This window comes from Trichosurus vulpecula, chromosome 3 (assembly GCF_011100635.1).
Source record: "Trichosurus vulpecula isolate mTriVul1 chromosome 3, mTriVul1.pri, whole genome shotgun sequence".
NCBI classification, from domain to species: domain Eukaryota; kingdom Metazoa; phylum Chordata; class Mammalia; order Diprotodontia; family Phalangeridae; genus Trichosurus; species Trichosurus vulpecula.
The window spans coordinates 46,177,868-46,249,956 of NC_050575.1; the positions used below are offsets into that span (position 1 = coordinate 46,177,868).

Genomic DNA, 72,089 nt, shown 5'->3' on the forward strand with positions numbered 1-72,089 from the left:
TAGCATTTTTCAGTATGAGTCCTTCGGAATTGCTTGGATCAATTCATGGCTTAGAATAGCTAAATCATTCACAGTCGATCATCATACAGTATTGCTAGTACTGTATACAATATACTTCTGGTTCTGCTCACTTCAGTGTGCATCAGTTTCCAAGTTTTTCTGAAATCTGCCTGCTCATCATTTCTTATATAACAGTATTCCATCACAATCATATACCACAACTTATTCAGCCATTCCCCAAGTGATGGGCATCCACTCAATTTTCAATTCTTTGCCACCACAGAAAGAGCTACTATAAATAATTTTTTTTACAAATAGGTCCTTTCTCCCTTTTTTGAGATCTCTTTGAGATACAGACCTAGTAGTGCTATCAGTGGATCAAAGGGTATGCACAGTTTGATTGCCCTTTGGGCATAGTTCCAAATTGCTCTTCAGAGTGCTTGGATCAATTCACAACTCTACCAACAATGCATTAGTGTCCCAATTTTTTCCACATCCCCTCTAACATTTATCATTTTTCTTTTCTGTCATATTAGCCAGTCTCTGAGGTGGTACCTCAGAATTGTTTTAATTTGCATATTTTTAATCAAAGTGATTTAGAGAATTTTTTCATGTGACTATATATAGCTTTGATTTCTTCATCTGAAAGCTGCCTGTTCATAATCCTTTGGCCATTTATCAATTGGGGAATGATTTGTATTCTTTCAATTTGACTCTGTTCTTTACATATTTGAGAAATGAAATTTTATCAGAGATATTTGGTGTAAAAATTCATTTCCCAGCTTTCTGCTTTCCTTCTGTGAAGGGAATTATGGTTTTCATATTAATGAATATGATATGTGTAATGGATATATTAATAATTTAGATTCCTGTGAACTGCCATTTCACTAGCAGATTCTGGCTTGGGAGTCAGAAGCTTAAAATGCAACTTAAACTGATCAATCAAACTCTTGACAACGTTTTCACAATCACTACATCCCTGTGCTTGTGTACCTTAAGTGAATGGAATCAAAGATTGTAGAACCTGTTCCTATCACAGAGCTCTGGCCCTGTGTCCCACCAAGTAACAACCCTCAAGGACTTGAAACAATGCTGTTCCCACAGAACTTGGTGGGTTTGTCCGAGGAAACCACTCAGGCCCTGGAAGTGATTGTTTGTAATCCACCTTCCCTCTCCCTTCCCATTTGTGACTTATGTACATAATTTCTGCCTTCACTACAGCAAGCTGCAATTCTGATCAGGAGAACTTGCAGGTCTGTTCCTCATAATGAAACTTATTAATTAAACTGCTACTTGATTACTGGCACCTTGTCTCTGGCCTGCTCTGTCTCACCATTCCCAGGTTAGAGACTGACTCATTAAAATGTTGTCAATATGCCCAAAGGGCTATAAAAATGTGCATACCCTTTGACCCAGCACTACCACTTCTAGGGCTGTACCCAAAGAGATAGAAAAGGACCCACATGTACAAAAATATTTATAGCAGCTCTTTTTGTGGTGGCAAAGAACTATAAATTGAGAGGATGCCCATCCATTGGGGAATGGCTGAACAAGTTGTGGTATATGAATGTAATGAATTACTATTGTGCTGTAAGAAATGATGAACAGGTAGACTTCAGAAAAACCTGGAAAGACTTATGTGAACTGATGCTGAGTGAAGTGAGCAGAACCAGGAGAACACTGTACACAGTAACAGCCACAGTGATTGAATTTGATAGACTTAGCTCTTCTCAGCAATGCAAGGACCTAAAAAAATTCCAAAAGACTCATAATGGAAAATGTCATCCACATTCAGAAAAAGAAATATGGAGTCTGAATGAAGATCAAAGCAGACTATTTTTTTACCTTGTTTTGTTTTATGTTTTTCTTTCTCATGGTTCCTCCCATTCATTCTAATTCTTCTATGCAATATAACTAATGTGAAAATATGTTTAATAGGAATGTATATGTAAAGCCTATATCTGATTGCACCATGTCTTGTAGAGGGGGAGGGGAAGGAAGGGGAGAAAATTTAAAACTTATGGAAGTGAATGTTGAAAACTAAAAATGAGTAAATTAAGGTACAAATTTTTTTTGTCAATACTTCTAACCTTGGTTGCATTGGTTTTGTTTGTGCAAAACCTTTAAAGTTTAATATAATCAAAATTATCCACTTTATATCTCATAATGCTCTCTATCTTGTTCGGTATTAAATTCTTCCTTTCTCCATAGATCTTTCAGGTAAACTATTCCTTACTATCCCAATTTGCTCTAAATCATGTATCCATTTTGACCTTATCTTGGTATGTTGTGTAAGGTGCCGGCTAATACCTAGTTTCTGCAAAATATGACTTTTGAATAAAAGATTGAAGAGAACCATAAAGAGGAAAACAGTAGAGAGGAAACATAAGTGATTCAATAAGGTTAAACTGTTTTTACTTTCCTACATGATAATATGATACTTGTAACTCCTGAGAACTTTATCATTATTAAGGCAGTTAAAGGAGTATACATAGAGAGAGTGTGAGGTGACTATTGTTTATACAAAGTGGTTTGTATGTTGTCTCCCTTATTAGACTTTGAACTCCTTGAAAATAGGGACTGTTTTTTTACCTTTCTACATATACCCAGTACTTAGTATACAGCCTGGAACACACCAGATATTTAATAAATGATAGTTGAATGACTGACTTCACAACCTGTACCCTGACTGATATTTCTGGTGCTGTTCTGGTTCATCTTCATCACTTTACATTAGGAGATTCATTATGAACTGCAAAGATTTGGCATCACCTACCACATGGATTAGACTATAGAGATTTGAGACTTGGTCTTCTGAAGGGAGGAGGAAAAGTCTAGCATTTCTAACTCTGCCTCTCTTCCCTGTCCCATCCCTACTCCAGCACCTTCATTAAAGGGAGCTTAGTTTAAATGATTGGACCTTAGCTTAACACAAGAAGCTTACTTTTGGTTTCCCATCTTACTGGAGAGGAAAGAAGAAGTAAAAGTGTCTGAGACAGACAATCTGGCCCAGAGCCTAAGCTATGTTCTGTTAGATAAAAACTAGGCACCACCTATAACATGTGCTAATTTAATGGCTGGCTGAGAAGAGGGGTTTTTGCCTTTAAAGACATGGAAGTGGCAGCTAGGTGGCACAGTGAGTAGAGCACCCACCTTGGAGTCAGGAGGACCTGAGTTCAAATCCAGCCTCAGATGCTGTGTGACCTTGGGCAAGTCACTTAACCCCAATTGCCCTGCCTTCCCCCCCTCCAAAAAAAAGGGGAAAAAAAGAGATGGGAGATATTGTTTAGCCTTCAGCAAGAACTGAGGCAGAGGAAGGAGTCCATGCTAGAGAGAAAATAAACTATTCTCTCTCTCTCTCTCTCTCTCTCTCTCTCTCTCTCTCTCTCAAATTAGCCCTAGTACCATCATTATTATACAGTGTATTAATAGTTTTCCTTACAATGAAAAAGGATGTGAACTCCCATTCAAACTCTCCCCTGCTGTTGTCTGTCTCTCTCCACCCTCCTCCCCCAACCATATGATACATGTGAACTCACTTTAATGTTTTCAGATCTCTTACATGTCCTTTATCTCTATTTTATGCTGTTATAGGTTTTGCTCATTTTTCATTTGGAACTGCTAGGGCAGTGAAAGCTCCTATCAGGATGATGTGGATACAGACAGTGCCCTGAGAGTTAAAAATATTAAGGATTGACTTTGTGAAGCCCCTCTAACACGAAGATGCCCTAAAGTCTCTTGATACAAAGGTGCCTTAAGGGTTGAGTTGTTCTTTCCCTCGCGCCCTAAAGTCTCCTGCCCTTATCTTGAAATATCACAAAACTTCACCTTATCCAGGACCGTAAAACTCCTTGTCTCCCTGCCCCCCCCCATCCTAGGTCTTAATATTTTCTCATCTTGGGTGCAGAGCCAAGATGGCAGCTTGAAAATTGGGACTTGCTTAAAGTCTCCTCCAAATCCCTCCAAACACCTGTAAAAAAGGACTCTCAACAAATTCTAGAGCTACAGAATCCATGAAATAATGGAGGGAAACAAGTCTCAAGCCCAAGACGGGCTGGGACAGTTGCTGGGAAGTGTCTATCACACAGTGCTGGGAGCAGAGTGCAGCCCAATGTGGGCCGTGCCAGGACAGATCAGGCCAAAATAGACTGGGCAGAGCAGGCCTCAGGGTCCTGAATCACTGAGCTGTGGCACTTATCAGATTTCTCAACCCACAAACTCTAAAGACAATGAAGCAGGTCAGTGGGAAAACTGCTGGATTTGGGTGAGGGAAGTACATGGTCTGGAAGCAGCCCTGGTGTGGCAGAGGTGGCTGCAGCAACAACAGCAATAGTAGTAGCAGTGGCAGCTACCCAGTGGCAGAGACCCAGGCCCACACAGTGGGAGGAATCAAGTGGCTCATCACAGTGGGAGTACAGAGATCTCTTTGCTGGGTCCGAGGCAAGGTTCCCATGCTTTGCCCTGCTTGGATCTGGGTCACAGTTCTGGTTGGCAGTTCTTAGGGGAGGAGGAGCACTGGTGTGGCAGAGCTTTCTGGTGCTGTAGAGCCACCTGGTGGTTACATTGCAGAAAGGAGTGTCTGCACTCGCAGACCAGAGCACAGGCCAGGAGAGGAGCATCATACCACCTCAGAATAGAAGTAGCTCTGAAAATAGCAGCAAAAAACCCCTGAAGCTTGGGACAAAGTACTCTCTGTTCTACAAGCAGTCATGCACTGACAAAAAGCTCAAAAGTCAAGTAATTGGCTGGGAAATGAACAAGTAGCATAAAAAGACTCAGACTATAGAATCTTTCTTTGGTGACAAAGAAGATCAAAATATACAGCCAGAAGAAGTCAACAAAATCACAGATCCTACATCAAAAGCCTCCAAGAGAAATATGAATTGGTCTCAGCCCATGGAAGAGCTCAAAAAGGATTTGGAAAAACAAGCTAGAGAAGTAGAAGAAAAAATGGGAAAAGAAATGAGAGTGATGCAAGAAAATCATGAAAAACAAGTCAACACTTTGTTAAAGGAGAACCAAAAAAATACTGAAGAAAATAGCACCTTTAAAAAGAGACTAACCAAAATGGGGAAAGAGCTCCAAAAAGCCAGTGAGGAGAAGAATGCCTTGAAAGGCAGAATAGCCAAATAGAAAAGGAGGTCCAAAAGACCACTGAAGAATATACCACCTTAAAAATTAGATTGGAGCAAGTGGAAGCTAGTGAACTTATGAGTAACAAAGAAATCGTAAAACAGGAAAAAAGAATGAAAAAATGGAAGACAGTGTGAAATATCTCACTGGAAAAACCACTGACCTGGAGAATAGATCCAGGTGATATAATTTACAAATTATTGCACTACCTGAAAGCCATGATCAAAAAAAAGAGCCGAGACATCATCTTTCAAGAAAGTATCAAGCAAAACTTCTCTGATATTCTAGAACCAGAGGGTAAAATAAAAATTGAAAGAATTCACTGATTGTCTCTTGAAAAAGATCTTCAAAAGAAAACTCCTAGGAATATTGTCACCAAATTCCAGAGTTCCCAGGTCAAGGAGAAAATACTGCAAGCAGCCAGAAAGAAACAATTTGAGTATTGTGGAAATACAATCAGGATAATACAAGATCTAGCAGCTTCAACATTAAGGGATCGATGGGCTTGGAATATGATATTCTGGAGGTCAATGGAGCTAGGATTAAAACCAAGAATCACCTACCCAGCAAAACTGAGTCTCATGCTCCAGGGCAAAATATGGATTTTCAATAAAATAGAGGACTTTCAAGCTTTCTCAGTGAAAAGACCAGAGCTGAATAGAAAATTTGACTTTCAAATACAAGAATCAAGAGAAGCATGAAAAGGTAAACAGGAAAGAGAACTTATAAGGGACTTACTAAAGTTGAACTATTATGTTTACATTCCTACATGGAAAGATGATATTTGTAACTCATGAGACCTTTCTCCTTATTAGAGTAGTTGAAGGGAATCTACATATATGTACACAGAGGGCACAGGGTGAGTTGAATATGAAGGGATGAGATCTAAAAAATAAAATTAAAGTGTGAGAGAGGAATATATTGGGAGAAGAAGAAAGGGAGAGATAGAATAAGGTAAGTTATCTCACATAAAAGTGGCAAGAAAAAGCTGTTATAATGTAAGGGAAGTGGGGGGTAGGTGAAAGGGAATGAGTGAATCTTGCTCTCATCAGATTTGGCTTAAGGGGTGAATAACATACATACTCATTTGGGTATCTTACCCTACAGGAAAGTAGAGGGGAAGGGGATAAGGCAGGGATGATAGAAGGGAGGGCAGAATGAGGGAGGAGGTAGTCAAAAGCAAACACTTTTGAAAAGGGACAGGGTCAAGGGAGAAAAGTAAATAAAGGGGGACTGGATAGGATGGAGGAAATATAGTTAGTCTTTCACAACATGATTATTATGGAAGTATTTTGCCTAACGATACATGCATGGCCTATGTTGAATTGTTGCCTTCTCAAGGAGGGTGGGTGGGGAGGGAAGAAGGGAGATAATTTGGAACTCAAAGTTCTAAAAACAAATGTTTAGAAAAAAAGTTGTTTTTACATGCAACTGGGAAATAAGATATACAGGCAGTGGAGTATAGAAATCTATCTTGCCCTACAAGAAAGTAAGGGGAAAGGCGATGGGGGGGAGGAATTGGGGTGATAGAAGGGAAGGCAGACTGGGGAAAGGGCCAATCAGAATACATGACATCTTAGGATTGGGTGAGGGGAGAAAGGGGGAGAAAATTTGTAACCCCAAATCTTGTGGAAATCAATGTTGAAAACTAAAAATATTAAATATTTAAAAATGTGATTGGGAAATATTTAACCAAATAAATAAAACTACACTAAAAAATAAAAAAAAAGATTTCCTCATCTCCCTTATCTTTGGTCATTCTTGTCCTCATCCTGTGTCCTTATCTTGCAAGACTTATCCTATCTCTAAATCTCTAACCCCCATAAGAAACCCTAAAATCATCCCATAGCCCATATAGTTTTCTGTCTATATAAGTCTGGTTCTTTTCGCATATCAGGGCCTTTGTTTAGCTCGTTGTTAAATATCAGGCCCCCTGCTTTTGAATCAATAAAGTTCCCAATAGCTACAGAGAAGGTCTAAGTGAATTCTTTCACATGTGAACCAGTTCTCCCAACTCTGACCACATCATTTTGGTGAGGTTCTGCCCCTGGTTTTCTTTTGGGGTCCCTACACCCCAGTTTCAGGGTCTCTGCACCCCAAGGGCCTCTGTGCCTGATTTTCTTTGGGGTCCCTGTACCCTGATTTCTAGGTCTCTGTTTCCTGTGGCATTAACTTAAAGTTTTATATGCATTTTCTAGTACATGAAGCTCCAAATTCCTGAAAGGATGGGAATGGAGAGCAGACTGCTCTTTATCTAATAAGTAAAGGGATAGGCAACACCAGCCCAAGAAAGTAAAAGGTTATTTGGAGCTCAGAACTGTCACCACATGCCTTCAAAAAAAAGTGAATTTATGGATAATAATCTTTTCTTTTAAAGTGCTAACAGCATTGTGCCTGAGAAATTAAAATGTTGCCACTAGTGATTATGAATCCAGATTTGATTTGCTCATCCATTTCAGTTACGGTCACTTGGTTGGCAATTAATTGCTTAACTAAAACATGGATTTTTGGAACCATCTAGTCATAAATTCTTATCACACCTGGGTAAAGTCTTCTGTGTAGTGGAATTCCTACTGAGTAAGTTTTTAAAGGCCTGGTAAGCTTTATTATTATGATAAGGCTAGTTTAATTGGTATGTTCTTGCTTTAGGGGAAAAAAACCTGAACTCGATTATTGAGAATTTTGGTTTTATGGCACTTTGGGAATTTGTGATACTTAAAATACATTTTGCACCAACTTGGTTTTGATAAATCCCAATCTTTACAGTTTCGAGCTAATTTATTTTATGAAAGTTTAGTGATTATTCCTTTTAACACCAGGATAAATTGTAAGCTTTTTTTTAAGAAAGTGAAATGCTTTTTTTAAAATATATTTAGTTTTCAGCATTGATTTTCACAAGAGTTGGAATTACAAATTTTCTCCCCATTTCTACCCTCCCCCCCACTCCAAGATGGCATATATTCTGGTTGTCCTGTTCCCCAGTCAGTCCTCCCTTCTGTCACCCCACTCCCCTCCCATTCCTTTTTTCCTTCTTTCTTGTAGGCAAGATAAATTTCTATGCCCAGTTGCCTGTGTATGTTATTTTCTAGTTGCATGCAAAAACTTTCTTTTGTTGTTTTTGAACATCTGTTTTTAAAACTTTGAGTTCCAAATTCTCTCCCCTCTTCCCTTCCCCACCCACCCTCCCTAAGAGGTCAAGCAATTCAACATAGGCCACATGCGTATCATTATGTGTAACCCTTCCACAATACTCATGTTGTGAAAGATTAACTATATTTTGCTCCTTCCTAACCTATCCCCCTTTATTGAATTTTCCTCCTTGACCCTGTTCCCTTTTGAAAGTGTTTGTTTTTGATTACCTCCACCCCCATCTGCCCTCCCTTCTATCATCCCCCCTTTTTTTATCTTCTTCCTCCTTTTTTCCTGTGGGGTAAGGTACCCAACTGAGTGTGTATGGTATTCCCTCCTCAGGTCAAATCTGATGAGAGCAAGATTCACTCATTCCCCCTCACCTGCCTTCTTGTCTCTTCCTACAGAACTGCTTTTTATTGCCACTTTTATGCAAGATAATTTACCCCATTCTATCTCTCCCTATCTCCCTCTCTTAATATATTCCTCTCTCATCCCTCAATTTGATTTTATCTTTTAGATATCTTCCCCTCATCTTCAACTCACCCTGTGACCACTCTCCTCTCTCTCCATATATATATATATATATATATATATATACATATACATATACATATACATATATACATACATACTTACATATACATATATATACACATAAACATATATATATATATATATATATATATATATATATATATATATATATATACATATGCATATTCCCTTCAGCTACCCTAATACTGAGGTCTCATGAATCATACACATCATCTTTCCATGTAGGAATGTAAACAAAACAGTTCAACTTTAGTAAGTCCCTTGCAATTTCTTTTTCTTGATTACCTTTTCATGCTTCTCTTGATTCTTGTGTTTGAAAGTCAAATTTTCGATTCAGCTCTGGTCTTTTCACTGGGAAAGCTTGAAAGTCCTCTATTTTATTGAAAGTCCATATTTTGCTTTGGAGCATGAGACTCAGTTTTGCTGGGTAGGTGATTCTTGGTTTTAATCCTAGCTCCATGGACCTCCGGAATATCGTATTCCAAGCCCTTCAATCTCTTAATGTAGAAGCTGCTAGATCTTGGATTATTCTGATTATGTTTTCACAATACTCAAATTGTTTCTTTCTGGCTGCTTGCAGTATTTTCTCCTTGATCTGGGAGCGACAATATTCCTAGGAGATTTCTTTGTGGGATCTATTTGAGGAGCCGATCAGTGGATTCTTTCAATTTCTATTTTGCCCTCTGGCTCTAGAATATCAGGGCAGTTCTCCTTGATAATTTCTTGAAAGATGATATCTAGGCTCTTTTTTTGATCATGGCTTTCAGGTAGCCCAATAATTTTGAAATTATCATCTCTCCTGGATCTATTTTCCAGGTTAGTGGTTTTTCCAATGAGATATTTCACATTGTTTTTCATTTTTTGATTCCTTTGGTTCTGTTTTATAATATCTTGATTTCTCATCAAGTCACTAACTTCCACTTGCTCCAATCTAATTTTTAAGGTAGTATTTTCTTCATTGGTCTTTTGGACCTCCTTTTCCATTTGGCTAATTCTGCCTTTCAAGGCATTCTTCTCCTCATTGGCTTTTTGAAGCTCTTTTGCCATTTGACTTAGTCTATTTTTAAGGTGTTGTTTTCTTCAGTATATTTTTCAGTATTTTTTTAGGTCTCCTTTAGCAAGTCATTGACTTGTTTTTCATGGTTTTCTCGCATCCTTCTCATTTCTCTTCCCAATTTTTCCTCCACTTCTCTAACTTGCTTTTCCAAATCCTTTTTGAGCTCTTCCATGGCCTGGGACCAGTTCATGTTTTTCTTGGAGGCTTTTGGTGTAGGCTCTTTGACTTTGCTAACTTCTTCTGGCTGTATGTTTTGGTCTTCTTTGTCACCAAAGAAAGATTCCAAAGTCTGAGACTGAATCTGGGTGCGTTTTTGCTGCCTGGCCATGTTCCCAGCCAACTAACTTGACCCTTGAGTTTTTTGTTGGGGTATGACTGCTTGTAGAGTAAAGAGAACTATGTTCCAAGCTTGGGGAGATGTGCCAGCTCTGCCACACCAGCACTCTTCCTTCCCCAAGGACCCCCAACCCGGACTAGACTTAGATCTTCAGCAGGCTCTTCAGTCCTGCTCTGATCCGCCATCAATAATCAATAGTAAATAATCCACCATCTGAGAGTAATGACACAAGCTACTCAGAGAGAATGTGACTGTTACAGGTAGAGGTCTGTGTCTGGAAAAGCTGAGAGGACAATCCTAGCCTCAACTAGGATGGGATCCTCCTGGCCGAGTTTCCCCATTGTACTCCTTTGAAAAGGAATGTTTCCCATCTGAGTATTCTTCAGTTTGGCAATGAGATGGAATTGATACTACATAGTTGGAAAACTGTGATGTTTTATCTAATCATGTCCTTGCCTTTCCTTTTTATGGCAAATTTCTGTATTCAAAGCAAGTGGTCAGTATAAGATGTGAAGTATGTGAAATCTTGCTGTTTTCAATCTGAATGTGTAGTTATATTACCCATTTGGGTAAGTTAGTACTCCTGCGTAGCCATGTGAAAGATTAAATCCCTGGAATAGAACATTCTTTCTGAATGATATGGGAATAATTAGACAAAGAGAAAAGAAATTTGTGAGAAAAAGGTACAAACATCATGTTTCTGAATCATTATCCCATAGACTAAGGCTGGGATACATCTGAGCTACTATAACAAAGTCAGTGTTTAAGATCTGAGCTATTCAGCCTGAGATTATATTCCTTTTTATATCTTAAACAGCTTAGTAAATGGGTATTTGGCCTAGTTATCTGCCTGTTACCAGACATATGTCTGTATGGAATAAGGTCCTTAAATATTTCAAAATTGGATATTGGTACACCTGATTGAAGGACCTAGCTGTTACTTAATAATTACTGAAACTAGATCAGAAACATCTTCAGTTCAAGGAAAAGAATTTCAGTGCAATTTTCTCAGAGGGTGGTAACTTATGGAATACTTTTGCATTAATAAAAAAGTCAACTTCATTCAAAGTTTGTTACTATTATAGAAATAATACCTGTTTATACTGTGCGTTCTGTGGTACAAACATGTTTTATTACAAGCAATTTATTGATATGCACTGTTTTGGAATTAATTACTTATGGATCCTCCTAAGTCTTTTATGATGACTAGAGTAAAAGTCAGCTCTTATAAGTAAATTCATCTGTATAACTATTGAACACAAGGGTAGAAAGCTTCTACCTGCAAAGTGTTGTTACTTATATTTACATGCATAGAGTTAGATCCTCAATAGCATCTGATCCTCCTACAGGAATTGGAATCAGAGTGGAAACTTTTGAGAAAAGAAAAAAGATCAGATAATCCTGCATAATAGCACCATAGGGCTCTTGATTTCTTTTTTTTTTTTTGTCACTTTTAATGTTCCTTATCTTTGGGCCCTGCATATTGAACTTGTCTGTTAGATTTGTGTCTCCTAGACTATTGCCTGGCCATGCAACAGGGATACCTGTTCCACACTCTCCTCATCACCTGGATGCTGCTTCACCTCATTTTACTCCCCTCCCCACCCCTACTCAGGTAGGGACAGCAACTTTGTCCCTCTCTCAAAATCATTTGGGTGGCTTGTGAGGCAGACAGGAGTGCTGAGGCAGATGAAGCAAGCAGGAGGCAGGATGTGAGATGTCAGATAAGACACAGGGCAAGACTAGCCAGAAAAGTGATCAAAGGCTATGCATTGAAGCCCCTCATCATGGGGACTTGCCTTTGTGCTTTCTAGCTATGCTGTGTTCTGGGTCCCACCTGGAACCGGTTCTGTTCCTAATCCACTGATTCCTGATTCCCACCCTGTGCCTAGGGTTAGGCCTGCTTCCACAGGACTGGAAGTCTAATGCCTTAATTTAAATAGGGAACTCTGTGGGACTGGGTAGAGTACATGATTGCTGGGTGTGTCAACATCATTCCCAGGATACTAGCTTACTCCCCATAGCTCTCCCCCTATTCCCTGGAAACTCTGCATGGAATTTATCCTTTGAGCACTTGAAGGACACTACAAGCAGCTTTCTGGATGCAAGACATCCACTCAAGCCTGGTATCTCCCCCTACCTCTTCCTGGGGATCATGGCTCCTTCTCCCTTCTTTCACCCATTCTGATCTTGAATCATTTTATTTGCTCTTATATTTGATCCGTGTTTGTTTAACCTCCTGGCTTGTTTTGTGTCTTCTCACCAGCAGAAATTCCACTTTCAGCTCTTAGGATACCAATCCCTACCCTTAGTGTCCCTGAGTGGTTTGCCTCTCTCCACCCTGGACTCATCTGGTACCACATTCCACACCCCCACACAGACCACCCCTCTCCAACCTATTCTTAGCTCCCAAAATGGACTCTCTGCCCCTGTTCAGCAGGAAGCAGCTACTGAAGACAATGACCTTTGCCCTTTTTCTGAAAGATTTCTCCTGTTGAGTGGGAAAATGATGTGGATAACAGTGTCCTGAGAGTTAAAAATATTAAGGGTTGACTTTGTGAAGCCCCTCTAACCTGAAGATGCCCTAAAGTCTCTTGATACAAAGGTGCCCTAAGGATTGAGTTGCTCTTTCCCTGGTGCCCTAAAGTCTCCTACCCTTTTCTTGAAAGACCATAAAACTTCACCTTATCCTGGGTCATCAGATTTCCTTGTCTCCCTTATCTTGTGTCATTCTTGTCCTTGTCCTGTGTCTTTATCTTGCAAGACTTATCCTGTCCCTAAATCTCTAACCCCCATAAGAAACCCTAAAATCATCCTACAGGCTGTATAGTTTTCTATCTATATGTCTGGTTCTTTTCCTGTATCAGGGACTTTGTTTAGCTCATTAAATTTCAGGTCCGCTGCTTTTGCGTAAATAAAGCTCCCAATGGCTACAGAGAAGGTCTAAGTGAATTCTTTCACATGTAAACCATCTCTCCCAACTCTAACCTCGTGGAGGATAAGGAAATGAATGCGGATGTCAAGTCTGCAGTTGGACTTGAAGCTACAAAGGATCCTTTCCCTTTTCTCCTCTCCCGTGATCTGGTCCTCGCTTGTGGAAACATACAACTTTAAAAAATGTAAAAGTAGGTAAATGCTTAGGTGCAGCTAAGTGGTGCAGCGGATAGAATGCTGTACTTGGAGTCAGGAAGATTCATCTAACCAAGTTCAAATCTCACCTCAGACAACTTACTAGCTGTCTGACCCTGGGCAGCTCACTTTTCCCTGTTTGCCTCAGTTTCCTTATCTATAAAATAAGCTGGAGAAGGAAATGGCAAACCGCTCCAGTCTCTTTGCCAAGAAAATCCAAATGGGGTCCCGAAAGAGTCAGAAAGAACTTAACAATAGGTAGATGCTTATGTTATGTGGAAAATAACAGCCAGATGAGACCTGGGTTCAAGGTAAATTTATTTGCACAGGGGAAGGTAGGGCAATTGGGGTTAAGTGACTTGCCCAAGGTCACACAGCTAGTAAATGTGTCAAATGTCTGAGTTCACATTTGAACTCAGGTGCTTCTGACTCCAGGGCCAGTGCTTTACTCACTGCGCCACCTAGCTGCGCCTCAAGGTAAATTTAAGTGTGGATTTATTGCTGGAGCACACCAGTACCTGGCGTATGCACTCAAATCAGGCAGTCCCGAACTGAGAGACTTACAGGCTTATGAAGGCAAAAACCACAATTACACAATTAGGGAGGGTGGCTAGCAGATGCAATGACTTACAGAAGCAAAGATCAGGCATTGGTTAGATTCATAGCTCAGGGCTAATTTGGGAATATGGTGCAAGGATAGAGGGGTTCGACCATCCTATGACACAGGGTGGTCAGCTTCCTAGAATGGGTGCCCTCTTAGGGTGTGATCAGTAACTAGGTGGAGGGTTCAGTGTGGAATTTCCCAGAAAGTAACCCCTACTTGATAAGCTATGGTCTGAGTGGAGGGGACCTAGCTTGGTCAGCAGAATAGTTGCACCATAACCCAAGGTGTGGGGCTATTTGGTAACGGCAGGGGGGGGAGAAGGGGGGAAAGGGGGGGTGGGGGGGTCTCCTTAACACAAACTTTTACCGTACCCTGCAACTGATCCTTGCACATAATGCAATGTAGAGACAATATATAGAATGCTGAATCAGGAGGAAGGGGGAGTCAGGGGACTAGCCTTGGGCAATCTACCCAGAATTATGCCTTAAGCTGTTTCAAGCCATTACAGAGTGTGGACAGAGACAAAGACAAGAATATAAAGGGGATTAATGGTGGGCTCTAAACTTGGGTGTACACTCCAGGTCACAGTAGTCCCGTAGTGGTGGTAGTTTCAGGATTAAGATGTACAGCCGGGCTCTAAGGAAGCCAGGGCACACTCGGGGCAAACTACCAGGTCCTCTCCCTTGGCCATCTTTGACCATGATTTGGCTACCTTTAAAAGTTCTCCTGCCACTCCAGCTAACTTCTATCAACTTTTTCCTTCAACTCAGCTAAGGCTTGTTTAGGGCATTCTTATTCACATCTATCTTAAGGCTGAGTCCTCCATGCGATGCCCTTCCAGCCGCTGCACAATCAGGGCTAACACAGCGAGAAAGAAGATAGGAATCCAGATAGTTGGGTTACAGAAGCTTTAGCACTGAAACAGGGGCAAGCGGTGCGATCCAACCACCGCAAGCCGTCCAGCCAATCAAGAGCCCCGAGGAACGCGAGGCTGACGTCAGCTCGCACACGGAGCTGAGCGTGCGGGGTGACGTAATGTTTCGGTAGGCTAAAGGGACAGAGACCACGCTTAGCTGGCGGGAGTGGGTGTGTAGACCAAGCAGGAGGCATCCGGAGGAAGATAGGTTTCTTGGCAGAGGCTCCGATGGCCGGCATAACGCTCGGAAGAGCTTGGCAGCAGATGTCTTGGTTCTATTACCAGTATCTGCTCGTCACCGCGCTCTATATGCTGGAACCCTGGGAGAGGACTGTCTTCAGTATCCTGCTCGATTGGCTGCGGGGGCGGGCGGTGAGGGACCTGGAGGTGGGTGGGCGCAAAGAAAGAGCCAGATTCGCGGAGGGAGGGAGGTAATAGGTCCTAAAGAGGCCAGGCTTCCGGTGCCAAGTGGCGGCGAGCACTCCTGGTGGTCTGAGATAGAATTATGGAGAGAAACCTAGACTAGACAGCAAGCGTAGGCCTGTAAGAGCGTGGAAAAGATTGATGGTTACCTGGGGAAGAGGGCTTGGGGAAAGGGCGGGGGCGGGGTAGGGTGGGGAGGGAGGTGAGGGGTGTGTCAGCGCTTGTGTGCATCCCAGTGCTAGATGCAGCTGAGATTGGGGAGGTGTCCAAGCCAGTGAAGATGCATGCTGAAGAAGCTGTGGAGAGCTTAGATTCGTGTGGTTGGGTTGAAGGTATCCTGCTTTCTGCTTATGTGGGTGTGAGACAGGCAGAGATTTGTGTGTTCCTCTTGTAGTGCAACACCATTTAAGTACATTATATCTGCCTTTTTCCAAATTTCAAAATATTTGGACCAAGAGAAACAGCTTAGATTTATCTTTGTGATGGATCGGTTTTAAGTTCTAGATTTTATTCATTAACACTTAACTGTTTATGCAATATACTGCATATATACTGTTATACTGTTTGTATATGGTAAAGAAAGGAATTCTTAGTTATATTTGGATTGGAAAGAGTTAGCAACTAATAATAAGGCTGTACAGGCTTTACTGAAGTGGACAATTTTGTTGATTTTCCAGAGGAAAGAATATGACAGATTTATTTCCTTGATCATCCTGCATAGTTGTTTTGTGTCCTGTCAGTGACAAATACATGGCATTTCATTTCTGTTTTTCATTTCGTTGTTTTCAATATGGTTTCCTGGAGGTGACAGTTTTTAAAAGGAATGTGTAAAAAGTTAAGTACTGAAGTAATTTTATAACTACTCTATATAAAATATTTATCCAAATTCACTTAAAAGTATATGCTGATGGGATTAATACAGTGATTTAAAAAAACCCCAACATTGTTGCCAAATCAGCCTTAAAGACAGAGTGTCACTTGATTTTGAGCCCTTTCTGTTTACCCTCACCTTACTTTGAACTCCTAAGTCCTGGTAGGAGTCCTATGAGAAATTTTAGAGGATAGGTCAAGTTAGTTTAGTGCTTTGATGATAATAGTTTGAGAGGTAATGTTACCAGTCTCATCACTTGGAAGTGGAAGTCCAGAATTCTATTAATATTTCCTGGATTGGATTTCTAATTCTTTGTGAGTTACATGATATTATTGTAAATTTATATCTACCTATCCATAGAAGTACTTTGAGGTTTCAGAATATTATTGTTACTTTGAAGTTCAAACAAGTAACTTTTTGGTTATACATGCCCTGGCATAATAATCGAGTGACTAATTTGAAAGATACATTGGTTTAGTTATTCTTTTCATTGGTTGAAGATAATAACTAAATGGTTTGTTTCTCTAGTCTGTGTTTAGGCACTGCTGCAAACATTGAGTTTCATCGCTGGTTGATATATTTCAGTAAATAATTACATTTATAAGAGGTTTTTCTGATTACAGAGTTTTTAAACAGGTATGTTTTCTGTCACTTCAAAACTACATTGGAGCTTTGAGACCTACTAGAACTCAGAGAGGATAGTAGGTTCCCAATTGATATTTCTATTTCCACTATATCCCCTTTAATCCATCCTTTACATAACTTCCAAAGTAACCTTAAGTCACAGATCAAACCTTGTCACTGCTCTGCTCACAAATCTCTAAAAATTTCCTATAGGAAAAAGTTGAAACTCTTTGCCTTGTCATTTACAACCTTTTCCAATCAAATGACCCGTGCTTTTTCAGTGTTTTTTACTTCTCCAGTATTAACTGGACTACTGATTTTTCCCAAACCTGACACTCCCATTGTATTCCTAGGGTTGGATAATGTCAAGGTTTGTCTGAGTAAGGATGACTTGTTGCCTCATTGCTGTAGAGAGACTAGAGTGGCCCGTGCAGTTGAAGCTGTTCCCTACCTTTACCAGACCCATCCTTGCGGGCTCAACACTCCTATCTACAACTGATTTTCTCCATGAGCTGGTCCCATCAACTGGTTGTGAAGGAAGGATTCCCCAGGATAATGCTGAGAGAGGTGTTTTGAGAAGACTTTGAACTAGGGTCTCTTTTCCTATTCTTCTGTTTCCTGCTGTGCTGTATCACATAATTATAATCAGCACTGCACTTCTGGACTCCCCTCTCCAAATTTTCCATATTTCATACTCTTCCACAGCCACTTCTTTTCTTTCTAAATACACTTCAGTCTATCCTGTTATAAATATTCCTCCTCCAACACTGGCACAAACTCTAAAATCTATGCCTAAAACTGCTCCAATCACAACCCAATTGGGTTGTGAGAGAAGAGAATGAGTAGGGGTCGGAGCGCTTGCGTTGCCAGCGCCTCTGCTCACTCTTGAATCACAAGCCCTTTTGGGTGCCGACTAAGGAGTTACCTCTGAAAATTGGTATGTAAAATGCCAGTAGCCAGAAGAGTTGTTAGGTATAACCACTTTTCTCATAGTACCTCCAATATTTGTCATTAAAGTCAGCTTTGCCAGTCACATGGATGTGAAATAGAACCTGAGTTGCTTCAAATTCTCAAATTAGTGATTTGGAGCATTTTTTTCATATGGCTGTTGAAAGGTTAGATATATTCCTTAGAAAACTGTCTGCTTTTCCTCTTAGACCTGTTTTCATTTAGGGAGTGGCTCTTATTTAAATTAGTCAGCAAAGCACTGGGGTACAGATAAAGGAAAGAACAGTCCTTGCCCTCAAGGAGCTCGTTTTATGGGGGAGACGACATACAAATAGCTATGAATAGACAAGATATATACAGGGTAAACTGGATATAGTCTTAGAGGGAAGATAGTAGAGTTAAGGGGTGTCAGAAAAGCTTTCTTTAAAAACATTTTTGTTAAACATTTCCCAACTACATGTAAAAAACATTTTTAACGTTGGTTTTTGAAAAATTTTAGTTCCAAATTCTCCCTTTCTTTTGCCTCTGCCCTACCCATTGAGAACACAAACAATATATCATACATGTGAAGTCATGCAATATATTTACAGATTAACTATGTTGCAAAACACACAAAAGAAAAAGTAAAACACAGTATACCAGTAATTCTCACTTTACACAAAATGACTCGAAGTAGAGGGCAGTAGGATCCCAGTGGGGCTCTGGTTCTGACTTCTGGCAGGTAGCAGCAGGGGTGACAGCAGCAATGCTGGTGTAGCCCCACACCAGGGGTCTTCCACTTTAGGACTGAAGCTTCTTTAGCTGGGGGGTGGGGGGTGGGAGTTGGGGGGTTGGGATAGGGATCAGTTTGCATTTTCTGGAGGTGGATAGCATTTTTCACATGAGTCCTTTGGAATTATCTTGGATCAGAATACCTTAGTCTTTCAAAGTTGATCATCCTTACAGTATTGCTGTTATTATGTACAATATTGTACAGTATGTACAATCCTGGTTCTATTCACTTCACTTTGCGTCAGTTCATGTAAGTCTTCCCAGGTTTTTCTGAAACCATCCTGCTTGTTATTTCTTAGAGCAAAAATAGTATTGCATCACAATCATATACCACAACTTGTTCATCCATCCCCCAGTTTGTGGATATCCCCTTAATTTCTAATTCTCTGCCACCACAAAAAGAGCTGCTATAAATATTTTTGTGCTAATAGATCCCTTTCCCTAAAAAAATCCTGTTGATATAGCTGTGTGACCCTAGCATTTTAAGTGAGACTTTAAGGAAGTCAAGAGGTAGGGATAGATAAGTGCAGGCATTCAAAGGCATGAAGGATAACCAATTAAAATAAACGAATTAGAGAATAAGAATGTCTTGTCCAGGGAATAGCCAGAATTCCAGTGTCACCGGATGGCAGAGAATATGGAGGGAAATAAGGTATAAGAAAACTGCAAAGGTAGAAGGGGGCCGGGTTATGAAGGGCTTTAAAGGCCAAACAGAATTTTATATTTGATCCTGTAGTTAACAGAGAGTCATTGGAATTTATTGGGGGAAAGTGGATAATATAGTTAGATCAGTACTTAAGGAAAATCACTTAGCCACTGAGTGGAGGTTGAACTGGAGTTGGGAAGCAGGGATGTCAATTAGAAGGCTATTGGACTAGATCGCATCTAGATGTGAAGTGATTTAGGGCCTGTAATCATAGTGGTGGTAGTATTTGAGGAATTTAGGGAGATTATAGGAAAGATGTTTTTGAGGTAAAATTGACAGGATTTGGCAACTGATTGATTGGCAGTGGTGATGTTAAAAGTCAAGGATGACATCTAGTTTTGGTTTTGTTTGTGCAAAACCTTTTTAGTTTTATGTAATCAAAATTGCCCCCTTTATTTTCTATGATCCTTTTTATCCCTTGTTTGGTCATGAAGTATTTACTTCTCCATAGATCTGAAAGGTGATTCTTCCTTGCTCCTCTGATTTGTTTGTGATATCACCCTTCATGTCTAAGTTATATGTGTCCATTTAGAGCTTATCTTGGTATATAGTATGAGATGTTGATCTGATTTCAAGACTACCTAACAGTTTTCCCAGCAGTTTTTGTCCAGTAATAGCCAGGGTCTTTAGGTTGGTTTATCACTTACTAGACTACTGTTCATTAGCTTCTGTATGTTATACCTATTCTGTTACATTAGTCAACCTATTTTTAAACTAGTAGCAAATTGTTTCACTGCTGCTGGTTTGTAGTATAATTTGTTATATGGGCCCCCTTCCATCTTATTCTTTTTTGTTATTTCTCTTGAGTTTTTTGACCTTTTGTTCCTCTAGGTAAATTTTTTTAGCTGTATAAAATAACTGCTTGGTAATTTGATTGCTATGGTACTATATAAAGTATTATTCACCATTATCTTATATTGGCTCAGTGTACCCATTCATTCTTCCATTATGCCAGTCTGACTTTATTTTCGTAGTGAATGTCTAGTGGTTGTACTAATTTAGTTCCTTTGTGTGTCTTAGTAGGTAGACTCATAAGTATTTTATATATTCTGTGGCTATTTTAAATGAAATCTCTACTGTGTTTTATTGATAGTGTGCAGAAATGCTGGTGATTTCTTTTATATCCAACAACTTTGCTGAAATTACTAATTTTTTAGTTGACTCTAAGATTTTCTAAGTAAACTATCATGTCATCTGCAGAATACAATCATTTTGTTTCCTCTTTGCCTGTGCTTATTCTGTTCATCTTTTTGTCTTATTGCCATAGCTAACACTTCTCTGATGGTGATCGGAGACATCTTTGCATCGTCCCTGGTCTTATTGGAAAGTCTTCTGATTTATTCTCGTTACATTCAATACTGGTTCTTAGTTTTAGATACTATTTATCATTTGAGGGAAGGCCTATTTATTCCCATATTTTTTAACATTTTTTTTTAACAAGTATGGCTGTTATATCTTGTTGGAAGCCTTTTGTGTTTCTATTGATATAATCATATGATTTTTGTTAATGTAATCTTTTAGGTTTATAGTTTTCCTAATATTGAACCAACCTTGCATTCCTGGTATAATTCCAGTCTGGTCATAGTATATGTTGTGAATGTTGCTATAAAGCCGTTAAGATAGCTAGGTGGTATATGGATAGAGTACAGGATGTGGAGTCAAGATCTTAGTGCAAATGATACCACAGAAACTTAATCTAGCTGTGTGACCCAGGGCAAGTCACTTAACCTTTCTCAGCCTCAGTTTCCGTATCTCTAAAATGAGAATAACAGAACCTTCCTCACAGAGTTGTGAGAATCAAAGGAGTTAATAAATATAATGCTGTGTAAATGATAGTTGTTATAAGAACCAATCAGAAATCTAAAGCTAGGATCAAAAAAGAGGCTGAACATATCTTTTCTACAAGTTTTTATTTTTGGCTCCAAATTATCTCCACTCCTTCCCTTCCAGTTGAGAAGGCAAGAGATAATATGCATTCATTATACATATGAAGACATATAAAACATACTTCCACGTTAGCCGTGTTAGAGGGGGAAAAAAGGAAGAAAAAGAAAATAAATATTCTTCACACTCCGAGTCCCTTAGTTTTCTCTTGAGAGATGCATAGCAGTCTTTTATTGTGAGTCCTTTGGAGTCGTCTTAAATCATTGTATTGATCAGAGTGACTAAGTCTTTCACAGTTCATTATCATTACAATATTACTGTTACTGTGTACAGTATTCTCCTGATTATGCTCATTTCATTTCCCATCTGTTCATATAAATCTTCACAGGTTTTTCTGAAACTATTCTCTTCATCAGTTCTTAAAAGCACAATAGCATTCCATCACAGTCATGTACCACAACTTGTCCAACTATCCCCCAGTTGATGGACATTCCCTTACTTTCCAATTCTTTGCCACCACAAGAAGAGCTGTTACAAATATTTTTTGTGTTTTTTATTTTTTTTTTAACCAGAATTTTTAAACATTTCATTTTAACCATATGTTGTAACTTTTATTTCTGATTTCTAGCAGTTACCTTTTCGTTTTCTTTTTTTAAATTTTTTTTATTTAATATATTTAGTTTTCAGCATTGATTTTCACAAGAGTTAAAATTACAAATTTTCCCCCCATTTCTACCCTCCCCCCCACTCCAAGATGGCGTATATTTTGGTTGCCCTGTTCCCCAGTCAGTCCTCCCTTCTGTCACCCCACTCCCCTCCCATCCCCTTTTCCCTTTCTTTCTTGTAGGGCAAGATAAATTTCTACGCCCCATTGCCTGTGTATCTTCTAGTTGCATGCAAAAACTTTTTTTTTGTTGTTTTTGAACATCTGTTTTTATAAGTTTGAGTTCCAAATTCTCTCCCCTCTTCCCTTCCCACCCACTCTCCCTAAGAAGTCAAGCAATTCAACATAGGCCACATGTGTATCATTATGTATAACCCTTCCACAATACTCATGTTGTGAAAGAATAACTATATTTTGCTCCTTCCTAACCTATCCCCCTTTATTGAATTTTCTCCCTTGACCCTGTCCCCTGCCCTCCGTTCTATCATCCCCCTTTTTTTTTTATCTTCTTCTTCCTCCTTTTTTGCTGTGGGGTAAGATACTCATTTGAGTATGTATGGTATTCCCTCCTCAGGTCAAATCTGATGAGAGCAAGATTCACTCATTCCCCCTCACCTGCCTTCTTGTCTCTTCCTACAGAACTGCTTTTTATTGCCACTTTTATGCGAGATAATTTACCCCATTCTATCTCTCCCTATCTCCCTCTCTCAATATATTCCTCTTTCATCCCTTAATTTGATTTTATCTTTTAGATATCTTCTCTTCATCTTCAACTCACCCTGTGCCCGCTCTCTCGCTCGCTCTCTCTCTCTCTGTATACATATATATACACACACATACATATGTACATACATACACACTCACATATACATATATACATAAACATATATATATATATATATATGTATATGCATATTCCCTTCAGCTCCCTTAATATGAGGTCTCATGAATCATACACATCGTCTTTCCATGTAGGAATGTAAACAAAACAGTTCAACTTTAGTAAGTCCCTTGCAATTTCTTTTTCTTGTTCTTTTTCTTGATCACCTTTTCATGCTTCTCTTGATTCTTGTGTTTGAAAGTCAAATTTTCTATTCAGCTCTGGTCTTTTCACTGAGAAAGCTTGAAAGTCCTCTATTTTATTGAAAATCCATATTTTTCCTTGGAGCATGATACTCAGTTTTGCTGGGTAGGTGATTCTTGGTTTTAATCCTAGCTCCATTGACCTCTGGAGTATCATATTCCAAGCCCTTCGATCTCTTAATGTAGAAGCTGCTAGATCTTGGGTCATTCTGATTGTGTTTCCACAATACTCAAATTGTTTCTTTCTGGCTGCTTGCAGTATTTTCTCCTTGATCTGGGAGCTCTGGAATTTGGCGACAGTATTCCTAGGAGATTTCTTTTTGGGATCTATTTGAGGAGGCGATCAGTGGATTCTTTCAATTTCTGTTTTGCTCTGTGGCTCTAGAATATCAGGGCAGTTCTACTTGATAGTTTCTTGAAAGATGATTTCTAGGCTCTTTTTTTGGTGATGGCTTTCAGGTAGTCCAATAATTTTTAAATTATCTCTCCTGGATCTATTTTCCAGGTCAGTGGTTTTTCAATTAGGTATTTTACATTGTCTTCCATTTTTTCATTCCTTTGGTTCTGTTTTATACTATCTTGATTTCTCAACAAGTCACTAGCTTCCACTTGCTCCAATCTAATTTTGAAGGTAGTATTTTCTTCAGTGGTCTTTTGGACCTCCTTTTCCATTTGGCTAATTCTGCCTTTCAAGGCATTCTTCTCCTCATTGGCTTTTTGGAGCTCTTTTGCCGTTTGACTTAGTCTATTTTTTAAGGTGTTGTTTTCTTCAAGTGTATTTTTCAGTATTTTTTTGGGTCTCCTTTAGCAAGTCATTGACTTGTTTTTCATGGTTTTCTCACATCCTTCTCATTTCTCTTCCCAATTTTTCCTCTACTTCTCTAACTTGCTTTTCCAAATCCTTTTTGAGCTCTTCCATGGCCTGGGACCAGTTCATGTTTTTCTTGGAGGCTTTTGGTGTAGGCTCTTTGACTTTGTTGACTTCTTCTGGCTGTATGTTTTGGTCTTCTTTGTCACCAAAGAAAGATTCCAAAGTCTGAGACTGAATCTGGGTGCGTTTTCACTGCCTGGCCATATTCCCAGCCAAGGACCCTTGAGTTTTTCAGCAGGGTATGACTGCTTGTAGACTAAAGAGTTCTATGTTCCAAGCTTGGGGGGATGTGCCAGCTCTGCCACCCCAGCACTCCTTCCCCAAGGACCCCCAACCTGGACTGGACTTAGATCTTCAGCAGGCTCTTCACTCCTGCTCTGATCTGGCACTTAATTCCTCCCACTAGGTGGGCCTGGGGCCAGAAGCAACTGCAGCTGTAGTTCTGTAGCTGCCCCACCTCCACTGCCTCTGGGGCGTGGCTGAACCATGAACTCCTTCCACTCCCGCAGCTTTTCCCACTAACCTTCTCTGTTGTCTTTGGTGTTTGTGGGTTGAGAAGTCTGGTAACTGCTGCAGCTCACTTTGGCTCCTGGTCTGGTTTGGCCATACCGCCCACGCTGGGCTCTGCTGTGCTCTGCTCCGCTCCCAGCTGTGTGTGGGATAGACCTCATCCAGAGACCATCCAGGCTGTGCTGGGCTGGAGCCCTGCTTCCCTCTGCTGTTTTGTGTGTTCTGCAGTTCTAGAATTGGTTCAGAGCCATTTTTATAGGTTTTTGGAGGGACTCAGCGGGGAGCTCATGCTAGTCCCTGCTTTCCAGCCACCATCTTGGCTCTGGCCCCATACAAATATTTTTTTACGTGTAGGTCCTTTTCCTTTTTCTTTGATCTCTTTGGGGTATAGACCTACTAGCAGTATTGCGGGGTCAAAAGGTATGCACAGTGTTATAGCACTTTGGGTTATAGTTCCAAATTGTTCTTCAGAATGGTTGGATCCACCAGTAGGACATTAGTGTCTCAGTTTTTCCACATTGTTATTTTCGTTTTTTGTCAGTTAGCCAAACCAACCAATAGGTGTGAGGTGGTAGCTCAGAACTCTTTTAATTTGCATTTCTCTCATCATTACTGATTTAGAGCATTTTTTTGATATGACTGTTGAAGGCTTTTATTTCTTTAGAAAACTGTAAGTTTGCATCCTTTGACCATGTATCCCTTGTGGAATGACTTGTTTTTTATAAATTTGACTCAGTTCTCTGTAATATTTTAGAAATGAGAACTTTATCAGAAAATACTCTTGAGTCCATTAGTTTTCTTTGGGGACATGGATAACATTTTTCATCATGGGGTCTTTTGTCATTGTCTTGGAACGTTGTCTTGATCAGAGTAGCTAAGTTTTTCACAGTTTATCGTCTTTACAATATTGCTGTTCATTGTATTTATTTTCACTGGTTTCCTTAATATTTTTTGCCTTTTGTTCCTCCAGATGAAATTTGTTATTATTTTCTCTAGCTCTACAAAGTAATTTTTTGGTAGTTTGATTGTTATGATGCTGAACAAGTAAATCAATGTAGGTAAAATTGTCATTTTTTTTATATTAGCTCGGCCTACCCAGGAGCAATTAATATTACTCCAGTTGCTTAGATCTGTTGTTTATTTATGAAAAGAGTGTTTTGAAATTGCATCCACATAGATCCTATGTATGCCTTAGCAGGTAGACTCCCAAGTACTTTATGCTGTTTGCAGTTATTTTTAAGGAGCATCTGGGAGGCACAGTGATTAGAATACTGGGCTTGGAATCAGAAAGACTCATCCTCATGAATTCAAATCCACTCTCAGACACTTATCTGTGTGATGTTGGGCAAGTCACTTAACCCTGTTTGCCTCAGTTCTTCATCTGTAAAACGGGGAGAAGGCAATGGCAAACCACATCAGTATCTTTGCCAAGAAAACCCCAAATGGAATCACAGAGAATCAGACATTACTGCAATGGGGGGCAGCTTGGTGGTGTAGTGGATAGAGTGCAGGGTCTTGAGACAGGAAGACTCATCTTCCTGAGTTCAAATCTGCCCTCAGACATCTAGCTGTGTGACAGTGGCAAGTAACGTAATCTGCTTAATTTGCTTCAGTTTCTTCATCTGTAAAGTGAGCTGGAGAAGGAAATGGCAAACCTGTATCTTTGCCAAGAAAACCCAAAATGAGGTCACAGAGTCAGACATGATTGAACAACAAGAAGTTATTCTTGATGGAATTTCTCTTTCTATCTCTTCCTGTTCGGTTTTGTCGGTTATATAAAAAAAATACTTTGTATTTATATGGGTTTATTTTATATCCTGCAACTTTATTAAAGTTATTCATTACTTCAGTTTTTTTAGTTGATTCTCTAAGATTTTCTTAAGTATACAATTATATCATCTACAAAAAGTGATAGCTTTGTTTCTTTGTTGCCTAGGCTTATTCCTTTAATTTCTTTTTCTTGTCTTATTGATATATTTAGCATTTTTAGTATGGTATTGAATAATCATGATAATAGACACACGTCTTCTCCCCTAATCTTACTGGAAAGGATTCTAGTTTATCCCCATTACTGATAGTGCTTACTTTTAGTTTAGAGCTATACTAGTTATTTTGAGAAATGTTCCATTTATTCCTCTACGTTCTGGTGTTTTGTTTGTTTTTAAAATAAGAATGGAGATTGAATTCTGTCTAAAGCTTTTTCTGCTTCTGTTAAAATAATCATATGATTTTTATTGTATTGTTGTTGATATGTTCAGTTATTATATTTTTCCCAATATTGAACCAGCCCTAACTAGCATGTTTATAGCGTATGATCTTTGCGATATATTGCTTCTTGTTAGTATTTTATTTAAAATTTTTGTATCACTTAGGGAAAGTATTCTATAGTTTCCTTTCTTTACTTCTGTTCTCCTTGCTTTAGATATCAAAACACTATTTGTATCATAGAGGAAATTTGATAGAATTTTACTTTACCTATTTTTTAAACAGTTTTTGTAGAATTGGAATTAATTGATCTTTAAATGTTTGATAGAATCCATCTGATTCTGGGCTTTTTTTCTTCTGGAGCTCATGTATGGCTTGTTCAATTTCTTTTTCTAAGATAAGGTTATTTAAGAGTTCTATTTCCTTTTCTGTTAATTTGGATAATTTATGTTTTTGTAGATGTTCATCCATATCATTTAGGCTGTCAGTTTTATTGTCATAAAGGTGGGCAAAATAGCTATTAATAATTATTTAATTTCATCTTCATTGGTTGTGCATGTACCCTTTTCATTTTTAATACTGGTAATTTGATTTTCTTTTTTCTTTTTTTTTAAATCATATTATCCAGTGGTTTATCTACTTTATTGGTTTTGTATTTATTTCTAATAAAGTTTTTTATCATTGCTTTCTTGTTGCAATAATATATGGAAATGCTAATGATTTTGTAGATTTATTTTATCTACATACTTAAGCTATTGTCCTGTTAGGTTCCTTGTTGATTGACAGTGTTCATTTTGGAGATGAGTATTCTATTGAAGTTGGGCTTTGGGCCTGATTATATACTATTGATTTGTCTTAAAACATTACTTTTTAATATTTTGTATGAGAAGCAAATGGTGTAGTGAATAGAAAGCCAGCCTTGTAGTTAGGAAAACCTGGCTGAGTTCAAGACCTATCTCTGACACATACTGGGTGTGTGATTCTGGGCAAGTTACTTAACTTCTCAGTGCCCCAGGCTACTCTGTAAGCTTCTAAGTTGCAGAGCAGGTATACCTACCAGATCAGCATTGGTAGAGTGAGAGTTTCCTCAGGGAGGTCTGTATATCTATGAATAGGAGTCTACCCAAAAATAAAAATCATGTGAGATGCAAAAAGGGTGTGTATGGTATTGTCAAAGTTGAAGTTGTTTTGCAGCCACCCTGAATTGATGCAAATCCAGTATAAGATTCTCCTTGTAGTGTCTTGGTGACAGTGTAGGAGTAGGAGAAAAATTAAAATAAACTCTTTAATTTGAATTTGGATCATGCTGAAAGAACATAATTGCAACTGAGTTGTGTCAAATAAATATGAATCAGATGTAAATTGCTGTATTTTCTGAATGAGTCTTGAGGTCATTTTTTTTATCTTAGTAGTTTATATAACTTGATCCTGTACAGCTAGAGTCTTGCTTCCCACTTCTTTTATTATTTGAACACTACTGGGCATATAAATAAGCCATTGATGATGATTCCCTTAATGACTTTCTAGGGGAATTTTTAGATTGTTTTGTTTAACCTGTTCATTTGACAAGCAGGGAAATGGTTGTCCTGGGAGGGTTCAGTAGTTTTACTCAGTTCTACGAACGATGTAAAACCAGGATTCAAGCCCAAATTTCCTGACTTTAGTGCTCTTTTTTTTATTTCTCTAGTCTTCTGATTTTTTTGACTACTATACATAAATTATCCAACATTTATTTTGTGTTACGTTGAATATCTAAAGGATACTTTTTTTCCTCCTAAGGCAATCAAGACAGATGAAAATGTATTTTGCTGGTTTTCTTTTGATAGTTCATGTTAGTGAAAGATGCGATCTAGTATAATGGAAAGAGCATTGAATGAGAAGTTCTGGCTTTATAGCATTGGGACCTTGGACAAGTCAATCACTTCATATCACTGATTCTTAGTTTTTTCATCTATAAAATGATAGAATTGGACATACATCAGATCAGAGTGAACCCTTCCATATCTAATACTCTATGAATCTCATGTTGCTATAATAAACCATCCTGGCTAGATATTGCTAATTTCTTCAGCAAGTATTAATTGTTCAAAATTAATAGACCCTGTGTTAGGCAATTAAATATGATACAATATAATTTGAAAAAAGAGAGAGCACTAACTGGGAGTATCAGTAAAGGCTTCCAGTAGAAAGTAGCACCTGAGCTGAGCCTTGAAGGAAACCAAGGATTAAAAGAAGTGAAGATGAGAAACAGTGCCTTCCAGACTGGGTCCAACAACCTATTTAAGGACACAGAGGCAGAAGATGGAATACGGAGCTTCAGGAGGCAAGTAGGACAGTTTGGGATTTAAGGTATATACAGTGAATATTGTGGAGTGTCTGGAAAGGTAGGCTAGAAACAAGTTGTGTGTGAATGGCTTTAAATGCCAACTGAAGACTTTGTATTTTATATTCAAGTTGGTTAAATGTCCATAAAATTTCTTGATTGGGAGAATGACATGGTATATCAGTAAGGCAATAATAACAATGTAGATGATAATTGTCAAAATGCCTGTGTGGTTCTATATCGCAAAGTATATGAGACTCTCCACATAGCAGGTAGAAGAAGTAAACCATTTATTCAACACTAGAGAACCATATCCCACAAGCCATTTATCCAATCTATCAGAGCAGTAAAACGTTCAGTATGTAATATTACAACATGGAGCCTCGCCATCCTAAAACCTCTCAGACCCCCTGCTGTGGCCTTCCCAAAAACAAACTCACGGTGCAGCTAAGTCAGCCTGTTCAGTTCTAATCATTACGACAGCGGCCAGTGGCGGCCGTTAGCAGCCATAACTGCGCTCTCTCTCTCTCTTCCTCCCCCCCCCCCCTTCTTCCCTTCCTCCCTTCCTCTCTACCCCCTCCCTTCTCCCTCCCTCTCCCCCTGCCCCTCTGCATTTCCTATGATGTAACTTCCTTTTACTGTCAGGAAGCTCTTCCTACCACATGTGACTTAGCCTTCCTGTGATGTAAGCAGGTCACATGGCCTATTAATGGGTGGGAAGGATCTTCAAATCTAAATTGCTACTACACATGGTCAGACCCCAGGAAAGCTATTTTGACAGCTGTTTGAAAGATATGTTCAAAGTAGGGAGACCAATTAGGAGGCTTGCATTAGTGAGGCTATTGTATCAGTGAGAAGAGAAGTGATGAGGACCAGAACTACAGTAGTTGTGGTAACAGCAGTGGCAGGAGTGAATGGAGAGAGGTGGGAGACAAATTTGAGAGATAGGGTCAAAGTAGAGTTGAGTTGGCAACTCATCAGGCCAGGGAAGTAAGGGTCAAGGAGTCAGAACCCTGAAGTTGTTTATCTGGGTGACTAGAAGCATGTTGATACTCTCAACAAAAACTAGAAGGGTGGAAGGGAAGTATTTCTGAAATTGTATCTCCATGCACTTCAGGTGATCAATTATAACTCTTACAATTAAATCTTTGGGAAGGTTATTTTCAGTTGTAAAATCATCTGTAGCTGTAAACATTTCTAAAGAACCATTTTCCACCCCATTCCTCCATATGTTAACTTTTAAAGTAAAACTTTCAATTTTATCTTTTAACATAAATATGTTACAGTTTTTTCCTTGAAGTGACGTGTTTAAATCATTGAGTTTTTGAAAATATCCAACAAATAACACAGCTTTGAAAGCCATGTCATTATGAAAGAAATTAACAAAATCAGAGTTCTGCTCAGTCAAAAATATAACAATTCAATCTTTCAATTTCAACAATCTGATTAAACTTTACCCTCTTGAGAGGCCTGCATGTAGTAATAAGCTTTTGTAACCATGTCTTTCCAAAGACATGGACTTTTAAGGCTTTTAATGAAGTTAATGATTTTGATAGTATCATGAAGCACATTTTTCTCTGGTGACATTCTTTGGCTATGAGTGCCTCCCAGTGGATCATGCACTGAGTAAGAGTGATATATTCATTGGCCCTAGCTTTAACTTTTGCTACAAATCCAATATTTTCACCCATCTTTGCCCCAGCACTGTCTGTATATATTCCAAAGCAATTTTTCCACTGTAAACCTTCATTTGTGAAAAATTCATCAACTTTAAAATATATCTACCTCTTGTGTCCCCTTCCAAAGGACAACAAAGCAATACTCCCTCATGTATGCTTCCTTCATAAACCTGTCTTACATAAAGTAACAACCGTACCATGTTAGAATTATCAGTTGTTTCATCTAACTGAATGGTAAACTTTGGGCTGCCCTTAAGCCTAGTAGTAAGCTGCTGGAATTGGTCATTAATAATGTCAGAAAATCTTTTGGACACAGTATAATTTGATAAAGGAATTTTATAAATTTCATCCCCATACTTCTTCCCATGAACTATTTCTGACATTTTAATAGGAGCAGCTAACAGGAGAGTGTTTCATATTGTGCAGGGCTTTTTAGTTTTTGCAATTATATAAGAAGTTTCACACATTGCAAGTAAATACTTTTTTGTTTGAAGTAACAAATTTCTCAAAACATTGTTCTTCTTTGAAGATTTTAAAAGTCATTCAAAAGTTTCCTTTGGTGTATTGCATTATGCTGCGTGCTTGGTATTAAGATGTCATTTTAGTTTGGCTGGTTTCATGTTCTTTGCAGCCAAAACTTCATTACAAATTAAGCAAAGAGGTTTTTCCACACTACTATTATAAGTAAATCCGTATTGGAAAAATTATTCGACATATTTTCTTTTTCCTGTAAATTTAGTTGTACTAAAATCTGGTAGCAAAGACTGCCACATTATCATCAGTATTTTTTACCTCTTCTGTCTAAATTTAGCTACTTATTCATAACAGAAAAATACTTTTATCCTAAAAGATAAATAATTGTTGCTAATAATTTCTCAAATAAATACTAGCTTTAGTTTATGAAATTACATTTGTGCTTAATTTAAAAAATTGATGTTCACATATACATCTGGTGATGGTGGAGAAATATTGTTAAAGGGTTTTTGTCTTGCTGCAATTACATGCTTATGTTTCTGTAAAAGAAGTGATTTTTAAAATCAAACATTCTAACACAATAGAATCCAAAAATATTCTAATTTGATACTTAAACGCTGAGGAATGACGATAGGAAAATATTAAAAGTCTTTAATTAAACTTATGTTTCTGTAAGAGCAGAAAACTGTATGTACACTGTAAAATGTTGCAATTCATAACAAAATAGTCTCGAATCTGAGCCGAGGTGTTTCTGGCAGCATTCGTTGGCATTGGCACAGTGTGACAGCACGTCCAGAGTGTGATGGCATGTCCAGAGTGTGATGCATCAGGGCAGGCACTATCAGAAACATCTCATTCGCAACCCCCACATTCAGTTTCACAACCCCTATGGGGTCATGACCCACAGTTTAAGAAGTGCTGCTTTGTAACACTTACAGTATGCTGTAGCTACAGCCTTGCTAGCAGCTACTGTGGCTGTGTAAGACCAACAACAACCAGCACACAGAGGGCTGCTAACACAGGTTCTTTGATCTGCTTTTCTAAGGAAAGCAACTTTAAGGGGTTAACAATCTCAGTTTAATCGAACATATGTATATCATTCTCTTAGTTCTGGGGGAAAGGATCAGCCCCCTGAACTTCAAGGCAAACACAAACAGAAATTACAAACATCAACAGACAAACCTTGTCTGATCAAATCACAATTCATAGCTACTAGAGAAGCACCAACATCTATCTGGGTTACAAAGCCAGTGGGGGGGGGGGACAGGTTCAACGGCTTGCCCAGAATCTTGTCACCCACATTCTTTCAGTGAGTGTACCTCCCGGAAGTCAAACTCCAATCTCAGATCTTATATACCTGTCTCAGGGCCCTGGGGCACTTGAGGCCCACCATTTAGAGTATGGGGAATCAATGTGGGAAAGCTCCGACCACCAGTACCACATCATATACAATTCAATGACTCTTGATTGTCTTAATACTGAGAAACATTCCAAGACAGAAGATCCCATTGGACCTGCCCCATTCAAACAAAGAACAGTGAAAAGTCCCATTTTGCTTGCCATTACGTAACCCACCCCTCCAGGATCCTTGGCCTAACAAAATCTAAATTAAATGGCCATGGATCCTGGAACAAATAGAATCGTTAAGCATTGCAATCACATTCAGGGAACTAAATCATAACAAAACATATCATTCAGTATTATCCCCAAAACACTTATTTACAATATACCATCCACCTCTAGGTTAAAGCAAGTCAATCTCTAGTCAATACAGAGTGTCCAAGTAAAGTTCTTGAGGGTGTATCCTTCTCCTCACACTGCTATTGCAGACTTAAGAATTCAGCTGAAGGAGTAAGAACTCTGAGTCCACAGAGCTGCAGAAAAAGAGTGCTGAGGGGAGAGTGGAGACCAGAGAGCTGCAGACCAGGGGACCGAGGGGGGAAAGGACACAGTCAAGTAAACAGTTCGGATTTGTGAGTGATTGTTTATGGGAAGGCTGTAGCAGGGGTGAGGGGGGGAAGGAAGGTCATAGGATGACTTGGCTCTTTGTTGTAATACTGTGTTTTAATCTCCTTGCTGCTACATTGATGTGGGCTTACTGGTTCTGGAATACAATTACTGCTATATCAAATTGGAATTACTGGTTCTGGGATTTGATTCTTTGGTGTCTAAATAAATGTTATTCTTCTTCTGCCTTCTGCCTAGAGAGTTTTTCATACTTTGTGATTCTGAACCATACAGGCATGCTCATGGTCATCCTCCAGGTCATGAATTTTGCCTTACTGACATATATGCAGTATAAACATTATCTATTAGGTGAGCCTCAAATTTAATTCTCTAGACTTTGTGGTATTACAAGACATGCAACTAAATAGAATCATCCCTGTTTATTAGCAACATTGACAAAAATTGTGAATATGCCTATATAGTTCTGTATCACAAAATATGAGAGACTCCATATAAAAGGTAGAAGGAGTACAACATTTATTCAGACACCAAAGAACCAAATCCCATAACCAATAAGTCCAACCCATCCAAGCAGCAACCAGCTCCCCAAACCAGTAAGCCTACTTTATCATCATAGCAAAGAAGTTAAAACACAATATCACAGCATGGAGCCTTGCCATCTCATAACCTTCTGCCCCCCCTGCTGGGGACCTTCCAACAAACACAGCACAGCACATAACTGTTCTTTCTCTCAGCTCTAACTGCTCTCTGAGCATTTCTTATGACACACTTTCCTTTTCCTCTCAGCAAACTTCTCCCACTACATGTGACTTAGTACTGAGTCAGGAGGTAGAGTGTGTGCAAGGAACAGCCAGGAGAGGAGGCTACTCTCACTGTGTTACAGAATCCATGGAGTGATTAAGGGGCAAGAAAACTGGAAAGGTAAGAATTGGTCACTTTATGAAGGACTTGAAAAACCAAACAGGACCATTAAAAATAACTGCTATAGAATAATATTTATCAAAGCCTGTTCCCTTCTCATACCTTTATCAAGCATGCTTTCTCTGTGGTATGTGCATATGCACATGTTAATTATTTGCTCTTTCCCACATTGTTGAAATTGGAAAGCAGGTATGTGAACCAGGGGTTATTTATATTCACTTGCAAAAACTTTTTTTTTTTGAACATCTGTTTTTAAAAACTTTGAGTTCCAAATTCTCTCCCCTCTTCCCTTCCCACCCACGCTCCCTAAGAAGCCAAGCAATTCAACATACGCCACATGCCTATCATTATGTAAAACCCTTCCACAATATTCATGTTGTGAAAGACTATGTGTTACTGCTTCCTAACCTATCCCCCTTTATCCAGTTTTCTCCCTTGACCCTGTCCCTTTTCGAAAGTGTTTGTTTTTGATTACTTCCTCCCCCATCTGCCCTCCCTTCTATCATCCCCCCTTTTTTATCTTTTTCCTCCTCCTTTCCTGTGGGGTAAGATACCCAATTGAGTATGTATGGTATTCCCTCCTCAGGTCAAATCTGATGAGAGCAAGAGTCACTCATTCCCCCTCACCTGCCTTCTCTTCTCTTCCTACAGAACTGCTTTTTCTTGCCACTTTTATGCAAGATAATTTACCCCATTCTATCTCTCCCTTTCTCCCTCTCTCAATATAGTTCTCTCTCATCCCTTAATATGATTTTATTTTTTTAGATATCATCCCTTCATATTCAACTAACCCTGTGCCCTTTGTCTGTCTCTCTGTCTCTCTCTCTATATATATACATATGTATACATGTATACATACACATACATATTCACATATGTATATATGCATATTCCCTTCAGCTACCCTAATACTGAGGTCTCATGAATCATACTCATCATCTTTCCATGTAGGAATGTAAACAAAACAGTTCAAATTTAGTAAGTCCCTTGTGATTTCTTTTTCTTGTTTACCTTTTCATGCTTCTCTTGATTCTTGTGTTTGAAAGTCAAATTTTCTATTCAGCTCCGGTCTTTTCACTGAGAAAGCTTGAAAGTCCTCTATTTTATTGAAAGTCCATGTTTTGCCCTGGAGCATGATACTCAGTTTTGCTGGGTAGGTGATTCTTGGTTTTAATCCTAGCTCCATTGACCTCCGGAATATCATATTCCAAGCCCTTTGATCCCTTAATGTAGAAGCTGCTAGGTCTTGTGTTATTCTGATTGTGTTTCCACAATACTCAAATTGTTTCTTTCTGACTGCTTGCAGTATTTTCTCCTTGATCTGAGAGCTTTGGAATTTGATGACAATATTCCTAGGAGTTTTCTTTTTGGGATCTTTTTGAGGAGGTGATCTGTGGATTCTTTCAATTTGTATTTTACCCTCTGGCTCTAGAATATCAGGGCAATTCTCCTTGATAATTTCTTGAAAGATGATATCTAGGCTCCTTTTTTGATCATGGCTTTCAGGTAGTCCAATAATTTTTAAATTCTCTCTCCTGCATCTATTTTCCAGGTCAGTGGTTTTTCCAATGAGATATTTCACATTGTCTTCCACATTTTCATTCCTTTGGTTCTGTTTTATAATATCTTGATTTCTCATAAAGTCACTAGCTTCTACTTCCTCCAGTCTAATTTTTAAGGTCGTATTTTCTTCAGTGGTCTTTTGATCTTCTTTTCCATTTGGCTAATTCTGCCTTTCAAGGCATTCTTCTCCTCATTGGCTTTTTGGAGCTCTTTTGCCATTTGAATTAGTCTATTTTCAAGGTGTTGTTTTCTTCAGTATTTTTTTGGGTCTCCTTTAGCAAATCATTGACTTGTTTTTCATGGTTTTTTCAACATCATTGTCATTTCTCTTCCCAGTTTTTCCTCTACTCCTCTAATGTGCTTTTCCCCATCCTTTTTGAGTTCTTCCATGGCCTGAGACCATTTCATGTTTTTCTTGGAGGCTTTTGATGTAGGCTCTTTGACTTTGTTGACTTCTTCTGGCTGTATGTTTTGGTGTTCTTTGTCACCAAAGAAAGATTCCAAAGTCTGTGTCTGAATCTGAGACCATTTTCGCTGCCTGGCCATGTTCCCAGCCAGCTACTTCACCCTTGAGCTTTTTGTTTGGGTATGACTACTTGTAGAGTAGAGAGTACTTTGTTCCGAGCTTGAGGGGTTGCACTGTTGTTTTCAGAGCTATTTCTCTACAGCAAACTCTGCCACACCAGCGCTCCTCCTCCCCCAAGACCCACCAGCCTGGACCGGACTGAGATCTTAAGCAGGTTCTGCACTCTTGCTCTGATGCCCCACTTAGTTCCTCCCACGAGGTGGGCCTGGGGCCAGAAGCAACTGCAGCTTTAGTTCTGTACCTGCACCACCCTGGCTATCCCCAGGGTGGTGGCTGAACCAGGAACTCCTTTCACTCTGTCCCCTGCAGTTTTTCCCACTAACCTTCTCTGTTGTCTTTGGTGTTTGTGGGTTGAGAAGTCTGGTAACTGCCACAGCTCACTGATTCAGGGCGCTAGGGCCTGTTCCACCTGGCTCCTGGTCTGGTTGGTCTGGGCACAGCCTACACTGGGCTCTGCTCAGCTCCCAGCTCTGTGTGCAATTGACCTTACCCAGGGACCATCCAGGCTGTCCTGGGCTGGAGCTCTGCTTCCCTCTGCTATTTCGTGGGTTCTGTAGTTCTAAAATTTGTTCAGAGCCATTTTTTATTGGTGTTTGGAGGGTCCTGGGGGAGAACCCTAGGCAAGGCCTTGCTTTCCAGCTGCCATCTTGGCTCTGCCCCCCAGACCAGTAATTCTTAAATTGTCTCTCTTGGATCTATTTTCCAGGTCAGTTGTTTTTCCAATGTAGTATTTTACATTTCCTTCTATTTTTCATTCTTTTGATTTTGTTTGACCGATTCTTGATGTCTCATAGAGTTGTTAACTTCCACTTTCCCAATTAAAATTTTTAAGGAGTTGTTTTCTTCAGTTAACTTTGTACCTCCTTTTCCATTTGGCCAATTCACTTTTTAAGTTGTTTTCTTCAGTGTATTTTTTTTTCCCCACATTTTGTCAACTCTATTTTAAAAGGAATTGTTCAGTTTTTCTTCTAGCTCTCTTCTTTGACTTTTAAAATCCTTCTTGAGCTCTTCCAAGAAGGCTTTTTGGGCTTGATACCAGTTCATATTCCTCTTTGAGGTTTCAGATGTGGACATACTGACAATTTTGTCCTCTTCTGAATTTGTTTTGATCTTCCCTGTCACCAAGATATTTCTCTATGGTTATTGTTTTTCTTTGTTGCTTTTTGCTCATGTTGTTTGCCTTTTTTTCTGACTTTTAAAGTTGATCTCTACTTCTAGGTAGAGGAGGCACTGTTCCAGGCTTCTAGTACTGGGGACTTGTGTGCTCGGGCTTCAGGTACTGGTACCTGAGCTGGTGGTGGTGGCTGGTGTGTGCTTGGTGTTGGTGCTTACTTTAACCCTGGGATCTCTAGCTGGTTTGCTGAGGTAGGGCTTGCTGCTGGCTTGCTGGGACACCTCCCATCCTGTACTGTTCCACTCTTCTCCTTACACCAGGGTGAGATGGACCTTTCCTGTTAATCCCCCCAAGCTTCCTGGGCTAAAAGACATGGGTGATTTCATGACCTTTTTAGAGTAGGTCTTTAATGACCATAGATTTAGCTTCACCCAACTCCTTAGCTTATTCTTTTTGATTATTTTAGCAATGGACTAATCAGTAAAGAATTTTTAGGCACTAAGTGCATGAAAAATTTGTCCTACGAAGAAAGATTAATTCATTCAGCAAAGCACCTATTCAGTAGACCGCGTCGGGAGAAATAGTATAGACAATACTGGATTGCTATCATCAACCTCTAGTTTAATAGAGGGAACATAGGGAGCAGTTTAAGCAGGTAGTGGTGAGTGGTAAAGTAGTCAAGCTTGATGACTTGGATAAAGGTCCAGGTGGTATTTTTTATTAAATTTGTGGATGATCTAATGCTTAGAAGGATGGCTAACACACTGAATGACAGACTGTGGGTCGTAGATGGTGATAATTGTTTGTCCTTCATTTTCAAAGAGGATCAGTGACATCATGGGGTAATGTCTTGATTGGTGCATGAATTGGATTTAAGTAAGTTAGTGTTGGACAGAATCATCAGCCCCATTCTGTCATCCAGAATCATAGAAATCCAGTGGTAGGACAAAAGTAAAGATGACTGGTAATGACCTGGGATGCAGTGGATGACCTTGGCATCTTCTATGTCTGACATAGCTCTAAGCCCTTTGTAGCACCTGCCTCAGCTGCCTTCATGGCCATTAAAACAAATTGTCCTTATATACCCATTTTGCCAGAGGAAGTCTTCACATATTTGGGGTAGACACCTCCCTAACTCATTGACGGGTTTGAGGCCTGTTGATTATGCTCAACCTGGTTTAGCCCATCTGCTGAGACAGTTTATCTGGATGTGGCCACTGTGCATATTACAGCTTCTTGGAGCCACAGGTGAGAATTGGGTGACAGGTGGACACCAAAGGTAGATGAGCAACCCTGTAAAGGGCTCAGCAAGTCCTCATACCAGAGGTGCTAGTCTTCCTTGAATACCTCATATGCTCCTAGATGATGTTAACAGAGCGCTAGAACCTGTGGCCAAATCTGTTAAGATGTAATTAAATAGGGATAGCTGTAAAGTCTTATATTTGGATTCAAAACATCAACTTCACAGATACAAGGTAAAGGAAGCATTTCATATGAAAAAAGATCTGGGCGTTTTGGTGGACTTTAAGCTCAGTATGAGTCAAGAATGTGATATGAAACCCAAGAAAGCAAATGTGAGTAGTTTTAGGCAGCATTAAGAGAAAACTAGAGCCTAGGATTATGAGGGTGATAATCCCATTGTATTCTCTACCCTTTTAGGAACACATTTGAAATATTATGTTTAGTTCAGGGCACTACATTTAAGTAAGGACGCCAAAAAGCAACTAGTAGTTGACCAGGATGGTAAAACGCTTTGAAAGCATGCTGCTCTATTGGAGGAACTAGGGATCTATAGCCTGGAGGAGAAAACACTCGGGGAGTATGGAATATTTGAAGGATTTGCCATGTGAAAGAGGTAATAAATGCATTCTGCTTGGGCTTAGAGGATAGAATTGAGAGCAGTGGGTGAAATTTGCAGAGGCTATCTACGAATTTAGATGGAAGGTCCTGGGGTGGAGAATAAGCTGTCTTGTAAAGTAGTAAGTTCCTTCACTGGAGACTAATGTACTCTTACTCAATTTGTGACCTCATTGTTTTGAATATTTTATCCCGTCCATGTTTTCATCCTGTGAGCCTCTTGTCAGAACTTAACCTAAATGCTGTGGCCCTTCTTATTCTATTTTGTGTCATATTTTCCTTTGACAGACTGGTATAACATTGGCCCCTTTTCAGAATGTTTTAAAATGTATAAAATTAAAAACACAAGTTTAAGAAAGCCAGTTATATAAAAATATTTTTTGAAACATCAAAATGGATCCCAGGTTAAGAACCCCTGCTCTAGATCTCTTGATATTGCTAATGGAAAGAATCCAGGAAGGAATTCATCAGCATTGGTAACTCTTTACACTAAGTTGTCTATGACTTAGCAATTTAACTTTTGCAATTATTGGAAATACTTAGAGGACCAAGCAGCTGCAGAAATTACTGTCTAGTATTTCTAGAGCCAGCCCTTTAGCTCCTCTGTAGGCTTAGTGGTTAGAGGTAAAATCATACCTTCTACATTCCATGATCCATTGACTCTGTTCTTAAAGTGCAGTTTTGAATATGAAATGTCTTGCTCTCATAGGAACAGAACATCAATTCTGTAATCTAGTCTCATGTCCCATTGCTGCTTTCTTTGCCAAGATTTGCCTGAAATGGGTTTCCAATAGCTAGAAGATAATGATTACTAACTAAAAACCTGGACTATGCAGGGCACTGTTTGGCATTGGGGATACTAAGATAAAAATGAAAGAAATCCTTCCCTGGAGGGATGTAATATATGCCCAAATAAGTACAGTACACAGAAAGTTGAGGTGGAAGGGTGCACTATAGCTTAAGGTATTGGGAAAGGCTTCTAAAAGGAAATGACTTCCAAGTTGAGCCTTGAAAGAAGAGAAGAAATTAAAGAGGAAGAAATGAGGGAGTGCATTCCAGTTATTGCAGATGGCAGGAGTGGAGTGTCAGATATCAAGATCAGCTAATATAGTAGTCCAGTTTGATTGAATTATAAATTTTTGAAGTATAAATAGAACTGTAAATTTGAGTCACATTATAGGTGGCCTTTTAAATGCCATGCCAAGGAGCTTGAGTTTTATCTAATAAACAGTGGGCAGCCACTGATGGTTTTTGAGCTGGGCGGTGAAGGAGTCTTATTGGTTAATTAGGAAGATAAGTTTTGCAGCACTTTGAGGATACAGTTGAGACAGGAGAAATTAGATCTAAGGAGGCACCAGGTGAGAGGTAATGAGGATTTGAATTTAGTACGTGCTATTTCAGATATGCTGAGTTTCATTTACTTAATTGGGTACCCAGGAGGATGTAGCCAGCAAGTAGTTAACAGTGCAGAAATAGCATTTAGATGAGAGATTAGGATTGGCAAGACAGATTTCAGTATCATCTGTGTAGAGGTGATACTAGAACCATGGGAGCTAATGAGAACTTGAGAGAGAATATTGAGACAGAAAATCCAGACAGAGCCCAGGGAGTAAGAGACAGGGAGATGAGTGATAATTTAACAAGTAGTTAGCGCCTACTCTGTGCTAGGTATTGTATTAGATGTTGAGGTTACAAAGATAAAAACAAAACATTCCCTACCCTCAAAGAGCTAACATGGTCCAGCAAAAGAAACTGAAGATGACTGGAATGACAGGTATGGGAAGAACAATCCTGTTAAAGAATTCAAGGGAAGGGACAGTGTTCAGAAGGAGGAAGTAGTATTCAACACCTTCAAAAGTTGCAGCATAGACGTGGTCTAAAAAGAAGAGCATACAGCAAGAGTATTAGTTTTCTCATTCTAGTCATGATGTATGTTAATGTAAACTTAAATAATATTTTTTTTACTTCCTTGTCATATTAAGTTTGAGCTGTTAAGTAATGCAAGATAACCAGGACATCAGACCATGGCACAGACATCCACTGGAGAGACGGGGCAGGTTTGGGGGGGCTCTGTACTAACACAGCTCTATCCTCCCTGGTCCCAACCTTCAAGTGAATTTGTAAGAATTACTAGTTATATACCTGCAGTCTAATGAACTCTGGTCTTATTCAAATAAACTATTATCTAGTCCAGTGCTTCTTAAACTGTGGGTCACGACCCCATATGAGGTCCTGTAACTGAATATGGGGCGGTTGTGAAAAATTTGGCAGCAAAAGGTTTCTGAATGTGCAACAACCAAAAATTAATTCAAAATCAAATGCGTAATGAATCCAAAGTGTTTCTGGAAGCGTTCACCCATGTTACATCATGCAACTTCACTGCAGCCTTGATTCTGAACACAAAATATATGTACTTTGTACTGTGCATGCTGTCATGCCATGCAACACCAATGAATGCTGCCAGAAACATCTTTGCTCTGATTCAAGACTATTGTATGTAATGAATTGCAGTGTTTTTACTGTACACACAAAATCATTAAATGAATTTTGGCTTGGGATTAGGACAGAATTTCCAACAATTTTTGAAATGGCCCTAAACATACTTTTGCCATTCTGTACTGTTTTTATGTGAAGTGGTATTCTCAGCTTTGACAATTATAAAATCAAAATATTGATTAACTCTGAAAAACATTGAAGGTGCTCTATATCCTGCAGTATCAAATATTCTGCCAAGATTTAATTCTTTACGTAAAAATAAACAAGCACATCCATCTCATTAGTGTGCAAATTTGCTCTCATCTTTAATAAATGGTAAAATTATATGTATACCAAAGAATTGCTTTAAAATAAATTTCTTTATGATTTATTATCAGTAAAAAAAGTTGCAGTGTACTAAGAAGAAATGAGATTAGTGTAATTTATTCATTTCCTATTTGAGTTCAGTTATCTTTGATCGTATATGAGCCACAAGTTACACTCTTTTCCTCAGTTTTAACAATGAATCATAAAGTAGCTTAAGCCAAGGAGTGGGCTAGATGATAGCATAGTACATTGGATTTAGGAGTCAGGAAATCTGAGCTAAAATGCTGCCCCTGTGATCTTGGGCAATTCAGTGAAATTTTATACAGACTGTGTAGGCACTGTGCCAGGTGTTAGTTACAAAAAGACAAAAATGAAAAACTCCCTCCTTGCAAGCAGCTTACATTCTACAGGAAAGTTTGCCATCTGTACACATAGGAGCAAATGTAAGATCTTTGAAAGAAGGGAAAAATCACTAAAAACTAGGAGCATCAGAAAAATCTTGTCGTAGAGGTGTGGTACCTGAACTGGTTGGTTTGTTGTCTGACATGACTACGTTAGAGTCAAGTTAAAGTGTGTTGAATCAAATTACTTGGTTGATCAGACCAATACGAGCTTGAATATGCTGTCATAGGTCAGGCACAAACAGTCCATGTGAATATTTGGGTTGGATTCTCGGTTTTGCACATCTGCGTGCGTCTTTTGAGCTACTTCAATTCTGCTTTGCTCATAGAGCACAACACTTTCTTTGATGAGGGTAAGCCATGTTGCGTGGTCCTGTGCCGTTGTCTCCCATGTCACACATCCCATTCCAAAGTTCTTAAGAGAGAGCTTGAGTGTCCTCATATCACTTCTTCTGACCACTATGTGAGCACTTGCCTTGTGTGAGTTCTTCATAAGTCTTTTAGGCAAGTGCATGTTTGGCATTTGAACAACTTGGCCAGCCCCTTGGAGTTGTGCTCTCTGCAGTAGAGTTTGAATGCTTGGCAGTTTAGTTCAAGAAAGTACCTATCCAGGTTTCACGGACTTAAAATAATGTGGTCAGCATAATGGCTCCATAGACCTTCAGTGTGGTAGTCATTGTAATACCTCTTCTCTCCCACACCTTTCTTCAGAACCTCCTGTTAGCAGGATTTTTACTGAGCCAGTCGCTAACCTGAGAATGCTTGGAGCCACACAAAGCAGGCCTAGAGACAGGAGTACCAGTAATCAAGTAGTTTAATTAATCAGTTTCAGAGTGAAGAATGTTCTCTTAGCTGAAGAGCACAGGTTTTATACTTAAATCACAACTGGGGAAGGAGGGGAGAAGGTGAACTACAAGCACTCCTTTAGTGGTTTCCCATGAGAAACCTGTAAGTCCCACAATACAACAATTCTAGAGTCAAGTCTTTGGGGGTTGTGACCACCTCCCCTAAGTATGGAATCAGAGTTCTGTGATAGGAACAGGTTCTACAGGCTTGAATTCATTTCACTTAAGGGCCAGTGATTGTGAGCATTGTCAGAGTTTTGATTAATCAGTTTAAGCTGCATTGTGAGCCCTGACACCTGAGCCAGAGAGGCAGCTCTTGAGAAAACTGAATTATTAGTATGTTCATTACACATATCATATCAATTAATGTGAAAATTATGAATTCCTTTCAAATACTGAGCTAGCTCTGGCAATTTGTGCGTCAACCTCATTGTCAGTCTATACATCCTGGAAAGGATACTGCCAAAGTAAGTGAACTTCTCTACAGTATTAAAAACTTTCCCATTTGCTATAACTGATGGTTGCATGTATGGATGGTGTGGTGCTGGCTGGTGGAACACCTGTGTTTTGTGAGTGTTAATTGTTAGGGCAAAATTAGCACAAGCAGCAGAGAACAGACCCGGCAAACAAATAATCATGCACCAACTCTCCCTCCACTTTATTCTTGGCATGTAGCTTTTTCAAGTTTAATTTACCATCAGTGTGGTAGTTAACCTTGATGCCTCATTTGTCCTCATTGAAGGCATCTGTCAACATTGCTGAAAACATTCTGCTATAAAGTATGGGAGCAAGTACGCAGCTGTGTTTCACCCCGTTGGTGACTGGGAAAGCACAAGAGCATTGTCCATTATCCAGAACCCAGGCAAGTATGCCGTTATGAAATTGGTGTACAGTACTTATGAACTTCTCCGGGGAACCAAATTTTTACATAATTTTCCATGACCCTTCACAACCTGCCAACTGATAGTATCAAAAGCTTTGGTCAGATCAGTAGATAAAAATGGTAAACTAGTATGGATGATGTCTTTTGATTTGTACATAAATTGGATTTAAGTCAGGCAGAGTTGTACAGAGGCATCAGACTCAGTGTTTCTTCCAGAGTCGTCACAGCCACAGGCAGGATGACTGGTGATAGCTTGAGGTACAGTGGATGAACTTGGTGTCTTTCATGTCTAATGAAGCTCTAAGTACTCCGGGTTGTCTACTTCAGCTCCCTTCATGGCTGTTGGGACAAATTGTTCTCATCCACCCATTCCACCAGGGGAAGTCTCCACATGCTTTGGGTAGACACCCTCCCCGCAACTCACTAAAGGGTGTGAGACCCCTTGGTTACCTTGAACCTAGTTTAGCCCATCTGCTGAAACAGTTTACCAGGGTTTGGAAAGCAGCCACAAAAAGGGCTTGGCAACCCTTACACCAGAGGTACTAGTCTTCTTGAACCAAACCTTAAAGGAATACTTAAAGGAAAGAATTCTTTACCTTGAAGCTAAGGATTATATGTGTTGAAGATGAGAAAGAAGCATATTCCAGCAGTGAGAAGGTAATTTGTGCAAAGAAAGAATTAGCAGAAAGAATGCCAAATTCAGGCTGGTTTGTCTGGAATGTAGAGAGCATGAAATATGTTAGAAAAATATGTTAGAGGTGTATTGTAAACAGCTGTAAAGGTTAGACTAAAGAGTTTATATTTTGTCCTAGAGAAAATGGAGAACTACTGTAGATTTTTGATCAGAGAAGTTTCAGGCATGTACCTTAATTCTGTGTTGATATTTCTAACATTCATACTTTATTACTTCTGTTAGGGATTTCATTTCTCTCTTTAACCATTCTTTTATCAGTCAGTCAATCAGTAGGGAGTTATTAAATGTTCACTATGTTCCAGAGACTTGTGCCAAGTACTGTGGCAAAGGCTATGGTACAAAGGCAAAAACATTTGGTACGTCTAGCAGCTTAGGTTCATCAAGCATTGATACAAAGTATTATATTTGTTAAGAGAGCTTTGTATTCTCTTTTGAGGTTTTAGTCATCCCCCAGTTCTCATATTGGGGGATATACAGTTTGCCAGTGTGGGCTCTTGACCTGGGTAGCCTTAGTTTGGAGGATACTGACTCCTTTTGGGTTCAGTCCCCTTCAAATCCCTTGTAGCCACCCATGCTGGCACCTGTCTTATTTCCTCCACTCTCCTTATTTCCTTCATGTTGCTGTGCAGAATCTGCCATTTTCTGCTTTTTGTGGGAGTAGCTTTGGGATCCCTAACCAAGAACTGGCCCCAGTTAGGAGGCATCATGTTCTTAGCCTTCCCAGTTTCTTCTGTCTTTTTTCAGGTGTATGGGCAGAGTCATCATCTGCTGCTTCATGAGGACTGGGGAAGGACATGCTGAAGCAGCAGGGTTTCCCGATTTTCAGTCAGGCCTATGAGTTTACATGTGCTTTTGCCATTGACACATGGAAGCTGGTTGCTTAAAGAGTCTAAGGAAGAATACTTAAGTACCAGGGATTCTGTTTTCTTAGCTATAATTATTCTGCATCTTGTGCATAATTCCTTTTTGAGTGAATTGGGGAATTAAAATGTTTTAGAAATGGGGGCAGCTAGGTGATGCAGTGAGTAGAGAACGGGCCCTGGAGTCAGGAGGACCTGAGTTCAAATCCAGGCTCAAACACTGGACACATATACCAGCTCTGTGACCTTGGGCAAGTCACTTAACCCCAATTGCCCTGCCAAAAAGCAAAAAAAAAAAAATGTTTTAGAAACAATAACTGATCAGCTATTTTTGCTGGTCTTGTGACCTAAAAGCCTACTTAGAGCTCCCAGGAATATTCACATTGATTAGATCCATTTGACTAGAGAATGAAAGAGTTTAGGGCAAAGAGAGGTAGCAGGGAAATGGATCTGGAGGCTCCAGGTAAGAGGAGAAGGATTGAATTAGGTTGTTAGTGCCTATGCGGATCTTGGTAGGTGTGTAAGCAAAAGGAGAAGGAAAAAGGAGAGATTATACAGGAAGAGACAATGATCAAAGAAGTAAGTTTCTGGGGGAAGTGAGATTGTGGGCATAAGTAGAAGGGTCCTTGACAAAGAAGACACCAGGAGACAAGAAGAAATGCCTCAATATTGGTATATCCTCATATTCCTTTAGTTGTGCTGGGGCAGTATCCTAAGATACCACCCCATCCAGGCTAAGCTAGTTTTTCTTTTAAAGGTATTGAAATCATCCTTAAGACTTAATTATCCCTGGGAGCTGAAGGCTTAGACTATTGAATAGCTTACTGGTATCCTAAATACAAAAGCTAGGACATAAGTAGTCATCTGGCTCCTTTTTCAGGCTTCTAACTGACAGACCAACACTGGCACAGGGAAGCTCCTTTCAGCTGAATCCATGCTGTATCCTTGCTTGTATTCTATTCCCTTGCTATGGCTAAGTAAATTTCTCTTTACTTTCAGATGTGTTATGAATATTTTATTTTATTTCAATCTCTAACCTGAGGTACCAGACAGGCCTGGCCTACTATATTTGTCAAATTTGAAAATTGACACTGCTCCATGTCAGCAGGGAAGAAAGTTATGCTTGTGGGACCTGATAAACTCAGATATAATTAATACTATAAAATTTACTCTGACCAGTTTCTGAATACATTTAAGGAATTGGGAAGGAGATTTTTCCTCTTGCCTTTGGAGGTATATTGGCCATTGTCCTTGAATTGCTAGGTTCTGAATATGAATGTGATGAAGGATTTGTTATTTTTAATTTTTTCAGGTCTGCTGTCCACTATTAAACAGAAGAAAAACTACCTTTCCCTTGCAGGTGCTGAGATCTTGAGTCTTTATAATGAAATTGATACTACAAAAAAACTAACTAACTACCAAGAATATTGTCTGGCAAACATCATGTATTACTTTCTAGATCAAACTTGATGCCTAGAAAAACTCCGAAGTGTAGCTAGAACCAAATTAAAATGCAATTTGGAAATGTTTGACAAAATAAATAAAAATACAATAATATACATAATGTTAATTTGTAGTTTTCTTTTTTTAAATAATAATTTCCCCCCAATTACATGTAAAAACAATTTTAAACTTTTTTTTAAAGTTTTGAGTTCCAAAATCTATCCCACTCTTCCTCAATTTCCCCTCTCCCTGAGACAGTGAGCAATCTGATATAGGTTATACATGTGCAGTCTGGTAAAACATTTCTGTATTATCTTATGCAAGAAGACTCAAGGGAGGAAGGGAGAGAAGAAAAGAAGGAGGAAGGGAAAGAGAAAATCATATGCTTCAGGTGTTCAGGCAACATCAGTTCTTTCTCTGGAGATGGATAGCGTTTTTCATCGTGAATCCTTTGAAATTGTCTTGGATCCTTGTATTGCTGAGAATAGCTAAGTCATTCATAGTTGTTCCTGTGTGTACTGTTCTCCTAATTCTGTTTACTTCACTTTATATCAGTTCATGTAAGTCTCTATAGGTTTTCTGAAATTCTCCTGCTTGTCTTTTCTTATAGCACAATAGTATTATGTTACAATCATATACCACAACTTATTGGGCATTGCTTCAATTTCTAATTCTTAGCCACCTCAAAAAGAGCTGATATAAATATTTTTGTACAAGTAGGTCCTTCCCCCCACCCTTTTTTTAATCTCTTTAAGATATAGACCTAATAATAGTGCCATTTGTGGGTCAAAAGGTATACACATTTTTATAGCCCTTTGGCATAGTTCCAAATTACTTTCCAGAATGGTTAGATCAGTTCACAACCTCACCAACAGTCCCAGTTTTCCCACATCCCCTCCCACATTTATTAGTTTCCCTTTTTGTCACATTAGCTAATCTGATAGGTGTGAGGTGGTCCCTTGGAGTTGCTTTAATTTGAATTTCTCTAATCATTAGTGATTGAGCATTTTTATATGCTATAGATAATTTTGATTTCATCATCTGAAAGCTGTCATTTATCAGTTGAGTAAATACTTACATTCTTATAAATTTGACTCAGTTCTCTATATATTTGAAAAATAAGGCTTATTTCAGAGATATTTAACTTGTGGTTTTCTAAGTCAACACATAGGGATGACACCACTGGAATAGAATATAAAGATGGCAGCAATAAACAATCCTAACAAGAATGCTTTTGGTGATTGATAAATTGACATTGACATTTAACCGTACTTGCTGAGTTGTCATCATAAAGGAGTTGATAGAAATCATCTCTAATGCTACAGCTAGAAATCATCTCTAATGCTACAGCTCTATATTAATGAGAACCAAGTTGCTTCCAAAGTAAAGAAGTTAAATAAATCTAGCCAATTGTTTCAGCCTGCTTTTGTCTGTTGGAAGTATAATTTAGTAAAGATATAATATTTGTAAATTGTCTTTCAAAATGAAAATTAAGTGGGGAAAACCTCAGGTACCACCTCCTTATATAGTCGTTTTTTGATAGACCCTGGGCAACTCACTTGACCTCCGTTTGCCTCAGTTTTCTCAGCTGCAAAATGAAGATAACTGCAACTACCTGGCAGGGTTGTTGTGAGGGTCAAAAGAAATAATATGTGTAAAGCACTTAGTATAGTGTCTGGCACATAGCAGACATTTTACAAATGTTTATTTACCAGGACTAATATTTTTGTCTCTGTATCCTTAGTACCTAGCACATAGTAGATATTCATTAAGTACTGTTCAGTTGAATTGATTTTTTTTCTCCTTAGGGACTGGAACAAATTACAATTCAGCCTCAGTTTCATAATATGTATAATGAAGAGTTGGACTAGATGATCTATAAGATACCTACCCAAGAATCTTAATGATTCATGGCTAGAGCAACAATATGATTATAGGGTATTAAAAACAGTAATTTCTTTCATTCTGCAAACAGATATGTGATGAGTGCTAGGTGATTTGTAACATTTAGACAGGACAAGGTTGTTATCTTCATAGAGATTACACAGTCCAACAAGAAGATAAGACATGATATGTTTTAGTTAAATGCCTTAGAATTACAAAACAGTAATATGTGAAGTCTTAGAGGGGGCGTCAATTATTACCCACATGGAAATCAGGGAAGATTTGAGGGCATGGCATTTTAGTTGGAATTTTAAACATGGGTAGGAATTCTTCAAGGCATTAAGGAGAGTATTCCAGGCATAGTGAAGTCTGAGCAAAGTCTTGCTAGTGAAAGAGCTTATTTTTATAGGAGCATAGTGAGAGTAGGGGAGAGAGTAATATGAAAAAGCTAGAAGAGTATGAGATGTTGTCACACTGTGAAAGATTCTGAATGCTAGGCAGAGGAGTTTGTTGTTTACTGGAGAAACAGTAGGGAGGCACAGAAGATTTTTGAGCAGATAAATGAAATCATCCAAATCTCTGTATAAGAAAGATTGTTTTGGCAGTAATATGTTGCATGAAATGTTAGTGGAGGGAGGGGGTGGAAAGTAGCAGTAGGAAGATCTGTTAAGTGGCTCTTACTGTAATCTTTGTAGATAGAGAAGACGGGTAGGATTTGAGAGATGTCATTGGGGTAGAATCAATACTATTTGTCTCTCCTGTGCCCAAAGAGGACCACAGACCATATGTAGGAGTAGGAGGTAGTGCCATAGAAATGTTGTCAAAAAGGGATGGAAGGGGGTTCATTGGGAGAAGGAGAAGGAGAGTTTTATGATGCTGGTAGGAGAACAGGTAAAGGTTTTCTGAAGACAGCTGGAGATGAACAGTGTAGAGCGCAGAAGATAGTTGTGACTCAAAATAAACATTTGGGATTCATTTACATTAGCTATGGTAGTCAAAACCGTGAAGAAGGAATAAGGTTGCCAGAGGATGGTCCCCCAGTCCTCTATGGCTGCAAGCTGTGTTATGCTCATTTTCCTGGGACTGCAACCCACGACTGGGACCTTGATCTGAGTATGAGCAAAGCAACAGAGTCCTGCCTCAGTGCTAGCAGAAAGACCCCTGTAATACCCTTCTGATCAGTTGTGGGCTGAGCTCCAGAAGCTGCTGCTGCCACCACCCCTGCTAATGCAGTCACTCCCAAAGCCTGTTCCTGGTTTACTGGGGTTGGGACTATGCTGGCTCAGCCTGCACTAGATTGCTCTCCACTCTTACCCTTGTACAACAGACCTTTCCTGATGACCTTCCAAGTTGTCTTGGGCTGGAAATTTGTTTCACTCCACATTTTTGTGGCTCTGCTGTGCTAGACTTTGCTTAGAGTCATTTTTTACAGATATTTGGAAATATTTGGAAATTACAAATATTTGGAAAAAGGTTTAAAAACAAAATTTTATCCATATACTTTCTCTTCGTAACTTCCCGGTCTCTTATGCATTTAATTTCACTATTATTCTTTGAGTGTGTGTGTATTTATGTTTCTGTGTTTGCGCATGTGTGTTTGCACATGGAGACATACTTGACTTTGTTTTCCTCCTTAGTTTTAGTCCCACATCACCTGTTGGACATTTCAAACAGGATTTCCTGGAGAGATCTCAAACTCGACATGTCCAAAATGGAACCCGTTTTCTTTGCCCCAAACCTTCCCCTCTTCTACATTTTCCTTTTCTGTTGAAGCTACCACTGTCTCCAAGGATCCAGATCCCCTTTGAACTCCTGATTTTAATACATACTAGCTATGTGACTTAGGGAAAGTTGCTAAACCTCTTAGTGTCCCAAGTAACTCTAAGACTAGGTTACAGATGAGTTGCCAAGCTCCATTACTGGAGAGAGTTTTTATGCCTAAAGATCTTCTGCCTACTGTGCAATAGTATATCATTCTTCAAGAACTATTTTGTAGTAAATTACTCTTCTTTGAATGAAATTTGTGGTCATGGCCCCAAGTTTGGTAATCTGTCACTGGAAGTTGCCATGTTATGATGCTATCTCCAGTCTTAGAAGAGGGTATAAATTATTCATGTAATATGTATATAGTTTTATAAGAAATGAAGATAGGGCAAAGGGGCTTTTTATAATAGAAAAAAAAACATGTCTTTAAAATGTGTATTCTGGCCTTTCTGTAATGACATGCCCCCTAAGAGTCTGTCCTAGACCCTCTTCATGAATTTCATAAAGCATGGGAGAATTTAAGTAGTTGAGTAAAACTTTTTTTAACGTTTCCAGGGTATGTGTTCTAATTACATTTTTCCCCTTGAGAGTATGTTCATAATCATATGAGCTGCAGAAATATTTCATAAAACCTATAGGTTTTCATATTTGTTAGTGATATATTGCTGACATGTCCTCCCATGCACAGGGCCTGAATAGTTGATATTTAGCATTGCCTGATATAAGTCATGTTACCTTTACATAAAGAAACCGGGACAGATAGTACAAATGAACAGGTAGAAATGAGGGATCCTGGAGTTAGCAGCAATCTTGAAGCTGAGACAGGTTGTTCTTAACAATAACTCCTGACTTCTTCTCTCTCTCAATCCATTTTCATTTGATAACCTAGTAAGATTAACGGTGGTGAGGCTTTACCCTCAGTACTCTAATTTTGTCTCCTCATACAGGGCAGCAAGGTGCTTGGCTGAAGGACTATGTGAATCAGGGACCTTCATCCCTACTGTTAGGCATCAGTGTAACTCTGGTGGAACCTTTCCATTCAGGTCTGGGTCCAGGGAGCAGGAATTACCTTTGTGTTTACTTGTGAGGGGGTAGAAGTTCCCTGTGGGGACGTTTGTTTTTTTCTCTTTGGGTAGCAAAAGGAAACTGGGAGCTGACTTCAATTAGTCAGATTATGGTGAGGAGCTGATGAGCATTCCAGATTAGACCCTTTGTCTGGGAAAAGAGTGAGAGGCAGTGAAAAGAACCCTGGCTTGTTCTAGAGTGGGTTTGGTCTGTTTGTTTGTTTTTAACCTTTTTCTCACCCCCTCTTAGAATAATCTTTTTTAAAATACATAAAATACAAAGAAAATCAACTGTATTGAAAGCAATTATCAAATGTTGTTTGTTTTTTAAGACCTTGGATAAATCATTTAGCCTCTCTGCAAACCTCTGAATTGAGAAATTTGGAGTATGTGGTCTCTGAAGTCTCTTCCAGTTACAGACTTATTTATGATCCCTAGATTATGGCCCTGAGGTGCCCCCTGTTTCACCCTTATTATAGTACCCAGGAAAGAAATAATTATGTAAGTTTGTTGGTAATATTTGTGCATTGTGTAGATTTAACTAATTTTGTTGGGGGCAGGTTTAGGGAGTAAGTATAAAATGCATGGGTTATTTGTTAGATCAGATGGGGATGGTTTATACTCAACAGTTTTTACTTACTCATGTTCTCCCTAAAGTTTGCCTCAGAAGGGCTATCCATTTTGTTGAAGGCCTTCCTTGCTTTCTCCTGACATCCTGAGGTTCTCATTCTGGCTGACCATTTTCCATCCCCTTACTACTGCCCAGCCTATCTTCTCTTCCTCTCCCTCAGTTTCTTGATAACATCCTTTACTCTTGTTCTTCTTGGGAGATTTAATTAGTTATATTTTACGGTATGCTCACATTCACTTTACAGTTCTCCATGGCCCTCAGAGTGATGTCCATCTTTAGTTCATTGCAGTCAGTGGTATTTTAGATTTTGCTGCCATGTAGCAGTACTTGTGAAATGTATTAAAAAAGAGTGAGAATTGAAGTAACATAGCATAAACTGAAGATGTGTTTATGGTCTAAATTATTATCATAATTTTGCTTGAAGTTACATCTTGTATTGGTTTTGATGCTTTGCCACTTGTGATTATGTCAGTATGAAACACTGCAGTTTAGAAAGAAAGCTTTCCTCATTTAAAAATTTTTTGAGTTTACTTTTTAAGACTGTACATTTTTCTATTTTAAATTATCTCTGTTAAAATTCTTGATTCTACTAAGAGAAACAATCTCATAGTTTTCCTTAATTACAACTCAGATTCCATGTTGATTTCCATTGTTGGAATGGCATTATACACTGGATACATCTTCATGCCTCAACATATCTTGGCAATATTACACTACTTTGAAATTGTACAATGAACACAGTGTGCTCAAGAAGCAACGGACCAGAGATCCATTGAAGGGAAGAAGCAACCTCCCTTGATGAAATGAGACTTCAGCAGATTCCAGACATATGTTATGAATATAAAGACTAAATTTCATTTTAGTAGGACAAGGAAGCAATCCTGATTCATGTGTTGTATTCATTATTCAAGTGTTGCCTCACATAATAATTTTGTCTGTTTTGACATTGTGGTGGTTTGTACTCTAAATATCAGTATTTTCTTAGCCTTTGGGACTGTTTCACTATTGTTCTGTGAAAGCTTTTCTTAATGTAACATTGAGTAAATTTTGATTGCTTTCAATTTTTTAATCTGACATCATTAATTAGGCCTCTTGCTTCGGCAATTGTCTGGCACAAAAATCTACTTGGATATATTTCTAGCACTGACCAAAATTTTGTAGAAACAATAAGAAGATGAAGAGGGGATACTTCAGTTGAGCATAAGAGACTTCTTTGTAAGTTTGTACTCAGGAGTAGTTTCAGCTGTCTAGACTGCTCATTATAAAACATTTATTTTGCTTTAGTGTTATTAAAAAAACCAAAGTATTTCTCCCCCTAATAGTGAAAGAGCAAGGAAGATCTTTCCACTGTTAGAATAAAGGAATACCTAACCTTTTAATAGTTAACCCTAATTTTATGGATTTCACATTGACAAAAACGTTCTATGATAAAATGCTTGGAGAAGTAATTAACTTACTTAGCAGCATTATTATGGAATGCTGACTTCAAATGGTAGTTTTATTAAGTAAACAGTAAAAGATTTCCCTAAAGAGTATCACTAACATTGTAGCCCTGTAAAATTGAATTTCAAGATTGTAGCTGGTGCTGAAAAATAAAAAAACAAACATATTGTTCACAGTGAATAATTAGTAAAACTATAATCCAAAGAACTTTACACACTTGTTAAAATAGCATTTCACATTTTATGATATGTGTACATTAGGGTGTGCTTTAAAACTTTAAGTTTCGAAACCAGAATTTTTCTGTGGTGAAGGTTGATTATCAGAATCAAAGTCAACTGATGGGAAAACTTCTTTGTTTAAGATTAATGCTATTCTTAATTTTAATCTCATGTTGTGTATATTTTTTCTGTTCTAAATTTTATTGCGACTAAAGATTAATCATTTTTAACTGATTGGTTTGCAGTTTCTCCCCACATTATAGAATTGATAAACTTTAAGAAGTAACTCAATCATCAACAGGCATTTTTAAAGCAACTTTTATGTGTCAAGCACTGGGCTACATGCAAAGACGAAAAGAAAGACAATTTCATAGAATTTGAGATATGACCCAATTCTTATTTTACAAATGAAGAAAGGGCTAAATGATTTTATTCCATGGTCATACAACCTAGTTGCTAGCAGAAACTGGATTAAAACCTGGGATTCTGACTCTCAGGCTAGGATTCTTTCTTCTTTATTGATAGTTCAGACAGTATTTGGGGTACACTTAAAATTGTGTAAAAAAATAACAAGCTGAAGAGGGAATATTTTAATCGAACTTTTTTGTAAGTTTATACCCAGGAGTTGTTTTAGCTGTCTAGATTCTGCTCATTAATGAAATATTTATTTTGGATCATAGAATGTAGAGGTGGAAGAGACCTTGCTTAGAGATAGACTACTTAATTCCCTCATTGAACAGCTGAAACTGAGGCCTAGAGTAGTTAAGTGACTTTCCAGAGTTCCCAAAAGCATTTCTAATCCCATTTTTGAGGTAGACCAGGAGAACTGAATCACAATCCAAAGAACATAAAGAAGCAATCTGTAAGCTTGCTGCTAGTTGTGTTGTAATGCATGAGTTATTAAACCTCTCCAGTCCTAGGTGTCTTCATCCTTAAAATGACTAATTAGAATAATAATACTTTAGTATTTACCTCAGAGTAAAAGACCTTTGTAAACCTTAAATTGTTTTAAGAATATGGAGAGGGGTTTGTTATTTATAACACAACTGAGCTAGAAAAGACCATCTCAAACAGTTCTAGGAACAGATTTAAGGGGATCCATAAACTTGGATGGGAAAAAAGAATTTATTTTCACTAACTGCCCGCTGAAATTTGACATTTCCTTCTAAGAAGGGTCTCCTAGGCCTCATCAGGCTGTCCAAGAGGTCCATGACACAAATAATTTGTAGTTAATTCTTTATTAGAGAGGCATTGTGGCATGGCTGAATGAGAGCTGTGGTCTGCATCAAGGGGAATCTACACTCAGTTCTGCCTCTGATGTGCTGGCTCTGTCCAGGTAAGTGACACTGGACAAGGTACCTCTCAGTGCCCCAGCAACTCTTTTAAGACTCTTAACAGAGAAGGTCCATGCACATCAGCAACTCATGTGAATCACATGGTTACTTGGGGCACTGAGAAATTAGGTGACTTGCTTGTTGACAAGTCTTTCTTGCTCCCAGACTGGCACTCTATCCACCATCCAACACTGCCTCTTGCTTGCTTGCTTAAGTACTGCTTGGTTTACTGGACTTGTAATGATATATGTATTAATTAATATGGCATGCCAACAATGCACTAAATGTATTTTTTAAATACAGTCTTACCTACTTGCACTCCATGCTTTTTAAAAATTATCTTCTTCTAATAGGACAAGCCCACAAAGCATTTAACTTCCACCTCTCTGCATGCTCAGTATTAAGCAGAAATATTTAATCAGAAGTTTATCACTTTTTCTTTTAGTACCATGTTCAGTACCATCCTTAATATAATCTGGTACTTGTAGACTGCTTAATATTATTAAGCTTTTTGGAGTAGGGCAGAATCTTGGCATCATTGCCTTCATTTCTCATTGCTTAATTTAATTAGCCATTTGGAGAAAGGGCTTCCGTGGTACATAGAGGTCCTACCTTGTAGTCAGGAATGCCTGAATTAAATCCCATCTGTGACACTGCCTATAGCCATCTCACCATGGGAAATCACTTAACCTCTAGATGCCCCAACCAACTTTCTGGGACTAAATTACACACTAGTTATAGGTCTTAAAATGGAGTTAATTTAGTACTTTTACTAAGCAGCACTAAATTTTGTGTGAGTCAGAATAATAGAGTGAGTCTAAGCAAATTTTCAAAATCATTTTCAAAAACATTAATGAATTGAGTACTTACTATTTCAGGCATGGTATCAGTGCAAGAAAATGCAAGAAAAGCAAGTTTTCAAGGAGCATACATTCTAATGGGGCAAGCAACACAAATGGGATCTGAAAGAGGGGGAATTGTAAGGTTGCCAAAAAGTGGCATGGAAGCCTGGTCAGGGCAAAAGCTCATACAATGAAATCATTCTGAGGGTTGGGTCCAAAGCTGCTGTGAGGAGGAAATGGAGATGATGACATGATGACTAGAGCCAGGGACTTTTCCAGCAAGACAGGGGAGGGAAATGTCAGATGGCTGCTGGCTCATTTCCTACTGCCTGCCAACATGCCCATGTCTTCCCTATCCTGAAAAAAAAACATCACTTGATTCTTCCATCCCTGCTGTCTCTCATCCAATCTCTCTTCTGCCCTTTTGAACTAAACTCATCTAGAAGGTTATCTATAATAGGTGCCTCCATTTTCTCTCCTCTCACTCTTACAGTCTGGCTTCCAGCATTATCATTCCACCGAATCTACTGTCTCCAAAGTTAGTGATTTCCTGGTTGTGAAATGCAGTGGTCTTTTCTCAATAGTCATTTTCCTTGACCTCTTTGACACTTCATAGACTTTGACTTCCTTCTCACCCCCTTGATAGTCTATATTATCTCAGTTTATAGGACACCACTGTCTCCTAGCTCTTCTGCATATTTCGCCAATTCTTCTCTGTCTTCATGGCTGGATCTTCCTCCAGATCACACTCCCTACCTAACCATAGGTGTTCCTTAGAGTTCTGTCCTGGGTCTTCTCCTTCTATCCTATTTCAGTTGATGATCTCATCACCTCCCATGGATTTAATTATCCTCTCCATGCTGATGATTCATAAATATGCCTTTCCTGTCCCCATGTCTCTACTACCCTTCCATCTTGCATCTCCAGCAGCTTCTCAAACATCTCATACTGGATATCCAGAAGACATCTTAAGCTCAGCATGTCCAAAACAGAACTCATTTTCTTTTCTCCTCCCTTCCCTATTACTTAGAAGGCAACACCATCCTCCCAGTGCCTCAGGCTTGGACTCATCCTTGGATTCCTCCCTGTCTTTGAGATATCCAAGCTTTTGCCAAGTTGCAACATCTCTTCTGTGTTCCCCCTTCTCTCCTCTGACAGTGCAGTCCCTCTTTACCTCATGCCTGGATTACTGCATTACTGCCTGCTGGTGAGTCTGCCTAAAATGCAGATCTGAACATGTCACTGCCCTACTCAGCAAACTCCATTGTCTCTTTCTTGGCTCCACAACCCACCGCTCCCACCTTTCCAGTCCTCTCATTCCCCAACATGTATTTTTCCATCCAGGAACACTGGGCTCCTGGGTGTTCAAGCCACAAGACACTCTGTCTCTCGGCTCTGGGCATTTTTTCTGACTGTCCCCCATGCTGGGAATATTTTCCCTCTTCCGCTCCCCCTACTGACCTAGCTGACTTCTTTAAGTCCCAACTAAAGTCCACCTTCTACAGAAAGCCTTCCCTAATCCCTCTTAATTCTGGTGCTTTTCCTCTTTAGCTATTTCCTATTTATCTTGTATAGCTTGCTCTGTATATATTTGTATGTTGTCTCCCCCATTAGATTATAAGCTCCTTTAAGGGCAGGAAGGGTCTTTTGCCTCTTTTTGTATCCTCAGCGCTTAGCAAAGTGCCTCGAAAATAGTAGGCACTTAAATGTTTTTTGATTAATTGATAGTGCTGATCTGTGAAAGAGAAGTGACACAGCATGGCTACTACAGTTGAGAAGCAACATCTAAAAGTGTGGACGAAAAGATATGAAGAGAGAGCAAAAGCCAAATAACCGATGTGGTAAAAACAGATTCATTAAAGAAGCAAAAGTTGGGTTATTACAAATTTGTCCTTACAAAAATTAAGCGCTCATGAAAACATAGTACTGAGGATGTATAGTAATGTGTGCTTCATAAGTAAATGAGAGAAATAATTTACCTCGTGCAATTTAGCAAATGTTTATTGAAAACCTAACTGCAAGGTTAGTAGTTAACTAGGTTCTAGGAATACAAAAAATAGTAATAATAGCAATAGGTAACATTTAGTGTTTTACATGTTATCCCATTTGATCCTCCCAACAATCCTATAAGACACCTGCTACTTAATACTCAAATTTTGCTGATGAGGAAACTGAGACTGAAAGTGGTTAACTGATTTGTACAGGTCACAGTAAGTACCTGAGGCAGAATTGGACCAGAGCCAGATGGTTTTACATGTGAATTCTATCAAACATTTAAAGAACAACTAATTCCAATTCTTTGTAGACTATTTGGGAAAATAGGTGAAGGAGTCCTACCAAATTCTTTTTATGACACAAATATGGTACTAATACCCAAACCAGGTAGAGTCAAAACAGAGAAAGAAAATTATAGACCAATTTCCCTAATGAATATTGATGCTAAAATTTTAAATAAAATATTAGCAAAAAGACTGCAGCAACTCATCATGAGAATAATACACTATGACCAGGTAGGATTCATTCCAGGAATGCAAGGCTGGTTCAATATTAGGAAAACTATTAGCATAATTGACTATATCAACAACATAACTAGCAGAAAACATATGATCATCTCAATAGATGCAGAAAAAGCCTTTGACAAAATACAACACCCATTCCTATTAAAAACACTAGAAAGCATAGGAATAAATGGAACCTTCCTTAAAATTATAAATAGCATCTACCTAAAACCATCAACAAGCATTATTTGTAATGGGGATAAGCTAGATGCATTCCCAGTAAGATCAGGGGTGAAACAAGGATGTCCATTATCACCCCTACTATTCAATTTGGTACTAGAAACGTTAGCTGTAGCAATAAGAGAAAAAAAATAAATTGAAGGAATTAGAATAGGAAAAGAAGAAATTAATTTGTCACTTTTTGCAGATGATATGATGATTTATTTAGAGAATCCTAGAGAATCAAGTAAAAAACTACTTGAAATAATAAACAACTTTAGCAAAGTTGCAGGATATAAAATAAACCCAGATAAATCCTCAGCATTCCTGTACATTACTGACAAAGCCCAACAGCAAGAGATGGAAAGAGAAATTCCATTCAAAGTTACTGTAGACACTATAAAATATTTGGGAGTCTATTTGCCAAGACAAACCCAGGGCCTATATGAACATAACTATGAAACACTTTTCATGCGAATAAAATCAGATCTAAATAAATGGAAAAATATCAGTTGCTCATGGTTAGGCTGAGCTAATATAATAAAAATGACAGTTTTACCTAAATTTATCTATTCAGTGCCATACCAATCGAACTACCAAAAAATTATTTTACTGAGCTGGACAAAATTATAACAAAATTCATCTGGAAAAACAAGAGGTCTAGAATATTTATGGTATTAATGAAAAGACATGCTAGAGAAGGTGGCCTAGCCATACCAGATATTAAACTGTACTGCAGAGCAGCAGTCATCAAAACTACCTGGTACTGGCTAAGAAACAAAGGTGCGGATCAGTGGAATTGGATAGGAATACAAGATGGAGAAGTCAACAACTATAGCAATCTACTCTTTGATAAACCCAAAGAGGCCAGCTTCTGGGCTAATAATTCACTATTTCACAAAAACTGTTGGGAAAATTGGAAAATGGTAGGACAGAAACTGGGCATAGACCAATATCTTACACCATATACCAAAATAAAGTCAAAATGGGTTCATGATTTAGGAGTAAAGGCTGATACTATAAGTAATTTGGGAGAGCAAGGAATAGTTTACTTATCAGATTTATGGAAAAGAAAAGAATTCATGACCCAACAAGAGATAGCATTACAAAATGCAAAATGAATAATTTTGATTATGTTAAATTGAAAAGGTTTTGTACAAAAAAAGCCAATGCAACAAAAATTAGGAGGGAAGCAGAAAATTGGGAGAAAATCTTTACAACTACTGTATCTGATAAAGGCCTCATTTCTAAAATATACAGGGAACTGAGCCAAAGATATAGGAATACAAGCGATTCCCCAATTGAGAAATGGTCAAAGGATATGAACAGGCAGTTTTCAAAGGAAGAAATTAAAGCTATCTATAGGCATATGAGCCACCTAATAAAATAGTGCCTGTCCTTACGGAGATTGTAGATGATTTGCGGATTTTCATAGAAAGTCATTCTTCTGGAGTTGAGGGTACATACAGAAAAACTAAAGCATACAGTGCCAAAGGCTTCACTAAATGAACTGAACCAGTGACAAAGCTAGAAGCAATCATAAGTTGGCCTCACTTGCCCATAGTGAAGCCTCCTCTTAGGGATAAGTGATCTTCCTAAAGTGCCAGTCTGACCGTATCATCCCATCCCTTCCCCCATTCAGTATACTTAGCCACTCCAGTGGCTGGCTCCCTTTTACCTCCAGGAGCAAATATCAATTGCTCTGTTTGGCTTCTAAAGCCCTTTATAACTTGGTCCCTACCTACCTTTCCAATTTTTTATCCCTTCCTCCTCATCACAAACTACTTTGTGGTGACATTGACCTCATTACTGTTCTTCCCACATGACATTCTATCTCCAACTGCATTTTCACTGGCTGTCCCTTAGGCCTGGAATTCTATCCTTCACCTCCACCTTCAAGTCTCAACTAAAATCCCTTCTGCAAGAAGCCTTTGCTGATCTTAATGTTGTGCCTTTCCTCTGATTTAACCTTCTTTGTACATAGTTTGAAAGCTGTCTCTCCCTTACACTGAATTTCTTGAAATGCAAGGAAAGTTCTTTTGCTTTTCTTTATATTCTCAGCTCTTAGTGTAGGGCCTGGTACATAGTCTTGTTGACTCTTGTTGATATCTGCATTATAGGGTAAAGTGTTTATCACAGGCTTACAATAAGACCTAACCCCACACTCCTGGGAAAAAAGTATTTATCAATGATTATCTTAAGTATACTTTGCATGTGTTCCAGGCACAGCTGTGCTGTTATTTTAACTGTTAAAACTTTGCAAAAGTAAAATCTAGCTTTGCACCTGCAGGATAACAGTGCTAATTTGGGTGGCATTTTAGCTGACCCTTCAAGGAAGCTAGGGAAACTAGGAAGCCCAATGCAAAGGCACAGGAAAATTGGGAAGAAGGTAGGGGTTAGGGGATATCTGGCTTCTGGTTGGGAAGTGTTATTTTGGGATACCTATAGGAGAGCCAAAAGGCAGTCAGTTAGTCAGGACTGGAACTCAGAAGACAGACTCAGGCTAGATGGTCAGTAAACGTTTATTGAGAGCCTACTGTATGCTAGGGACTGTGCGAAGCCCTGGGAATACAAAACATGATGAAAAATAGTCCCTGATATTAAAAGTAAGACATTCATAGAGTGCTTTAAGTTTTGCAAAGTGCTCTGTAAACCATTTCATTTGGTCCTGATATTCCTCAGAACACTTTTGAACTTCCATTTTGAAATTTCTTTGAAAGATACTTTATTAGCCACATGAGAAAACCAGTGTCATTTTATAGTACCTGTATATACACACACTCCCTGGGTTAGATGCCTTTTTCTCATTCTCTTCCCAAAGAAGGGAGGAAAAAGCGAAATGTGTGTGCATGTCTGAATGGGCCCATGGGGAATTAGAGAACACCATAGCCTGAAATGAAAGAATACTTACCTAGGAAAGTATTAGAAAGTAGCATAAAACAGCATCTCATCCAGAATACGTAGTGTAGGTTAAGGGGAAGTGATTGTCAGTAGCTCACTCTTGATTCAGTCAGCATTTATTCAGTACCTACTGTATACCAGGTGGTGTGCTAAGGGTTAGGGATACAAAAAGAGACAAAAGACATTCCCTTCTCTCAAGGAGTTCACAGTTCAATTGGGGAGTCAACAGGCAAACAAATATGTACAAACAAGCCATATCCAGGATAAATAGGAGATAATTAAAAGGGAGAAGGCATTAGCATGAAGAGGGATTGGAAAAAAGCTTTCTGCAGAAGATGAGATGTTAGTTGGGACTTAAAAGAAGCCAGTAGGTGGAGATGAGAAAGGAGAGCATTCCAAGCATGAAAGAACACCAGAGGGTGGGGAGTAAGGTATATGAAGACTTGGAAGGTAGGGTATGAAAACCTTTGAACACCAAACAGAGGATTTTACTTTTGATCAGGAGGTGCTAGGGAGCCCTGGGCATTTAAATAGCCTGGTGACATGGTCTTACCTGTACTTTAGAAAATCACTGTGGGGGCTGAATAGAGAATGGATTAGAGTGGGGAGAGACTTGAGGCAGACAGATGCACCAGGAGGCTATTGTTCAGGTGTGAGGTGATGAGGCCCTGCGCCAGAGGAGTGGCAATATCAGAGAAGAGAAGGGGGCACATTTGAGAGATGTTGCAAGAGTGTTACCTTTTTTACCCTCATAAATACCTAGAAGTTTATTAGGCAACAGATTGGACATGGAGGAGGCCAGTGAGAAACAGCAAGGAGCTGAGAATGATACCTAAGCTGTGTGCTGGAGGGGCCAGGGAAGGTGGTGGTGTTGCCTTCTACAATAATGAAGGTAGTATGGAGAGAAGAATTTAGGGGGAAAGATAATGAGTTTGGTTTTGGACACAAGTTGAAGAGGTCTACTGGACATCCAGTTCCACTGTCTTTTAAAGGCAGGTGGAGATAGGAGATTGGAGGTCAGCAGAGAGCTGGGGACAAGATAGGCAGATTTGGGAATCATCATTGTAGGGATGTTAATAGAATCCATGGAAGCTTCTGAGATCACCACTAAAGTAGCATAAAAGGGAGAAGAGAAGTGCACCCAGAGTAGAACCCTATGGGACACTGGGAGTTAGAAGAAGTGATCTGGATGAGGATCCAGCAAAGGAGTCTTGAAAGAGAGAGGCCATATAGGAAGGAGGAGAACCAGGAGACAGTGATGTCTTGAAAACCCAGAGAAAAGAGAGTATCAAGCAGAAGAGGTTAGGTTGATCAGAAGTATCGAAAGCAGCAAAGAGGTCAAGGAGAATGAGGACTGAGAAAAGGTCATTGGACTTCACAGATCATTATGGAAAGACTTGCATGAAATAATGCAGAGAAAAGTGAGCAGAACCAAGGGAATGTTGTATGTAGTAACAGCAATACTGTTCAAAGAGCACTGTGATTGAGTAAGCTATTCTGAGTGATGTGATCATTCAAATCAACATCGAAGGACTCATGAAAGAAAATGCTATCCACCTTTAGAGAAAGAATTGATATATGGAAGTATGTATTGTATGGTTCCACAAATATATCTATGTCAAATGTTGGCCTTCTCTGGCATGGGCGTGGAAGGGAGGGAGACAACTCAGAGCTCTAAATATAACCCAAAAATAATAATGATAAAATGAAAAAAGATCATTAGTAACTTTGGAGAGAGCAGTTTCAATGGAATGATGAGGTGAGAAGCCAAATTGTAAAAGGTTAAGAAGAGAGTGAGAGGGGAGAAAATAAAGACACCTATGGTAGATGACAACCTTTTCAAGGAATTTAGCCCCACAGGATAGAAGGACAGTGGCAGGGGGGAAAGCATCAAATGAGGGTTTTTTTCAAGGGGGGAAGGGTGGACACGTTTGTAGGCAGCAGGGAGGGAGACAGTAGACAGGGAATGATTGAAAACAAATGATAAGAGTAGAGATGACAGAATGGACAGTATTGGAGGAGATGAGATGGATTGAGATCACATGTGCTGGTAAGGAGTAAAGCCACCTTTTCATTTGAGACAGAGTAAAGGCAGAGATAGTGGAGGAGGCATATGAGTGATATGAAAGGAAGAAGAAGGAAGTCATGGAGAACACCTTCATTTTTTTTTCCCTGAAAAATGGAGCCATAGGAGATTTGAGGAGGGATAAAAAGGTTTGGGAGAGCCACTGTGGAGAGTGGGAAAGTGGGCTGGAAAAGGAGGTGTAGAAGGATTGCCTGGTGGAAGTGAGGGCCCAGTTGAGGTTATGTAGTATTAATTTGTAATGGGCCCATTCAGAACAGTTGTATGACTTTCTTTACCAACATTCAGGTGCCAGATGGTGGGAATCATCCAAGTCTGAGTGTTGGCAGGGTACAATTGGTGATATAATGGAGGTAGGGACTCAAGAGAAGAGGTCAATGTAAAGAACTGGTTTGCTAAGGGGTCAAGATGGGAAAAGAGGAGAGAATGGCTAGTGCAGGGAAAATGGACTGGGAGACAAGTTGAGGGATCAAGGAATTTGAGGTCACAGTTTGGATGAAGAGTAGGGTTTGGTAAGGGAAGGCAAAGGGAGAGGTGAAATGCCAATAGATTATTAATAGATAAGGGGATTGGGAAATACTTGAACAGGGATGTGGGTAATGGAAAGGTTGGAGGTATGGCTGAGATGGGGTGGAGGAATAGGTCGTGGGAAGTGAATAGGTTAAGGAAGTAGTTTAAGTAAGAGGATGTCAGTATGTATGTTGAAGTTCCCAAGTGTGAGGGCAGGAATTAGAGAGGAGAGGAAAATTGTGAGCCAGGTACAAAACTCATTGAGCAAGCAAGGGGAGTAAGAAGATTTGTCAACAACAGCTGCCAGCATTTTGATTGGGTGGTAAATATGAGTTGCATGAACCTCAGAGGAGGAAAAGTGTTACTGAGTGATGGAAGTAGGGAGAGAACCAGTAAGTGGCAATGGTGGACAAGGAGTACTCCAACTTCCTCATCTGAACCAGTGAGCCAAAGGGTAATGAGTGAAGGTATAGCCAATACTGGAAAGGGTGGCCAGAGAAGGTGAGTCACTGAGGGAAGCCTGCTTTCAAATAGAGAACGGAAGGAGTAGGAGAGGAAAAGATCCATATAGGGAACTTTATTGCCTGTGGAACAGACATTCAGAGGCCATAGTAGAAGTGAATGGTGTTTGAGATGGGATGGTTGAGGGGAATAAGAATAAGGAGTGGTGGGGGATGGGAAATAGGGTTTGGAAGATTACCTACAGGGGTTCAGAATCACTAACATCTGTAGGATTTGACCAGGTGTGAGAATTTTCAACTTTAAGCGGAAGGTACTACTTCTCTTTCCAGAGGAGACTGGAGTTCCTGCTGGGGAGAAATGCAGCATGAGATGGAAGGTGCACAGTCAAATGGGGGGACCTATTTTACTACTCCTCTACCCTCCAAAGACTGGAAAAGAAGCCCAACATAGCCCAATCGGAAATGGAAGTTGAACCTGCATAACAAATTTCCTCTTTTCTCTTTCTCTTCCCTCCAGGGATGGACACAGCAGACGCAAGGCTGAGGTCCAAGGGTCCTCTTCTCTGTACCAGATCAGGCCTGCAGCAGGTGGTAGAAGTTGTCTTGTCCTGGCACAGATGGAAGTCATTCCACTAGCCTGTAGCAACTTCTCCTAAGGGATCACTCAGTGCAGGAATCAGAAGGCTCCTGGATAGAGGAAATTCTTGGTCTTCTCACCTGAGGAAGTAGAAGTCTCTCAAGGGGGAAGTCACTATGGGGCAGATAGAAGTTGGTCTGTTGTGTTTATAATCCCCTGAGTTTTCCCTATCCACAAAACTTAGCAGGCTCGACCCTGGACTTTATTAGACTTGATTGCCCAGTCCTGGACCCTGATATGGGCCAGGTACCTTCCTTTCTAGGGCTTCAATCATTGTGGCCTTATCTGGTACAGTCAACATTGTCATCAATATAATGGTGTACATCAATGCCGTCATGAAGGGAAGCCTCCCACCTTAATGGATCAATGAGAGGCACAGTTCAAGTTGTCCTATAGAAAGATAGCCAAAGTATACTTTCAGGTGAAAACAAAATGCTCCTGATTTGTCTCAGCCACAGAAATGAAGGAAAAACGTCGATGAGATCAGTAATTCCATGCCACTCATCCTAGGCTTGAGCTACTTGGTCAGTGACATTGAAGAGGTCAGGAACGACTGTTAGTTGTGGTGGACATGACTTTGTTCTGTTCCCTGTGGCAATATGCCACCTACCTTCCTCATGGACCACACAGTATTGTAGTGTGGGGAATTAGGAGGTGCTTCTGTTTTCTTCATCTCCATCACTAAAGAACAAATGTTTTACCACAAACCTCCACCCAGACAACACCTAGAGGTTCCCAAAAAGGGCTCATTACAGATGCTGACTCCCAAGAGCTCATGATACCCCTTCCCTTGAGGTTAGATGAAACTGCAGAGCCTTAACGCCTTGGTGTTACATTTCCTAGTACGGTTTTACTGGTACCTCCATAGGCTGGCCATCAGTTACTTTATCAGCCCTGTTTTAGGAACCTCATACCCAAAGCTCCCTCCCATAGAGGTTATCACCAGTCTTGGCAGTATGGTGGACTCTTTGCCTCCTCTCATGCCCAGAGTGTTTACCTGAATCAACTATTTCTAGGTCACATCTGGCCTGACCTGTTCTTCAGATTCTACTAGTTTATCAGACTACTCCTCTATGTATAGTAAAACCTTAAGTTATCTGAGTGGTATTCTACCAAGAAGGCAATATCTACTTGGCCCTGAGTTAGACTAGCTGCAGGTTATGGCAGGCCATATTAGGGCCTGCATAAATCTGATTTATCAAGCCCATTTCTTTCAGGTACTTAACCTTTTCCTGTGCAGAGCCTCATTGGTAAGCAAGGTACAGCAGCATGTTATCTTTATGGGGCCAGGTGTGTATGATACCCCATCTTATCTCCCTATAAAGGGATAAAAGGTAACTTCCATGTGGATTGGGTAATGATTTAACAAGCTTCTCTAGTCCAGTCTTCTGAGAGCTTCCCTGTGGATCTCTCTGAGGGAGAGAAGCTTCTCATTAGCTCTATTTGACCATCTCTCAGCAGCCATTTCTCCAGTGACTCATTAGGTTGCTACTTGAACTTCTCTTCCAACCTCCTCAGTTGCATCATCATCATCATCATCACATTTTAAGGTTTGCAAAGCATTTAATATACATTACTTGATCCTCACATCATTCCTATGTGGTCAGTTCTATTATTATTCCCAATTAACAGATGTGGAAACTGAAGCTGAGAGAGGTTAAGTGACTTGCCCAGTGTCACACAGCAATTTCGTGTCTGTGATAGGATTTGAACTTAGGTTAGTGGTGAAACCCCTAGTCCCTGGGTAGAAGAAGATACCCTTGGAGAAACAGTAAGTAGGAAATACCAGGAACTTTGTTACCACACTCCCAAGTCTCTGCCTCACTCCTATTCCAATTCTCCCCTCTGATGATTCTGTTTTCAGTTCAATGCAGTGAAACCTCTGAGGTTGGAAAATATACTTGCCAGTCTCAGTCCATCAGTTGCTCTTTTGTTCTCTGGTGTTGGTCCCCATCCCCATCAACAGAGCCCCTTTTATTTGTGCTGTTATGGACCCCATTAGCTCCCTTTCAGCTTTTTTTGGATTCTCAGAAGCCAAGAGCTCTGTCTCCAGTTGCTGAATGCATTGAGTCAATTTAAGTTTTAGTCTTATTATGGTCATTCACCTTTGTTACAACAAAGAAAAATCATCTGGATGAACAAAAGGCCAAGAGTATAAAAGGAAACAAAAAAAATGTGAAGGAAAGTGGCCTAGCCATATCAAGATCTCAAACTGTATTTATTATAAGGTGGTAATTATATCATAAAATGTTAATTATCAACACAGTCCGGTACTGGCTAAGAAAGAGTGGAATAGATTAGATACACAGTGCATTGTAGTAAATGACCATAGTGAACTAGTGTTTAATAAATGCAAAGATTAAAGCTTTGGGAGCAAAAGCTCATTATGTGACAAAAATTTATGGGAAAACTGGAATGCTGTTTGGCAGAAACTAGGCAGAGAGTAAGATTTCACACTGTATACCGAGGTAAGAAAGTCAGAATGATTAGACATAAAGGGTGATAACATAAGCGAAGAAGGGGAGCATAAAAAAGTTATCTGTAAGACCCGTGCATAAAGGAAGAGTTTATGACCCAACAAGATAGAGAGAGGGAAGCCAAAGAGGGAAGAGACAGGAAGCAAAATGGCTGACTTTGGTTATATGAAATTAAAAAGTGTTTTTAGAAACAAAATCAATGCAACCAAAATTCTAAGGAAATTGGGGTAAAAAGTTTTACAGCAAGTGCCTCTGTTGAACTGAGCCAAATGTATAAAAATAAGAGCAATTTTCCAATTGCTAAATGGTCTTCTTCAGAAGAAGAAATCAAAGCTATCAATAGTCATATTAAACAATCCTCTAAATCACTAATGATGAGGGAAAATGCAAAGTAAAACAACTCACACCTGTTACATTGGCTTGCATGACAGTAAAGGAAAAGGACAAATGCTGGATGAAATGTGGGAAAATTGGGACACTAATGTACTGTGGGTGGAGCTATGAACTGGTGCAACCCCTCTGGAAAACAATTTGGAACTATATTCAAAGGGTATTATAAAAACTGCATAGGTTTTGACCCAGCCATACTGTATCTGTGGGGATGCTGTCTGTATCCCAAAAGGAAAAAAGGAAAAGGAGCTGTACGTTCAAAAATATGGCATATCTTTTTGTGTCAGGAAAGAATTTAAAAGAGAGAGGATGCCCATCATTGGGGATATGGCTGAACAAGCTGTGGTATGTAATTCTTATGGAAGAAATTGTGCTGTAAGAAATGACAAGCACTATGTTTATATGAACTCATGTCCTGGGGTAGAGGGCCCATCCCTCAGCTCCCAGCTCAGCTGGCTTGCCAATTGTGATAAAAATCTGTAATAAAGAGAAACTGAGACACAAAGTTCTGAGCTGATCAGGCTAGCAATTGCCAGTAAAAGGGATCCAAAGCTCCTGAGTAGCCAAGGATGCATCTAACAATCAAAGCATCTCTTTTATACAGTTAGCTACATAAGGCACCAGAAGCAGTCCAGTGATGGAAAACTGTAATTGGTCACACAAAGGTGAAGGGTGGGCGTTGCTTCACTTGATTCAATGGGGTGATATTTATAACCCTGCGCAACAGAAAAACATTTCGCTAATATCCTCTGAGATGTTTCCTGGTGGGCAAACATGACTAGATTGCCCACAATGAGACTTTTTAGGGGATGTGAGTCAAATATCCTGTGACCAGGTTGACTTGTCTCCCCCCATGGTCAGCATAAGCTCACATATTTGAATCTTTGTGGTTGGATTTAGGCCCATAGGAAGTTAAGCTCTTACAAGTTTTACCAGTGAGGCCTATACAATTAAGTCTATGTTTGATCCACAAATATTGATTCCAGTAATCAGATACAATTCTCAGTAACTAACAAATAATACAAAATAAAGTGGGCTATTATCTTTCAATTTCACATGGGCAAAGGTGGCAAGTGTTATATTTTCTAATATGGCACTACTATTGACCATGGTAGAATTTGAAAAGTGTGGTTACCTCTCAGTGTAGTAAGTCTCTGAATTTTGAAGGATCTTCATTCCATGTAGCTTAGAGATTATAAATATTTGGTATGGTGGCATCTTTTTAAATGTTCTTAAGTTGTTACAGATCTTTGCTATGGCATGGTAGCCAACAAGTCAAGTGTTTGATAATACTCAGATTTCAGTATGGTTTATTGCTTCAGTTCTTAAGTATATTTTGAGGCTTGTATTTGTAATATGGGCATTTATTATTTCTAAGTCCATGAAAGATAGTGAGCTTCAGATGTATAATCCTGATCACCAGGTCATATCTGGCTGGGTTTTCAGGAGGGGCAATCTGTAATGATGTGTTACACAGCTTCTACTTTTTCTTTGTGTAATCTTCCTTGACCACGAAGTCTAGGGTCCTTAGGAACAAACTTTTCTGCAATGCATATTGTTAGCTGAGTCCATGTAGATGCCACTCAGGAGCACCTTTTTAGTTTGCTTTTGAATCTTAACTGTTTCATAGGCTGTGTCATAGAATACATTCGTAAGCCTTTACTCCTCACCATTTCTCACTCCCCATAGCCAATCTGTTGGCCTGTCAGTTCCACCTTTGCAACATTTCTTCAATATGTCCCCTTTCCATTGATATTGCCACCCCTCTGGTGTAGGCCCTTATCACCTCTCACCTGGATCATTGCATTGTTGTTGTTTGTCCTTTGTTCTTTTTGAAGAGGACCAGTGATGTCATGGGGTGATGTATTGACTGATGTGTGAATTAGATTTAAATGAGGCAGTTTCACATAGTCAACAGCCACAATCTCTATGGAAGCATAGTCATTAAAGTCCAGTGACAAGACAAAAGTCAGGATGACTGGTGATGGCCTCCGCCTTCATGGCTATTGCAAAAAAAATTGTTCTCATCTGTCCATACCACTGTGGGAAGTCTTCACATGCTGGGGATAGACAGCCCCACCTCACTGATGGGTTTGAGACTTCTGCATTACCCTCAACCTGGTTTAGCCCATCTGCTGAGACAGTTTACTAGGGTGTAGCCACTGTACATGCTAGAGCTTTTTGGGGCCACAGGTGAGAGTTTAATACCAGGTAGACAATGAAGGTGGATGAGCAACCCAGAAAAGGGCTCGGAAAGCCCTCAAGCCAGAGGTACTATTCCTCCTTGAGCACCCAGAACACCCCATTATTGCAATAATATCCTGCTAATAGGTCTGCCTGCCTCAAGTCTCTCCGGCCTCCAATGCATCCTGCACTATGCCACCAAAATGATTTTCCTAAAGTATAGGTCTAACCATGTCACTCCCCTGCTCATTAAACTCAAGTGACTCCCTATCACCTCCAGTATTAAATATAAAATTTTCCATTTGGCATTCAAAGCCCTTCATTACCTACCCCACACTACCCTTCCAGTCTTCCTATACCTTAAGCTCACCTATCCACCACATACTCTTCAACTGACTACCACATACTCCAACTGACTGGGAATTTTCTCTAGCCTGGAATGCTTTCCTTCCTCATCTCTTTCTTGTGGCTTCCCTGGCTTCCTTTAAATACCACCTAAAATGGCACCTTTTGCAGGAAGCTTTCCCAAACCCTGTTAAAGTTAGTGCCTTCCTTCTGTTGATTATTTTCTGTTTATCTTGTATGTACCTCATCTGTACATAGTTCTTTGCATATTGTTTCCCCCATTCGATTATGAGCTCCTCGAGGACAGTTCTGTCTTTTGCCTTTTTTTGTATCCACAACACACAACACAGTGCCTGGCACATAGGAGGCACTTAAATCCTTATTGACTGACTGACATGCAGGCCAAGCTAGCTTTTCCTTAAAAGATGTTAAAACCATCTCCAAGACTTAGTTGTGACATGACTAACAAGAAGGAGAGCTCAACACTCTCCAAAAGCAATATTAGCATGAGAAGTAAAGCAGGTGGAGGTATCTACATGGGCTAAAACATCAAAACAAAACAAAAGCAAAACTAAGGAGATAGCCTGATGAATTGGAAGAAGGCTAATCCCTAACAGGTTCACTCACCACTACATATTCCATCAACCTCCACATTCTGGTAGGGGTGGTACAAAAGGACTCATGGGCTTGTGCTCTGGGATTCACTCAGCAATTCCCTTGCTACTCTTTCATTCTCTGCCAGCATACCCCCATGCCCTTGCCCTCACCCCACCATTCTGTGACATAAGCAATGGAACGCAACTATGCCCTAACCCTGAACACCTGCACTTCAGAAGAGGTAAAGTCTTAGAAAGGTGAAGGCATGTTGTGCTTGGGGTGCCAGCATGTCCACTGTGCTTGTGGCAATGATCAGGCAAATAATTTAAAAACAGGGAACTCAAGCAGAGCACCAGTTTCTGAGATTTGGGGAAAGGAAACAATACTAGGATGGAACTGTGATCCAGCTAGGACCAGTTTTGTGCGCTCTGAAATCACAAGGACTGGTGTCAGTTGAAAGTGAATTTCACAGCATGAGAGGCGACTGAGATAACCTTTAGGTCCAGCAAAGGGAAAACAAGAGAAAGAATTTTTTAAAAAGTGAGTGATAGAGGAGTATGAGAGGAAAAGACAGAAATTTCCAAAGATCTCAAGAGGAAATAAAATGGTCAAATGAAAACCTTGAGCCTAAGCAGTCAATCAACAGGGAAAATGAAATCCAAATATCTCTTAATAAATATTATAAGACAAAGGAAAATTAATCAATACCTGACAAGTAAGATGACCCTGTGGCTTGCTAAGCATGTGGAACCCCAACAGGATGTTCCTGAA

At 39.3% G+C, this 72,089-nt stretch overlaps 1 protein-coding gene across 1 annotated transcript; it reads left to right on the forward strand.

Moving 5' to 3' along the window:
• The first annotated feature begins 14,987 nt into the window (after positions 1-14,987).
• LOC118840879 (serine palmitoyltransferase small subunit A) lies at positions 14,988-54,070 on the forward strand. Its single transcript, XM_036748242.1, has 2 exons — positions 14,988-15,203; positions 52,811-54,070. Exons 1-2 carry the CDS (start codon positions 15,092-15,094, stop codon positions 52,912-52,914), a joined length of 216 nt encoding a protein of 71 aa, XP_036604137.1. The 5' UTR covers positions 14,988-15,091; the 3' UTR covers positions 52,915-54,070.
• The last annotated feature ends 18,019 nt before the right edge of the window (positions 54,071-72,089 follow it).

What these genes read in the sequence shown, in the direction of transcription:
- LOC118840879 (XM_036748242.1), top strand. Translation starts at nt 15,092, where the DNA reads ATGGCCGGCATAACGCTCGGAAGAGCTTGGCAGCAGATGTCTTGGTTC. An exon ending in CTGGGAGAGGACTGTCTTCA is followed by an intron (nt 15,204 to 52,810) that starts GTATCCTGCTCG and finishes ATTACAACTCAG; the next exon opens with ATTCCATGTTGATTTCCATT.